The 56340-nt window shown below is 42.3% G+C and overlaps 2 protein-coding genes and 1 pseudogene across 2 annotated transcripts; 2 read left to right on the plus strand and 1 right to left on the minus strand.

The window, feature by feature from the left end:
* The first annotated feature begins 4496 nt into the window (after positions 1-4496).
* Positions 4497-27393, plus strand: LOC139462474 (mucin-22-like). The gene is made up of 14 exons (XM_071244227.1): positions 4497-4582; positions 5387-5486; positions 6830-6945; positions 9718-9796; positions 11047-11168; positions 17732-17804; positions 18036-18160; positions 20456-20528; positions 20757-20881; positions 21084-21156; positions 24165-24307; positions 25767-25839; positions 26291-26412; positions 26543-27393. Exons 1-14 carry the CDS (start codon positions 4546-4548, stop codon positions 26611-26613), a joined length of 1332 nt encoding a protein of 443 aa, XP_071100328.1. The 5' UTR covers positions 4497-4545; the 3' UTR covers positions 26614-27393.
* Positions 27394-30660: 3267 nt separating this feature from the next.
* Positions 30661-44199, minus strand: LOC139462476 (1-deoxyxylulose-5-phosphate synthase YajO-like). The gene is made up of 8 exons (XM_071244229.1): positions 44090-44199; positions 39090-39232; positions 38516-38657; positions 36726-36899; positions 34763-34860; positions 34048-34205; positions 32343-32482; positions 30661-31096 (listed from the first exon to the last, which is right to left on the minus strand). The coding sequence occupies exons 1-8, from the start codon at positions 44195-44197 to the stop codon at positions 30974-30976; spliced, it is 1086 nt and encodes a 361-aa protein (XP_071100330.1). The 5' UTR covers positions 44198-44199; the 3' UTR covers positions 30661-30973.
* On the plus strand, positions 40616-42207 carry LOC139462595 (uncharacterized; annotated as a pseudogene).
* Positions 44200-56340: the final 12141 nt, after the last annotated feature.

The raw sequence follows: 56340 nt of genomic DNA on the forward strand, positions 1-56340 counted from the left end.
TGGCGTTAAAACGGAACATCGATCCATCGATTATGAATGTAAACTTACTTGAAAAATGGGTTACATACCTCTCAAATGGTTCAAGTTTCCTTGATCAGTTCAAGTGTCGAAGCTTTTCGTTGAGAGAGAGCGCATTAATGTTATGGCACGGACCAAAGCTGGTACTGGCTCGCCATGTTTACATACACTTGGCTACGTCTGTACATGTAATTCGTGCTAAATTATTCGCAGCGCTGTCTTATGGTCGAACCATCACAGAGTATAACCTCTAGTACACGCACGCCCCTGGCGGATTAGTACAGCGGTACTCGCCATTGGGATACGATACTATGCAATCAACCAAACCACCGAGCCTGACCACTCAATCCATTTAGTCGCCTCTTAAGAGATTGCTGAAGGCCAATATTCTTCCTCAGAATACCCACCTGAAGATGGCCTTTTGTGAAATCAAGAGTTGTCTTTATATCTTTCCGTTGCCACTTCAATAATGCTCGACCGAATGACAAACAGTCAAAAACGGTTGTGTCGAACTTTTAAGTTCGACACATCAAAGCTTGGTCCTCCTTTATTCATCATGTTTCGGTTGTGTCGAGCTGCGGATAACTCGAAGTATTAACGTAGGTCCCTTCTACTTCGACACAAGGATGTTTGACTGCAATTTTGTTTGTTCGAATACGCCACCTTCTATACCACGCGGCATGATATGTGTGCAGCCTGCCATGATAAAGTTAACAGTACGAGACGACCGAGGCGAAGAAAGATTGGGACGTAATATCGATAATATTGATCTGTGATTATGTAATATGTGTAGAGCCAAATTGACTGAGAAAGGAAAAGTGTTGATCTCTTTCGGTTAGTGCTACGGTTAACAAGAGAAAGTCACACATCATTGACAATGATCATCGAATGTTTTCATGGAATGGATTCCTTTCATGTTTTCTTGTTCTGTCGTTACTAATGTTCTGTCCTTCAAGGCAAAACAGTTGCTGAAAACATGGTCGAGTTGGAGAGAGGGGTCAAGGTGTAGAAGGCTTGGTTGATTTGTGCGTTTGTTTGAATGCGCAGTGCTGAGACCATGGACACCCCAAGTGCCTGCGTGCGTGTGTGTGTGTGTGTGTGTGTGTGTGTGTGTGTGTGTGTGTGTGTGTGTTGTGTGTGTGTGTGTGTGTGTGTGTGTGTGTGTGTGTGTGTGTGTGTGTGTGTGTGTGTGTGTGTGTGCTGCTGTCTCTGCAACTGGTCTTTGCATTTGAGCGAATAATTTCACACACAATAACTACATATATATTGTGCACACACATAGACTACACTTAGAACTAGCCTGACTTCTCGTAATTAACGTGACATGATTTTGTGTTGGTGTACACGCTCATAATAAAGACGTCAGTCTGACTTCTTGTAATTAACGTGACATGATGTTGTGTTGTTGTAAACACTCATGATAAAGGGGCCGGTCTTACTTTTGCAATAATCAAAACATGATTTGAGGTATTCACTCACTACTTTTCCTACCTCGCATGTTGTTGACGCCGCACCCAGCAATAATTGCTGCTATATGACAACAGTCTGTAAATAATCATGTCAGGACCAGACAATCCATTGATTGATATCATGAGCATCAATATATGCAATTCATCTTCCCGAGGCAAGGGAGTTAACTGACTATAAAAGTCAACTGGACATGTATAATCTGTTTACTCCCTTGCTAGCCCCATAACACAAGCTCCTTCCCAGCACGTGACACCTTCGTTACACTCTTGGTAACATCGCTGCAACCAGTGTTGGCGCGGCCATTACAAGAATCTTGAAATTTGCCCTCTAACCCTAAATGTAGTAACGTCCATACTTTTGTTTATGTCTTTGGGAATGCCGTCATAGTTTATTTTGGATAGGTTTACGACTGAACATGTTTTCCAGGTGAATTTACTTTGTTGTTTGTATAATCAGATTGGTTCGAGATTGCGGACCATCGGAAAATCAACCAACTTCTCCCTTACATTCTTACTATATCAATTAAATGATAGTTTTAATGAAATAGAAATTCAGCTTGACAAACAAACAAAGTAATTTAGAAGGGTTAAGTGTTTTCGGCATCACGACAGTCGTCACGTGTGTGTAAACATAACGGTCAGTCGGTTGAGAATTCAACTCCAAGCATGGTTATGCTCATCTATCACTGTGGGGAGTTTTGACTGGTGGCAGCGATAGGGAGATCCGCGAACAGGTTATCGCTGTGAGGAGCTTGCCCCAATACATTGAAGACGACTCAGTATTTTATGTTATGTGTTTTAAAATATTTGCCCCCAAATTGTAACATTTTACTGGTATGACAAATATGATGACTTATTTTATATTGGTACCTCAATGCAGTGTTAAGAAGTTAGGTTCGAAACGTTAATATTGAAACACAAAGATGTTTATCATCTATTTGTTGACATGTGGATACAGTGGTTGAGGAATGTTCTAGGTGCTTTAGGTAAAATAACTATGCCCTCACAGTGGCTATGTCAACACTATAGGTTTCCCTCTCGATTCCCCACATGGGTACAATGTTTAAAGCTCATTACTGGTCGTGATATTGCTTGAATATTGCTAAAAGCGGCGTAAAACCATACTCACTCACTTATATCTAGACAAAGATGCAACAGGACTGTTACTAACGGACTTGATTTGACAAACGTGTGATATCCTGTAGTATATATATATTATGACATACAATATTGAAACGTCTTGTATCTTTTAATTTCATGATGAAATTTCGCGTCATTTTGAACTGTTCAGAAACTATTGTTCTATCCAGAAGTAAGTAATCATTAACTAGATTGTTTTATATATGGCACTTTAAGAAATAACACAATACTGTTACAAATATTCATCCTGGAGGTAAAAAGTCCCATGTACTGAGGGATTCAATGTAATGAAAATAAAAATGTAAACCTGTCTTGAAGGAAATTCCTGGCGAGTGACAGTTTCAGATCCTGAGATACTCTGTCAAACAGACCCTGAAACAAGTATATCCAATACAGCCCATGCATGTCTATAATGTTTGGCAAGTCTAGATTACTGCAGTATCAGGTAAGTCTCTGGGCTCCTTTTTATTACATTTTATAACTATATTTTGATAACTGTTTTTTCTGTAAAATATGATCATTTCATAGACAAGATGTTAGTCTAATCCTGAGACATCAAGATGAGGTTTGTTTGCTTTGTTTGTTTGTTTGTTGTTTAACGCCGCACTCAGCAATATTCCAGCTACATGGCGGCAGTCTGTAAATAATCGAGTCTGGACCAGACAATCCAGTGATTGACATCATGAGCATCGACCAACGCAATTGTGATCGATGACATGCGTCAACCAAGTCAGCGAGCCTGACCACCCGATCCCGTTAGTCACCTCTTACGACAAGCATAGTCGCCTTTTACGACAAGCATAGTTGCTGTAACTTCTGTAACAAGAAGTGCCGTTAAACATAAATCGCTAGTATATATTTGCAGTTAAATGCGTTCATACAAAACATAGCACCGCGACTCACGCCCTATCGTAATCCACCACACCTTTAGACGATATTTGGATGACCTCCCACCTCGAGGTAATAAGTTAATGTTGTTTTAAACCGTAGTCAGCAATTTGTAAGTCCTATTACAATGGCCTCACATTATTTGTGTCTGAGGGGCGGTCGGGTAGTCTAGTGGTGAAAGCGTCCGTTTGTCACACCCGGGTTCGATTCCCGACATGGGTACAATGTGTGAAGGCCATTTCTGGTGTTCCCCGCCATGATATTGCTGGAATTTACTCACTATTTGTGTCTAGAACAGAGAAAACAGCGGCTAGTCGCGGGAGCAACGATCCACTCACTCACTATGACAAAACAACATCGATATCAAACACTGTAGCTGGTTGCACACCCCGCGAAATAACATCGAAACAATGCTTCTGTTGATGAAAGATGCATCTTTAGGACTCACATATTTGTATATGGGATATAGGCAATCTGCATTTCGAGATTAAATGGCGATCATGCCGTAGCGTTTAACAAAACCTAGTTATTTTTAATAAAACAGATAAGTCCACGTGCGTCCATTTTTTCAAGATTTATTGTCAAGCATGTCATTTAACCAAGGATAAGTGAATCCTATAAAATCGATAGAATGTGAGGATGGAAAACGGGACTGAGTCATCGTTTCAAGCACATGTTTACACCCGTAACCTCCGCAACGATTGATAAAATATGGATATTGACAGGAAGAAGCTTGCATGCATGGTTGCAGGAATCAGACAAACGATTGATGAGATCACACGTCCCTGATTGTTATATCCTGATAGCTGTCAGGTGGGCTATTCGTCCCCAAACATTTAAATATATTCAACACAACATCCTTGTTTGAAATACTGTCCAATTACTGAGATGTATTGGCGTAAAGGTATAGAACCATGTGACACAATAGTGCAGTGTCATGGTAACAGGGGTTACTTATGGGAATGCGCGCTGTGACAAGTTGCAGTTCCTACCCAACATTCCACATCCGTGTTTTCCGTCTTAATCATCAATGATGTCGAGACAGGGCGTAGCTGCTCTCCTTCTGGGTGAGTTAAGTTGGAAGATAGTCATAGTATTGTTTATGCACGTGCCAGTGGGACATAACTCTCTCTTTCTATCTCTCTGTTAAGTATTATAAATGTCTCGTTTTAAACACAAGAATAATGTTATCGTCATATCTTTTACAGATTTCTTTTTAGTTTACTCCTGCTGAGAAAATCTCAAGGATTTTAATGAAATTTAAAAAAAAGATTATATTTAACAAATTCTTATTTCAGAATTTACATTTGCGTAAAAATAATACTGAGGGTTTTATATCAACCACCTTTGAACACTTGTTTCCATGGGGACATGATCAGTGTAGATGCCACAAGTACAGGGAATAACCTTCTACTTATCCATGACTATAGTGTTTTATTATTCGATATTATCGTGTTAACATTAACTTTTTTAGGAGTGCAGTAACGTTTTTTCCGTGGGTATTTGATGATATCGTCCGAGCGCGCGCGCACGCACGCACGCACGCACGCACGCACGCACGCATGTTTAATATCAGTTCTGAAGTAAGGTCATTATGAGACAGAACAGTGTTTTCATGACTCATCATTTGATTTGTATCTGAGAAGCATATTGAGATCCACCCATGTATATATATACAGATTATTTGGACCCGGCTGTCATACAAGGCGACTAAATTGGATCAGCTTGGTGACTATCGTAACCCGAGGCGGGGCGTTTCTCAAAATGTCAACCACAGCTATGTCTTGGCCGCAGTGATGCAGCCCGAATACTGCCGACTGTCACTAACATTCTTTTGTAATTTTATGTCACAGATTTCATTTTGTTTCCAGTTTTCTTTCCCGTCGCCTTGTCAAAGACTTGCACTGTCTGCAAGACAGAGTATGCCGGAAACAAGACTAATGCGGGTACCAACAACACTCAAAAATGCACGTGAGTGAATTTGTTTGCACAATAAGGGTGTATACCCCAAGGTAAGCAGAGCTTTAATTTGTCTTCTAGAATGTTGTTAAATGTTTGAAGGCGAGATTTATTTTACAACTTTACAACAGTTCCTGATGTCCCGGTTTTAATTCTTACATGTATCATTAACTGCTGCTCTGTGTCAAAAGTTCACAAGTGGAACAATTTAACCATCCTCTCTACTGTCAGCAACTTTTTGATGCTAATGAAAGACGAAACAATGAAAGTAAAGGATACCAAGGGGACGAATAGCTGGCTTAGAGTTAGATGTTAACATAAAAACTCGCTGGAGTTGATGAAGGAATAATGTTTAAGGTCTGCAAGATGCTTCATCGACAAAGGATTCCTACGTGCACAGATAAAAAGGCGCTATGATCACACCCGTGGGATTTCGGGTTGGAATATAGGTACTCAGCAAACTATGCATTGTCTGTGTGAAATGATATACATTATATACGTACCCGAGGAATACGAATTTTAATTAAATGAGACAAATTAGTATGAAACCGAACTGTGATGGATAACGTTAGAAGTAATTCAGGTCTGTAATAAACTTCACTTGACATTTTCCCATAGATTTGCTCTTGGTACAAAATTATAACTGATTAGAAAAGTTCAGCATGTTTTACATTACTTAAACACCTGTGAAGATGCGGGTTAGAAAAGGTCTTCAGCAGCCCATGCTTGTAAGAGGCGACTATGCTTGTCGTAAAAGGCGACTAACGGGATCGGGTGGTCAGGCTCGCTGACCTGGTTGATACATGTCATCGATCCCAATTGCGTTGATCGATGCTCATGATGTCAATCACTGGATTGTCTGGTCCAGACTCAATTATTTACAGACTGCCGTCATATAGCTGGAATATTGCTGAGTGCCGCGTAAAACAATAAACAAACAAACAAGCATTACTTTAACGCAATGATGTTGTGTTTCCTATGTAATATAATCCGGAAATATGAAAAATGTATGTCATCCAGCTGATGCAATCTAAGTAGTGCCGTAAGAGGCGACTATGCATGAGTCGGTTACTAGAAGTCAAGCCCGGTGACTTGGTTGATTTTTACACCCGGGTCAGAACTGGTCTTCAGCAACCTATGCGTGACGAAATCGGCGACTAACGGGTTCATGTAACCGTATACTAATTACGTGACCACATGCTCATGACTCCAGACGCCGTCATATAGCTAGGATATTGAGGAAAGCGGCGTTAAACAAACTAACAAACATGCATTTGAGCAGTCCAACGCGCATTCATTGAATTATTTGAACTTATATCTGGATAAAGGAGGAGTTGTTGTTTCTTCTGTTTTAGTGCCCTCACCACCTACCTGACTTGTCTCGAGACCTCTGCTAAAGATGAAGCTGAGTGTCCACTACCAAGTGCTGACGCAGGCGCCATCGAGACTGATTACACAGACGCCTCTTGCTGTAAGTTCCTAGACATGAATATATAAATGCATTTGAAAAATCTGGGTCTTTTAGCGGGAACAGTGATGTTGTGTCAATGGAAAACTACATTGTGGACTGTGGCTACGATAAAGACTATGTAAACAATACTGTTTCTTCTCAACTAACGAGATCGGCGGGTGAGTCAAGGTGTTAAAGCGAAATCTCGTCACGCCCGGGTTCGATTCACCGCATGTGATGCCCCTAATATGATGCTTCTGGAAGTGACGTAGAACCATACACCCTCACTCTTGTTAATTAAGCTTTAAGCTTTGGTGAATTAATAATTGTGTCATTTCTACGCTGTTTGTGTGCACTCAGCTATATGACGGCGGTCTGTAAATGATCGAGCCTGGACCAGACAATTCAGTGATTGACATCATGAGCATCGATTCGCGCCTACAATCAATCCCGATCTAATTGATCGCCTCTAACGCCAAGCATAGGTTGTTGGGGGCCAGTATTCCTAGCCGGAGTTCCCTCGTGTCAGGATGGTTGGGTAGTCTCGTTGTGTGGCTGTTTGTACTAGTCCGGCCTATTGCCGGTTTCATTGTGCTAGCTCACTGAGCTACCATGCCGCAGTTTAACGTGAATACCCCACTCAGACACAGTGTACTTACTCTGAACCGACTAGTCAATTGTACGTACCCCCTTGATGCCGAGCGTCAGCAACGGTAACAACAAGTGCTATCTTTTATCGCCTTATGGTATGGCGCGGCCGGGGCCCGAACGCCGACCTTCCGCTTTTCGGGAAGAAGCTCTTTCCACTATACCACGGAGGCGATTAGTGACGTCTAGAGTATATAGAGTAGGGAAACCGTAATTTGTTGACTTCGGCCTGTAATTTATCGACCCTGGTCCAGACAATCACGTCATTGATATTATGATCAACGTCCTACGCCATCGTTGAACGACGACCCACAATCGACCAAATCACCGGGCCGGGCCACCCGATTATATACATTCTCCTCTTACGACCAGCATAGGTTAATGGGGAACCATTCTAACCGACCGCCTCGTTGGCCTAGTGGTAGAGAGTCGCCCGGCGAGCGGAAGGTCCGGGGTTCGATCCCCGGCTGCTTCATACCAAAAGACGTTAAAAGGTGGTACTTGTATTTACCCTGCCTGGCGATAGGCATTAATGGGCTGAAACAAGGACTGGTCGACACGGAGGCAGTGCACTGTGTCACTTTAAACTGCAGCATGGTATAAAATCAGCATTAGTCCGGACTAGTACTAGTAAACGCACTCACAAGCCCGTATACTGAATTAGCAAGCACGAAGGTACCCTGTATCTAAGCGAAGCTCAATTGTTGTAACTCGATAACAAATTATTCCATCATAGACGCAAAATGTGCTTTGTTATTCAATGGCAAGACGACTGATCAATTCAACTTATTAGTAATGTATAATTATCACCGAATCCTACAATTAGGCTATTAGAATGGGATGCTGTGTTCACATTCGTAATATATAATCATTATCAGTTAACAACAGTTAAGTTTGTTGTAAAATGTTAAATCCGCAAAAACTAAATAGAAGTTATGGTGTGTGTTATGAAACATATTCTTTGCACACCCTAACGCTTGATGAGTGATGACGTATGGCAACAGTGACACAGGACAACAGTGGACAAGTGTCCAATATGAAGACATTACACTGAAAATGACAAAGTCAAGAACATGAGAACTCTGTAAGCCGAAGGATTTCATCAGAATAACTTTGGCTTGTCACGGCAAATAGTACTACAGGAGTGGGAGAAAATCCCACATCATTACGCTGCCACCGTTTTTGTTGGCTCTCCCATCAGTTCAGTACCGCATAAATCACTATAACACAACGCTGTACTAATACTGTAAATATGGATAAAAAAGTTCTTGTTACAAAACGGTTGTAACGTATCAATAAAAGACAAAATGTCATTATAAAAGAATATCTAAAGATCTTTTGTCATTTTATAAATAAGTAGGTGTATATTTTATAACAAAACTAACTTGGTCAAATAATGCACGTAAACAAATAGTAGGCATATTAAAATGTCTTAGAGTTTTTGACAATATTACAATGCTGTCGTTCAAATATTTGATGCAAAGTAAGCCCGATTATATTGTATGGATCAGATACGTGGGGCCTGAAACATTGATATATATATGCATGTAAATAGCTTTCGGTGTAAAATCTAGCACACAGCACTCAAGGCTGGCATGATGATTGTGGAAGGGTTCTCATGTACGAGGGGCGTTCAGTAAGTTTTGCAACTTCAATATAAGACCAAGTAACAGAATATCTTTTGCACTTGTATTTTTCAATATAATCTTCATTCACCTCAATACACTTATTCCAGTTGTCCTTCAGGCTTTTAATACCACTTTTATAGAAATCTGCAGATTGGCCCTCTAACCACGCCTCTGTGGCAGCCTTTATGTCCTCGCCATCCTGGAAACGTCTTCCACGTAGTGCAGATTTCATTTGCCAGAACAGGAAAAAGTCACTAGGGGCTAAGTCTGGGCTGTAGGGTGGGTGATTTAACTGTAAAAATCAGTTACAGTTACAGTTAACTGTAACTTTGCAGAATTGGATAGATCGCAACATCGTTAAAATATATATCGTATTTAAAACATCGAATACGGCGCGTAAGTATGGTTTATTTGCACTTTAGTCCTGTCTATCAATTTCAAAGGCAGAAACGAAATACAGCCTGGCGGATATAGGATTGAATATTTTGAAAAGGGAATTTACTTTATTCTGTTGCAGCGGATTCGTTCACTGAAACCTGTGTTTGTCAGAAGATCTTCTGGGGGACTGTCCAGGCAGATGAAACTGCTACCTGCACGTGAGTATGCCAAATACATGTATACCTTCAAGTCAAAGCATGGGGGCACTGGTGGCCCAGTCGTCTAAGGCGCCGCGATTCGCTGTGCAGAGTTGCGTCCCTTGGTAGACACGCCAGAAACCTATGATTGTGAGTTCGAATCCCGGTTCGCCCCGATTATGTTTCTAGGTTTGTCAGCACCATACCTGTGCTCGTGGGTTTCACCGAAGTGGTAAACGTCTGAGACCTGCATCACTTGGGGCTTTCCTCCCACATTAAGCTGGCACGCCGTGATATAACTGGAATAATGTTAAAAGCGGCGTTAAATCCAACTCACTCACTCACTCACTCACATCAAAGCATAACTAGTGAGCATAAGCGACCATAACACAACCTCTCTACGTCAACTTCATCCATTGTCACGTTTACTTTCTGATACATGCTTTAAAAAATATGTTTTAGCTCTTTCTTGAATATAAGCAACTGCATGGATGAATAGTGATTATTATTTAAGTCAAGGCGTTCTTGAATTGACGTGTGTAATACTTCATGGGTTTAGTCTTGTCGGATATACCTTTTGTTTTATTCATGGGCAGAATGAGTACTAGTATTTATCTCGACTAGTCTAAACTGTTTAATATTTTCCCCAAATTGGATCGAGGATTTAAAAAAGGAATTGTATATTCCGTGCCTGGAATCTTTCAGGCACGGAATGTACTAGTCCTTTTCGCGATCGAATTTTGCTGCATTTGCCTGCCATATGTGAACTGTGATATCATGAATAGCAACTTTGCACTCAGGATGATGAATTAATTTTTGGCACAGAGAAAATAGCTGATAAAATCACTGAATAGCTGAATGAATGTGCACAGTTACGCCCCTTAACCACCAGGAAGCGCTGGTTGTGGTACTTGATCTCTCAGCACAATATCCGTCTACGAACTTCGTCACTTTGAACTTTCCTCGTACATTACCCTGACACGTCGTGGTATTGTAACTGAAATGTTGTTCAAAGCGACGTTTAAATCCCAGCCTACTCACTTCTGAATTTCTTTGGGTTAACAGTATTTCAGTTATGTTAGAGCGTGCCAAATTTATGTTGGGGAAAAAAAGAGACGCAGGTCGTAGACGTTTGCTTCTTTAGTGCAATCCATCAACACCACCAACAGCGGATCCTGACACGGCTAAGGGACACCACTATGAACAACAAATGGTGTCTTTAGACCACTTAGACACCAGAACCCCCTACTGTACTTTACCCTTGTCCACAGGGAAGCCAGGAAGTACCTGACTTGTCTAAAGGGGAAGACTGATAAGGCTTGTGACGGCACTTCCACTGTTGCTACTCTGACTGCTGGTGTGGAGACAAGGATGAAGGCTCTCACTGGATGCAGTATGTACCCTTCATTGTATACTCCCCATGGATAGGAGAATCACATTTGAAAGCACATTGATGGATGGCCTATTATAATACATATGTAATAATTGATTTGGAAAGGATTTGGGGGTGTTTATGTCACTACCGCAAAGTCTACCGTCAGTGAGTGCCGAATATTCTTGACTGACTTTAAACCAGTCACTCTCAAATCACAAATCAAATCAGTTTTCCAGTTCAAATCTCATACATGCTGTCATCGCTTTACCACTCAACTGAAGGTGTTACCCCACTGATTTTGTTATTATAGTACCGACCTTAATCATATTTCATTACCACCTGATTGACGTGAACGATTGGTCGAAGGTCGTGTTTTGGAGCTTGTGCAGAGTGCCGCCCGTTAGCTGCCAGGCCCCGCTTTCCTGCATTCGAAATAATAATCACTATGTGAATGGGATAATGCATATGCGATGTATAAGCTAACACTCACACTGGAAACACAGAGCAAAGAAAGCCAACCTTTTCCTAATCGTGTTAATCTGTGGTGATGTTTACGATGATGTTTGGTGTAATCCTTTTTATATCTTGAGATGGTTGTAGAAAGTATATGTTAGAATCTACGAGGGGCGTTCAATAAGTTTTGCAACTCCAATATAAGACCAAGTAACAGAATATCTTTTGCACTTGTATTTTTCAATACAATCTTCATTCACCTCAATACACTTATTCCAGTTGTCCTTCAGGCTTTTAATACCACTTTTATAGAAATCTGCAGATTGGCCCTCTAACCACGCCTCTGTGGCAGCCTTTATGTCTTCGTCATCCTGGAAGCGTCTTCCACGTAGGACAGATTTCATTTGCCAGAACAGGAAAAAGTCACTAGGGGCTAAGTCTGGGCTGTAGGGTGGGTGATTTAACTGTTAGAATCCACATTCCCATATGGAAACTTCCTCGGAGGCGGAGAATTGGGGTGCTTTCATTGCATGGATTCCAATTTAGTTTCTGGGTCCCATTGGTGGATCCATGTTTCATCACCTGTCACTAGACGAGAAAGAAATCCGGCTTCATCAGCAGTATAGAGATCCAGGAGGTCTCGGCAACTTTCACTTCTCTGATGGCGATCTTGAGCTCTGAGGTTTCTTGGTACCCATCTAGCAGGTACTTTGGATATACCAAGATGCTCATGAATAATGGTTCCAACAGTTCCAACTGATATTTGGAATTTATACTGGTAGCATGTGGTAGGATGTGAGACACCATGTTGTAAGGTGTGTGAGGGGCCTGGTAACATGTGGTAGGATGTGAAACACCATATGATGTAAGGTGTGTGAGTGGCCTGGTAGCATGTGGTAGGAAGTGACACACCTTGTTGTAAGGTGTGTGAAGGACCCGGTAACATGTGGTAGGATGTGAAACACCATGTTGTAAGATGTGTGAAGGGCCTGGTAACATGTGGTAGGATGTGAAACACCATATGATGTAAGGTGTGTGAGTGGCCTGGTAGCATGTGGTAGGATGTGAGACACCATGTTGTAAGGTGTGTGAGGGGCCTGGTAACATGTGGTAGGATGTGAAACACCATATGATGTAAGGTGTGTGAGTGGCCTGGTAGCATGTGGTAGGAAGTGACACACCTTGTTGTAAGGTGTGTGAAGGGCCCGGTAACATGTGGTAGGATGTGAAACACCATATGATGTAAGGTGTGTGAGGGGCCTGGTAGCATGTGGTAGGATGTGACACATCATGTTGTATGGGGCCTGGAAGCATGTGGTAGGATGTGACACACCATGTTGTAAGCTGTGCAAAGGGCCTGGTAACATGTGGTAGGATGTGACACACCATGTTGTATGGGGCCTGGTAGGATGTGACACACCATGATGTATGGGGCCTGGTAGCATGTGGTAAGATGTGACACACCATATTGTAAGATGTGTGAAGGGCCTGGTAGCATAGGGTAAGATGTGACACACCATGCTTTAAGATGTGTGAAGGGCCTGGTAGCATGTGGTAGGATGTGACACACCATGTTGTAAGTAGTGTGAGGGGCCTGGTAGCATGTGGTAGGATGTGACACACCATGTAGTATCGGGCCTGTTAGCATGTGATAGGATGTGACACACCATGTTGTTAGTAGTGTGAAGGGCCTGGTAACATGTGGTAAGATGTGACACACCATGCTGTAAGGTGTGTGAAGGGCCTGGTAGCATGTGGTAGGATGTGACACACCATGTTGTAAGTAGTGTGAGGGGCCTGGTAGCATGTGGTAGGATGTGACACACCATGTAGTATCGGGCCTGTTAGCATGTGATAGGATGTGACACACCATGTTGTTAGTAGTGTGAAGGGCCTGGTAGCATGTGGTAAGATGTGACACACCATGCTGTAAGGTGTGTGAAGGGCCTGGTAGCATGTGGTAGGATGTGACACACCATGTTGTATGGGGCCTGGTAGCATGTGGTAGGATGTGACACACCATGTTGTAAGTAGTGTGAGGGGCCTGGTAGCATGTGGTAGGATGTGACACACCATATGTTGTAAGGTGTGTGAAGGGCCTGGAAGCATGTGGTAGGATGTGACACGCCATGTTGTAAGGTGTGTGAAGGGCCTGGTAGCATGTGGTAAGATGTGACACACCATGTTGTAAGTAGTGTGAAGGGCCTGGTAGCATGTGGTAAGATGTGACACACCATGTTGTTAGTAGTGTGAAGGGCCTGGTAGCATGTGGTAAGATGTGACACACCATGTTGTAAGGTGTGTGAAGGGCCTGGTAGCATGTGGTAGGATGTGACACACCATATGATGTAGGGTGTGTGAAGGGCCTGGTAGCATGTGGTAAGATGTGACACACCATGTTGTTAGTAGTGTGAAGGGCCTGGTAGCATGTGGTAAGATGTGACACACCATGTTGTAAGGTGTGTGAAGGGCCTGGTAACATGTGGTAGGATGTGACACACCATATGATGTAGGGTGTGTGAAGGGCCTGGTAGCATTTGGTAAGATGTGACACACCATGTTGTAAGGTGTGTGAAGGGCCTGGTAGCATGTGGTAGGATGTGACACACCATTTTGTAAGTAGTGTGAAGGGCCTGGTAGCATGTGGTAAGATGTGACACACCATGTTGTAAGATGTGTGAAGGGCCTGGTAGCATAGGGTAGGATGTGACACACCATGCTGTAAGAAGTGTGAAGGGCCTCGTAGCATGTGGTAGGATGTGACACACCATGTTGTAAGTAGTGTGAGGGGCCTCGTAGCATGTGGTAGGATGTGACACACCTTGTTGTATGGGGCCTGTTAGCATGTGGTAGGATGTGACACACCACGTTGTAAGTAGTGTGAAGGGCCTGGTAGCATGTGGTAGGATGTGACACACCATGTTGTAAGGTGTGTGAAGGGCCTGGTAGCATATGGTAGGATGTGACACACCATGTTGTAAGTAGTGTGAGGGGCCTGGAAGCATGTGGTAGGATGTGACACACCATGTAGTATCGGGCCTGTTAGCATGTGATAGGATGTGACACACCATGTTGTTAGTAGTGTGAAGGGCCTGGTAGCATGTGGTAAGATGTGACACACCATGCTGTAAGGTGTGTGAAGGGCCTGGTAGCATGTGGTAGGATGTGACACACCATGTTGTATGGGGCCTGGTAGCATGTGGTAGGATGTGACACACCATGTTGTAAGTAGTGTGAGGGGCCTGGTAGCATGTGGTAGGATGTGACACACCATGTAGTATCGGGCCTGTTAGCATGTGATAGGATGTGACACACCATGTTGTTAGTAGTGTGAAGGGCCTGGTAGCATGTGGTAAGATGTGACACACCATGCTGTAAGGTGTGTGAAGGGCCTGGTAGCATGTGGTAGGATGTGACACACCATGTTGTATGGGGCCTGGTAGCATGTGGTAGGATGTGACACACCATGTTGTAAGGTGTGTGAAGGGCCTGGTAGCATGTGGTAGGATGTGACACACCATATGTTGTAAGGTGTGTGAAGGGCCTGGAAGCATGTGGTAGGATGTGACACGCCATGTTGTAAGGTGTGTGAAGGGCCTGGTAGCATGTGGTAAGATGTGACACACCATGTTGTAAGTAGTGTGAAGGGCCTGGTAGCATGTGGTAAGATGTGACACACCATGTTGTTAGTAGTGTGAAGGGCCTGGTAGCATGTGGTAAGATGTGACACACCATGTTGTAAGGTGTGTGAAGGGCCTGGTAGCATGTGGTAGGATGTGACACACCATATGATGTAGGGTGTGTGAAGGGCCTGGTAGCATTTGGTAAGATGTGACACACCATGTTGTTAGTAGTGTGAAGGGCCTGGTAGCATGTGGTAAGATGTGACACACCATGGTGTAAGGTGTGTGAAGGGCCTGGTAGCATGTGGTAGGATGTGACACACCATATGATGTAGGGTGTGTGAAGGGCCTGGTAGCATGTGGTAAGATGTGACACACCATGTTGTAAGGTGTGTGAAGGGCCTGGTAGCATGTGGTAGGATGTGACACACCATGTTGTAAGTAGTGTGAAGGGCCTGGTAGCATGTGGTAAGATGTGACACACCATGTTGTAAGATGTGTGAAGGGCCTGGTAGCATAGGGTAGGATGTGACACACCATGCTGTAAGAAGTGTGAAGGGCCTCGTAGCATGTGGTAGGATGTGACACACCATGTTGTAAGTAGTGTGAGGGGCCTCGTAGCATGTGGTAGGATGTGACACACCTTGTTGTATGGGGCCTGTTAGCATGTGGTAGGATGTGACACACCACGTTGTAAGTAGTTTGAAGGGCCTGGTAGCATGTGGTAGGATGTGACACACCATGTTGTAAGGTGTGTGAAGGGCCTGGTAGCATATGGTAGGATGTGACACACCATATGATGTAAGAAGTGTGAGGGGCCTGGTAGCATGTGGTAAGATGTGACACACCATATGTTGTAAGGTGTGTGAAGGGCCTGGTAGCATGTGGTAGGATGTGACACACCATGTCGCATGGAGCCTTTGTAGCATGTGGTAGGATGTGACACACCATGTTGTAAGTAGTGTGAAGGGCCTCGTAGCATGTGGTAGCATGTGGTAAGATGTGACACACCATATGTTGTAAGGTGTGTGAAGGGCCTGGTAGCATGTGGTAGGATGTGACACACCATGTCGCATGGAGCCTTTGTAGCATGTGGTAGGATGTGACACACCATGTTGTAAGTAGTGTGAAGGGCCTCGTAGCATGTGGTAGCATGTGGTAAGATGTGACACACCATATGTTGTAAGGTGTGTGAAGGGCCTGGTATCATGTGGTAAGATGTGACACACCATGTCGCATGGAGCCTGGAAGCATGTGGTAAGATGTGACACACCATGTTGTAAGTAGTGTGAAGGGCCTGGTAGCATGTGGTAGGATGTGACACACCATGTTGTATGGGGCCTGGTAGCATGTGGTAGGATGTGACACACCTTGTTGTAAGTAGTGTGAAGGGCCTGGTAGCATGTGGTAGGATGTGACACACCATGTTGTAAGTAGTGTGAAGGGCCTGGTAGCATGTGGTAGGATGTGACACACCATATGATGTAAGGTGTGTGAAGGGCCTGGTAGCATGTGGTTGGATGTGACACACCATGTTGTATGGGGCCTGGTAGCATGTGGTAGGATGTGACACACCATGTTGTAAGTAGTGTGAAGGGCCTGGTAGCATGTGGTAGGATGTGACACACCATGTTGTAAATAGTGTGAAGGGCCTGGTAGCATGTGGTAAGATGTGACACACCATGTTGTATGGGGCCTGGAAGCATGTGGTAAGATGTGACACACCATGTTGTAAGTAGTGTGAAGGGCCTGGTAGCATGTGGTAAGATGTGACACACCATGTTGTATGGGGCCTGGTAGCATGTGGTAGGATGTGACACACCTTGTTGTAAGTAGTGTGAAGGGCCTGGTAGCATGTGGTAAGATGTGACACACCATGTTGTAAGTAGTGTGAAGGGCCTGGTAGCATGTGGTAGGATGTGACACACCATATGATGTAAGGTGTGTGAAGGGCCTGGTAGCATGTGGTTGGATGTGACACACCATGTTGTATGGGGCCTGGTAGCATGTGGTAGGATGTGACACACCATGTTGTAAGTAGTGTGAAGGGCCTGGTAGCATGTGGTAGGATGTGACACACCATGTTGTATGGGGCCTGATAGCATGTGGTAGGATGTGACACACCATGATGTATGGGGCCTGGTAGCATGTGGTAGGATGTGACACACCATGTTGTAAGATGTGTGAAGGGCCTGGTAGCATGTGGTAAGATGTGACACACCATGTTGTAAGGTGTGTGAAGGGCCTGATAGCATGTGGTAAGATGTGACACACCATGTTGTAATGTGAGTGAGGAGCCTGGGCCTGGTAGTGATTTGATCAAACTACCATTTGCTACAGCGTAGTTCATGCCTCCGTTGTTATGTTTTCGAACATGTCATTACCACAGTGCACAGGCCCGGCAATATATAGAGTTGTGTCCCCCAGCTGAAGCCGTGATTTAAATGAAATAATATAAAATAATTCCGCGTTAAACCTAACTCACTCACGCGTTGTATATTTCAGCTGTCAGTCCCGCCTGCCAGTGTCAGATTAACGCCATGAAGGCTGACATGTCAACAGACGCCAAGAAATGCACGTGTGTATAACTGAGTTAAAATGTGGTTCCAATCACATAACGATCACATCTGAAAATCTCTTTTTCAGTTCTAAAGGTTCACAGTCCCTTCTGTGATCACAGAAACACATGGAAACATAAAGATGACACATATATAAAAGCTTAATACATATGCGTCGCTATAGGGCTGAAATGTGACATTATTTTTTAAATCAATCACTAACATGTATGTATTTATTACATATTTGTCAGTGCCTACATAACCCAGTGTGCCTGCCTGTATGGGTTGAGTACCGGGGACACGTGTGACGCAGGGACAACTCTCGCCGCTCTGAAGACTGCCGCTGCAGCTTCTGTCACTGGTGCAACATCATGCAGTGAGTGTTGTTAAGCAAGTGAGCGTTCTAGCTTTACTATATATCTCTGATGTATATGTTCACTGACTGATTCAGTAATTACGTTGACAAATCACAGGATCTAACACGCCATGTTATAAGGTGAGTGATTGCCTGGTAGCATATGTCAGGATCTAACACGTCATTTTATAAGATGTGTGATTGCCTGGTAGCTTGTGTCAGGATCTAACACGCCATGCTGTAAGATGTGTGATTGCCAGGTAGCGTGTGTCAGGATCTAACACGTCATGTTGTAAGATGTGTGATGGCCTGGTAGCGTGTGTCAGGATCTAACATTTCATGCTGTAAGATGTGTGATGGCCTGGTAGCGTGTGTCAGGATCTAACATTTCATGCTGTAAGATGTGTGATGGCCTGGTAGCGTGTGTCAGGATCTAACACGTCATGTTGTAAGGTGTGTGATTGCCTGGTAGCGTGTGTCAGGATCTAACATTTCATGCTGTAAGATGTGTGATGGCCTGGTAGCGTGTGTCAGGATCTAACATTTCATGCTGTAAGATGTGTGATTGCCTGGTAGCGTGTGTCAGGATCTAACACGTCATGTTGTAAGGTGTGTGATGGCCTGGTAGCGTGTGTCAGGATCTAACATGTCATGTTGTAAGATGTATGATGGCCTGGTAGCGTGTGTCAAGATCTAACATTTCATGTTGTAAGGTGTGTGATTGCCTGGTAGCGTGTGTCAGGATCTAACATTTCATGCTGTAAGATGTGCGATTGCCTGGTAGCGTGTGTCAGGATCTAACATTTCATGCTGTAAGATGTGTGATGGCCTGGTAGCGTGTGTCAGGATCTAACATTTCATGCTGTAAGATGTGTGATTGCCTGGTAGCGTGTGTCAGGATCTAACACGTCATGTTGTAAGGTGTGTGATGGCCTGGTAGCGTGTGTCAGGATCTAACATTTCATGCTGTAAGATGTGTGATGGCCTGGTAGCGTGTGTCAGGATCTAACATTTCATGTTGTAAGGTGTGTGATGGCCTGGTAGCGTATTTTAGGATCTTACACGCCATGCTGTAAGATGTGTGATTGCCTGGTAGCGTGTGTCAGGATCTAACACGTCATGTTGTAAGATGTGTGATGGCCTGGTAGCGTGTGTCAGGATCTAACATTTCATGCTGTAAGATGTGTGATGGCCTGGTAGCGTGTGTCAGGATCTAACATTTCATGTTGTAAGGTGTGTGATTGCCTGGTAGCGTGTGTCAGGATCTAACATTTCATGCTGTAAGATGTGTGATGGCCTGGTAGCGTGTTTCAGGATCTAACACGTCATTTTATAAGATGTGTGATTGCCTGGTAGCATGTGTCAGGATCTAACATTTCATGTTGTAAGATGTGTGATGGCCTGGTAGCGTGTGTCAGGATCTAACATTTCATTTTGTAAGGTGTGTGATTGCCTGGTAGCGTGTGTCAGGATCTAACATTATTGTAAGGTGTGTGATGGCCTGGTAGCATGTGTCAGGATCTAACATGTCATGTTGTAAGATGTGTGATGGCCTGGTAGCATGTGTCAGGATCTAACACGTCATGTTGTAAGATGTGTGATTGCCTGGTAGCGTGTGTCAGGATCTAACATTTCATGCTGTAAGATGTGTGATGGCCTGGTAGCGTGTGTCAGGATCTAACATTTCATGCTGTAAGATGTGTGATGGCCTGGTAGCGTGTGTCAGGATCTAACATTTCATGTTGTAAGGTGTGTGATTGCCCGGTAGCGTGTGTCAGGATCTAACACGTCATGTTGTAAGGTGTGTGATGGCCTGGTAGCGTGTGTCAGGATCTTACATGTCATGTTGTAAGATGTATGATGGCCTGGTAGCGTGTGTCAGGATCTAACATGTCATGTTGTAAGGTGTGTGATTGCCTGGTAGCATGTGTCAGGATCTAACATGTCATGTTGTAAGATGTGTGATGGCCTGGTAGCGTGTGTCCCAATAATCTGCATTGGTAGGATTGTGATCGCGGTGATGATTCACTGTATTTGACCGAACCACCATGTGCTACAGTGTTTTTTATGTCTCTGTAGTTATGTTTCCGAACGTATCATCACCACAGTGGACAGGCGCGGCAATATATAGAGTTGTGTCCCCCAACTGTGTCAGGATCCGCTGGGAGATTTCTTTCCCGGATTATAATCCTCGGGTCCCTTAACAAACCCTCTTTAACCTGTAATCCCACCTTCGGCTTGAAGCCGTGATTTAAATGAAATAATATAAAATAATTCCGCGTTAAACCTAACTCACTCACGCGTTGTATATTTCAGCTGTCAGTCCCGCCTGCCAGTGTCAGATTAACGCCATGAAGGCTGACATGTCAACAGACGCCAAGAAATGCACGTGTGTATAATTGAGTTAAAATGTGGTTCCAATCACATCACAATCACATCTGAAAATCTCTTTTTCAGTTCCATAGGTTCACAGTCCCTTCTGTGATTGGCATCACGTGGAAACATAAAGATGACATATATAAAAGCTTAATACATATGCGTCGCTATAGGGCTGAAATGCGACGTTAATTTTTTATCTCCATCACTAGCATGTATGTATTTATTACATATTTGTCAGCGCCTACAAGACCCAGTATGCCTGCCTGTATGGGTTGAGTACCGGGGACACGTGTGATACAGGGACAACTCTCGCCGCTCTGAAGACTGCCGCTGCAGCTTCTGTCACTGGTGCAACATCATGCAGTGAGTGTTGTTGATGCAGGGGCGTTGTTAAGCAGCCTTCTAGCTTTTCTATATTACCTCTGATGCATATGTTCACTGACTGATTCAGTAAAATTACATTGACAAATCACATCAGCTTAAAGAAATCGTGACATTTGTTTACATAAAAAAGGTTAATTTACTTTTAAGAATAGTTATTGATTTAAGCATCTATTCTTTAAAGCGTTCGATGACACATGTGCATGTCAGAGAAGCTACGACGCGGCCGCCCAGGACAACGCTGCAGCACAATGCACGTATGTAATTACATGTATAATAACCATTACATCTCACCAGTCACAGAAGAAGTAGTGTGAAAATAGTTTGGTTATCATTGTAAATGCCTGTGCACTCAAAAACTACATCCATAAAAAATAGGTAGGGTGTGTGTGTGTGTGTGTGTGTGTGTGTGTGAACAGTTAAGAGGGAGGGAGTCTTTTCAAAAATACATCCGACTGAAAAACATGTAATGTACTGTGTAATATATACACTTGAAGACATGTCAAGCACCTTCTGCCATAAGATGTCACAATGTCAACTGAAATGACAATGATGATTATGACAAGTATGGTGTTTCATCGTTAGGATGGGACAGTTGGTATTTGCCAGTGACGTCAGAAATCGCCATGGCATATACGTGCAGCATTCCACTCATGCATTCTCAAAAGTAGGTATTTAAATCCGCTGTCTTGCAATGTTAGTCAATCCCTGTGTACAGGAATGCATCCTGCAGGGTGGTCCTTCAAAGCTGTCGCGTGTTAACTGGGCTATCATTACACAGTAGTCTGTTTGGTCTAACCAATGCTGTGATCAGATCGCTGTTCCTATCTCGTATAGCTTCACAAAGATGGCGACCACCATATATAGGCGACGACCTAGTCGATCAGATAACGAAAACATTCGCTATTTTATCCCACATGACACAAACATTTAGGCAATCGTTGGAGGTTTAAAAGATGAAAGATTTTCGTGTCAACAAAGGCAGCGGGTAAATCACTTTTATACGAAGGTGTACCAGTCGTGGATGTTGATTTTGTCAGAGTCGGTATATTTTGTGAAACGTTCTCTGATTGGACTATATATAATGGCGATAGTCCAATTATATTTAGCACAGGATGTGGGAAGGGTGTCTAGTGGACACTCTTGCCTCGGGAAGATACGATTAGTACGACGACAGCCATTTACAGTGAGCTGTCCTGACGCAACAATGGTTACCCAATCAACATCCGTCCAGCAGAACGCTCGAGAGCAACAGGAAACGCGTCATCAAAGTTTAACGCTCCCGACTGGCAGATCACCAGCAGAGTTCCGTTTGGTATGTTTTTTAGCGCGACGGAATCTGAGACCCTGGAGGAAAATCCAATAGTCGGACGAAAGCAGGTTCCCGACGCATGTCTGAGGGTTTGGAGGAGCATGATTGGTGCCTGTACACCCAGAAACATCTCCCTTATTGGTGAGGCTCGGTATTCATTTCCGGGTTGTACCTCACACGATTGCGAGCTGGTCACAATGTGGGGCAACGTCATAGATAATCAGTTCATGTTATCAGATGTCATGAAAACAGTTGCCACTCCCCATTTCGACAACCACCCACTCGCCACAGAACTCAGTTTGTGGATGATAAAGACCCCATCGTTCTGGGCAGTGACAGCTTTCCTCTAGAACAACGCTAAGACGACTTGGCCCTTAAAGTGTCAAGATCTGAATCCACTTGGGCACATTTGGGACATCCCTGGGCGTCGTTAGAGGCACTGGAGCCTCCTGTACAGAATCTGCGTGAATTGGAAGCAACTTTCTATCGGGAGTGGTTTCACTTCTCCTTTAGTAGATCCGACGTCAGACTGGAGGGGTGAGACGGAGGCCGTCATCCGGGCACTTGGACGGTTAACGTTGGACGACGGGCGTCATCTAGGGACTCAAAAGAGACATTTTTATCTTGAAATAGCAACCTGAATTCGTCTTTAATCCACATTTAAAGGGGGTATTGTTTTGTGGTGAAAACATTCCCCGGTAGCTGTGCTTCAGTATGTTGATTAAAATCTAACTTCAGGTGTGTTTTTTTATTGTCAGAGGGTTGTTCTTACAAGATCACATTCGTTTATCCTAGCTTATTTTGCCAGATTCTTTATTTCTCCATAGACCACCGACGGTGGTACAAGAGCATATATACAGTACACAAATAAATAGAATATGTACACCAAGAAGGTTGTGTGCGTTTAGATTAAGCATTCAAAGTGGTAAATACAAATAATATATATTTTGATAGACGTATAAGCTCGTTTAGTTAAGTTATTGAAAATAGGCTTTTTATTGAAAACACAATTCACCAACTTAAATATCTGCTAGGAATAGTGAAAGTCGATTGTTATCAAAAGCTTGACAAAGAAATATATAATGGAATTCATCAGCTATTGTGGGGGAGTTACAGAGTGAACATAGACGTTGTTCTCTGGTCAGTAATTTCATTCCAGCACTGTTTTCATTAGTAACTGTGGTGCTAAACATTTTTCCAGGGGTACAATTATCTGAGCCTTTATTAAGCCTTGGTGTATTATATACTATATATATATATATATATATATATATATATATAGGATAAAGCACGTTAGAGGGTATTTATCTGCGGGATAAGGGTGTTAGATATCATAACAACCAGAGGGAAATGGTTTTATCTAACTTATAAACCGAAAAAAGAAACTTAATACAACATATATCAACATTTATATGTTTTAAACACTTTCCATGAACCTTAGGAAACGGGCGTAAAATATCTGTTGCTGGCGTTCTGTACTTGAAAAAAACATATAATGAATCTTAAAAGCAATATGATTTATCAGGGTCTCTGTAGAATAGTGATACGCTCACTGGGTTACAGATATGAAGATTCCGTTTTCCATCCTCGAGAAAACATTTGTCATTGACTTTATATTTTATTACATTGTGTTCAAATGCAAAATAAATATTTGGGAAGAAACATTCATATGTTACAATGTAAACGGAGGATGTGTTAATAAAACCCCGGGGATATTACAACATATTACTAGCAACAATCCCCGAGATATTATATAAAATCCCGGGCATATTATAACAGCCCTGTTTATGAGATTTATTCATGGGGTTTGGGGTTAACAGTCACGGGATAAACCTCGCGCAGAATACAGAATATTAAAACGATAGTATTTCGTTTAGAGTGGCATGTATGAAGGTTCGCATGTATCGATGTATTGTACTATTGTACTTACATCTACGTATATGTTTTGTGTAGTGCCTACAAGGCCGAACTGAACTGTCTCGGGGCAGCAAAGACATCTACTGGCTGCGACGGATCAACTACTAAAAGCGCTATTGCCACTACAGCCGAGACTGAACGCGCCAAACTGACGACTGCCTCAGCCGCTACCTGTCCAGGTAAATCAGCTAACACACACAGACACAACGCCGAAAGTTAAGCGTCACTATTTCTATCCATTCGTGACCAATTGGTGTTATTCCGGCACTCGTGCTCCTCTCGTTGGCATTTTTTTGCGACTGGGCTCCGTCTAAGCGCTTACGGGCATAGCTAAAAGAATTATCAACTCGTGAGACTATTTCCAACCAGATTCACGTATATTTGCCCCATATATCATATATATTGCAGATGCTATTTCAAACACATGAGATTAAAGTTAATATACAGTATCATTGAACACATTTAACTGCATCTTGGGTATAGTTTTAGATACAAGACGTATGTAAAAGAAAGAAAGAATATTCCTGATGGATTGTTTGACAAAGTACTTGAAAACATACATGTAGTTTCAAGTGGTGTTTATTAGCACCAGGCCTTCACTGGTCTTTGGGATTTCCTTAAAGAGGGACTAGGCTCTTGATGATTTTTGCTCGCCTCCGTGGTCTAGAGGTAGAGCGTCCGCCCCGGTCACGTCATACCAGAAGACGTCAAAATATGGTAATTGTTGTTACCCTGCCTGGCGCTCGGCATTAGGGGGCTAAAACAAGGACGTTTCGGCTCGGAGTCAATATACGGTGTCTGAGTTGGGTATTCATGTTAAACTGTGGCATGGTATCTCAGTGGGCTAGCACTATAACATCGGCATCAGTCCAGACCAGTACAAGCACTCACACAATTGTGCATGCAATATAAGTGCAATAATCTTGAACGCGACGTTCACCTCACCTCGTTGATTCGTAGACGGAGCAAGCTTAATTCCCCTCACTTACAACCAGTTGTGTTTGTCTTCTTCCTAAGATCTCATCATGAATATCCTTTGGCAGTTGATGGCGACCCTACTTACACACAGACTGGCTCAGCATCTGACATCTCACTTTATACCTTGGCCAATAAATGTGCGCCAGACCGCGGAGTCTAGCCATCCTTGAGCCGACTCCCACATTCGTCCCCACTCGCCCCTTTCCGTAACCTGCAAGAAGACTCGTCACCCTATCGATGAATGTTTTTTGCGAAAATACGACAAACCAATCAGAATGCGCGTATGACTTCAAGTACTTCGGTCAAAGAATCCGTCAGGAATATATTTTTTATTTCACATGTCTTGCATCTAAAAGTTTACCCAAGGTACAGTAAAATGTGTTCATTTATACTGTATAATACCATAAGTACCGATGTGTATAAATAGCATCTGGAATATATATGACATGGGAAAAAAATATGCGAATCATTACCGACGAGTTGATAATTCTGTTAACTGGGCCCGTTTGTGCTTTGAAAACCAGGCGCTTTGCCCGTTTGAACCCAGTTGCATAAATGACCACGAGGACACGAGTCGCTATTCTGCTTGTCCCGGAATAACTGCTGACTCTCCGTGATAAAACTATGCACTTTCCACTTTCATGTGATTTTATATTTCAGCTCCGACCAGTACTTGCCAGTGCGAGATTACCACGGCCAAAGCAGACAACAGCGACAATACCAAATACTGCACGTAAGCCCGGCTTCATAACACCATAATCATGCAATTACCAGGTTTAATTTTTGAGCTACTTTAAACTTGCTTGAAGGATTAGGACTAAATGACCGTAATTTCCTGGGAGGTTCATTGAAGAACTGAAAACTGTTTTTATCCTTCTGATAACGGGTTTATAACTTAGAAAAAATGCTAGTGTGGACACTGTTGATTATTTGTCTGATTTTTACCATTTTGGTAACTTTTTTGCGGATCTGGTTTGGTATTTGGGGAGATGGGGACTGGGGGAGGTTGAGGTGGCTAAAATGACATCCAAGTTAACTAAATAATGACTTCTCTTCCCCAGTCAGGCTTTATCTAATGAGACAAACACTGGAAATTTTCAAAATAACCAGTTTATGAGCAAATCTTTATGTTGTGGTTCGGTGTCAATCCGTGAGGGATTACGAATGTCGTCTGCGTGTTACAGCGTCCTAAGGACCATGCAGACCTGCCTGTCCGCCATCACTAACACCACCGAGGCCGGATGCACCAGCACCACCCAGGCCACTCTGCTCACCAGCACAACGGCAATGTACAAGACAGAAAAATGTAAGTGTTCTCTTGGACCTTTATGTTATCACTGGAACATACTGGGACATGCTATGGTTTGCTTGCCATAACTATCTGCAACCGCAAAACACTTGATGATCTAAACAAAATATGGACATTCCATTTTCAGGTGCTGCAGACCACGTGACTTTTGTGATGACGTCACTGCTGGTCTCCCTGTTGGCCAGCGTGTTTCTGTAAAAGCCTCAACCAGTCGTGCATGACGTCGACAATTTCTCTTCAATTTCTAATTCTTCAGAATTCCTTAAAATGTCATAACAACGAGCATCTACCATATATCCATATCTCTAAGATACATAAAGATGAAATTTTCTAAGCTTTTTTAATCGCATGACAAATCGGGTTGACTCATGCAAACATTGTACACCTATTGATATTATTACATTACATTACATTACATGATGTGGCTGAAGCTTATGACGTGACCAGCGCTATGTAGCTTGTCACTGACCGCAGAAAACTGACCACATGAATAGAACCTAACGCACAAACGTTGTAAACTAATATTCCAAACTCCAATTCAAAGACAGATCGACTAATACTCAGTTAACATAAACTTTATTTAGATTCGTTTAATATCTCAATTGCTTACTGTATACCTCAATATAACAGCAAGACAATGAAACTAATGGAATATTGTTGTTGTTTCTTATTTCGTGCCTGTCTGTAAGGCCTTACACCTTTAGAACATGACATTCACAGCTATAATATACTAAAACACTAGAACATACTTACAATGATACAATTATCCTTCGGATTTCATTCAGTTTAATATTGCACATTATTTGACAAGAATTTCTGAGTTGTATGTTTGTCCTCAGTCAAGTGAGGACGTTGGGACGCCATCCCAGAGAACAAAATGGCTGCGATGCACGACGTTAATACCCGTCGTCGTTGCATATCAACGTTTTCTCAGCATTTAAAACTCGATGACATAGTGTTTTGGTATATCTATTAAACTGTCTTTCAACCCACGTGGTCCGTGCCCTGATGACGTGTTGAGTTACTGATTGTAAATGTCAGTTGTTCCACTGAAATAAACGGCACTGATCGCGAAAACATGTGTTTGTGTTTGTATTTATTGTTGTTTGTTTGTTTGTTGTTTAACGCCGCACTCAGCAATATTCCAGCTATATGACGGCGGTCTTAAAATAATCGAGTCTCGACTAGACAATCCAGTGATTGATATGAACATCGATCCACGCAAAACGGATCCGATGACATGCATCGACCAAGTCATCGAGCCTGATCACCCGATCCCGTCAGTCGCCTCTTACAAGCATGGGCTGCTGAAGACCTTTTCTAACACAGATCTTACAATGAGTAAAAATATAAAAACCAGGCTTTGACTGTTGTCAGCAGAACAATATTTATTGCGTAGTTGTATCTAGCCTCCACTCAGAAGTCGTAATTCAACATTAAGCTAACGTTTTTAGCTTCAACAAAATAAGTAAATGTCCTATCGTATCATTGGATTTTTTGGTTCATCACTTTCTTGACCGGTCTGTTTACAGGTCTCCGTCCCATGACACGCGGCGTCAGGTTACAAACAAACTGTTTTACGTACATTGTGTAGGACGGGGCATGCTTAACCTTTTCGCGAACACCTGGTGTCATCGCTGATTTTATGTGATATATTACGTATAATTTCCTCCGCTAATTTCGCTTTTATGCCCAATGGAATCTATTTCGGTGGAGATAATCGAGACTGGTTATTCTCTTCTTTGAGAGGCATCTAGAAGTTGAAGTACTTAGTAAGGATACGATATATGGATGAACAAGTTCTTTATAACAACAAGCGTACAGTCGACGAAGTCATCTATGTGCCTCGCCCATTTTAACACGTTATGGTCCCAAACCAGGTAACTGACCCAGCATTTCTCTTAGCCCATGTCAAAATAGCTGAAATGGAAATACTAAAATAAACATTTCTAAAACTCCTTAACATCAAATGGCACCAGTTCAGTATGTGTTCTATGTATAGACATGCAATGCAAGGAAATATTTAACAGTTTATTTGTTATACCTTTTGTTATCAAAAGGCACCAGTTCAATATGTGCCTGGTAGACATGAAAAGTTTTGTAAGAAAGTATTTAACAGTTTTTGAGTAACGCTCCGGAAACGAACACCACACTTATGGTCCAACTGGTTGCCATGGAAACGTAAAATTATTTTTTTTCTAAAATTCCCAAATAGCAAAAGGCACCTGTTCAATATGTGTCTGGTAATTAATCATAGTTTTGTTAGAAAGTATTGAATGGGTTTTGAGTTATGCTCCGGAAACGAACTCTACCCTATTAAACCTAAGTCCAACTTGTTGCCATGGAAACGTAAATAATAAAAGTTAATAAAATTCATAAATAGCAAAAGGCACCAGTTCAGTATGTGCCTGGTAGACATGCAAAGTTTTGTAAGAAAGTATTGAACATTTTTTTGAGTTACGCTCCGGATATAAACACCACCTTTATAGAACCAAAGTCCAACTGGTTGCCATGGAAACGTAAAAAAATAAAAAATTCTAAAATTCCTAACTAGCAAAAGGCACCAGTTCAGCTGGTAGACATGCAAAGATTCGTAGAGACATATTAAACGGTTTCTGGGTTATGCTCCGGAAACGATTTCGGGACGCACACACACACGGACGGAACCCATTTCTCTATACCCCCGCCAACTTCGTTGGGGCGGGGGATAATAAGGAGCGACGTTTCGGTGTAGGTTCTAAAACCGTTTTCAAGCTAATGATGTACAGAGTATGGTTGAAGTTCAACATCAAAAGACTCCAACCGTCAGTCAACTCATCACAAACTCCAATCAGTCTTAATCCTTTTGTTTATATTACTATCTTCACCTGTTAAGATGTTTACCTAAAATCACCCTTGTACATCACAGGCAACATTGCAACTACATCCAAATCTACCCTACTGTATAAACACTGCCTCATACCTGTTTATGTGCTTGTCAATCTCAGTACATCAATTGCTTGATAACGGTGTTGGAACCTACACCGAAACGTCGCTCCTAATTGTAATAAAGTTGGTTGGTTTGTTGTTTAACGCCGCACTCAGCAATATTCCAGCTATATGACGGCGGTCTGTAGACAATCGAGTCTGTACCAGACAACCCAATGATTAATATCATGAGCATCGATCCACGCAATTGGGATCGATGGCATGTATCAACCAAGTCAGCCAGCCTGACCACCCGATCCCGTTAGTCGCCTCTTACGATAAGGATAGTCGCCTTTTACAGCAACCATGTGTTGCTGTAGTCCACTATTGTAATAAAGAAGTTGTTCATCCACATATCTTATCCGTACTTGGTTATTCTCTGGTGTTGATGTTTTGTATTTTGACGTGTAGGATGTGGCGAGAATTGTTGACAACGTTTTGATCCATAATTGGTTTGAAGACATGTTAGCATGAACATGTACAGATAGTGTGAACTCATCTTGCTTCGAGGAGGAAACAAAAACTATGATATGGCACGTGTCCGAGCACGTGCAAAACGAGGCCAATCGAACTCACTTCTGATTGGTTTGATACCTCGTCGCGATAGAAAGTACAGTAGAACAGCTTAATTCAACAGCTCGTCGAGTTAGAACGTACACTTTGAACACTGTCATTTAGATGGGTCGTCGCATAAGGTGAGATTAAATGAGGTTTAAGGTCGCGTCCAAGATTAATGCACTTATATAGCGACGTGCATGCACGTGTGTGTGCCTGCTTGTACTAGTCTGGACAAACGATTTTATAGTGCTAGCCCACTGAGATACCATGCCGCAGTTTTACATGAATACCCCACTCAGACACAGTATACTGACTCCGAGCCGACCAGTCCTTGTTTCAGCCCCTTACTGTTGAGCGCCAGACAGGGTAACAACAAGTACCACCCCTTAACCTCTCTTGGTATGACTAGCCGGGGATCGAATACACCGACCTTCCGCTCTCCGGCCGGGGGCTCTACTACTAGATTTTAACTCACTCACTCTACCACCAGACCGCTGAGGCGGTCCGTCGCAATAAGGAAGCACCATAGAGAGGCGACTAGGCTTGTCGTAAGAGGCGACTAACGGAATCGGGTGGTCAGCCTCGGTGACTTGGTTGGTGCGTGTCCTCGTATCCTAATTGCCAGGATCGATGCTCATGTTGTCAATCACTGGACTGTCTTGTCCAGACTCGATAATTTACAGACCACCGTCATATAGCTGGAATATTGCTAAACAACGATCAAACAACAAGCACCATATAGCTAGCTAAGAGAGCTAGACTGTTGTTAAGAATGATAAGTTTAACAACAATAGATTTTGAGAATCAAATCTATTTAATCTGGTCACATTTACGTTTCTTCATCTTTAGTAAGCGATTCGCGTATTTAGTTCCCCGTATTTAGTATCTGAATTACTTCCTCAATTTATCAAGAGGAGCACGTTTAGTTCCCGTATCACATTGAGGGAAATTCATATTGTAGTTAATTGTTTATATTCCACTGCGTAACAATAACAGTATTATAGTATCGTCATGCATGGCGGTTTGTGTCAGGTCAGTTTATGTTGGACACCATGTATGATGACTGGAAGGGATTACTCCGGGTGTTGTTCTGTCGCCACACCATCTCATAGGGGTAAGGTATTGTGGGTTGAGACACTTTGTCCAGTCGTGCCATCTGAAATATGTGGGATCATTCATCACTGACTCATATGAGTTTCACTGGTAAATTATTACCATATGACGGCACTATAACTGCAGGTCTCAAACAAAGCTCATCATTTTCATAGTAAAGGGATCACTTGAATCAGTTCTTGTGAACCTTCTCGGCATGGTAACGTGACCATGCGACGGTTAAGTCCTGACTATCACCTACTCATCACAGGCTTAGGACAGGATCAAAACACTAGAAGCCCCTTGGTTGTCATCCATCTGTCACAGACTTATCTCCTCTGAGTGAGTGACAGGATGGGCGGAAAATAGGCTTCACACATTGTACACGTGGGGAATCGAACTCAGGGTTTCGGCGTGACGAGCCGACGCTTTAACACTAGATTACTCCACCGCCAGGGTCCATCTACTTACTACCCCCAGGTTGTCACAGACTCACCTCCTCTGAAGACAGGGTCCAGCCACCAGCAGCCACCAGGTTGCCACAGACTCACCTCCTCTGATGACAGGGTCCAGCCACCAGCAGCCCCCAGGTTGTCACAGACTCACCTCCTCTGAAGACAGGGTCCAGCCACTAGCTACCCCCAGGTTGTCACAGACTCACCTCCTCTGAAGACAGGGTCCATCCACCAGCAGTCCCCAGGTTATCACAGACTCACCTCCTCTGAAGACAGGATCCAGCCCCCAGGTTGCCACAGACTCACCACCTCTGAGGACAGAGTCCAACCACCAGCAGCCCCCAGGTTGTCACAGACTCACCTCCTCTGAAGACAGGGTCCAGCCACTAGCTACCCCTCAGGTTATCACAGACTCACCTCCTCTGAAGTCAGGGTCCAGCCACTAGCAGCCCCCAGGTTGCCACAGACTCACCTCCTCTGAAGACAGGATCCAGCCACCAGCAGCCCCCAGGTTGCCACAGACTCACCTCCTCTGAAGACAGGGTCCAGCCACCAGCAGCCCCCAGGTTGTCACAGACTCACCTCCTCTGAAGACAGGGTCCAGCCACTAGCTACCCCCAGATTATCACAGACTCACCTCCTCTGAAGACAGGGTCCAGCCACTAGCTACCCCCAGATTATCACAGACTCACCTCCTCTGAAGACGGTCCAGCCAGTAGCAGCCCCCAGGTTGTCACAGACTCACCTCCTCCGAAGACAGGGTCCAGCCACCAGCAGCCACCAGGTTGTCACAGACTCACCTCCTCCGAAGACAGGGTCCAGCCACCAGCAGCCACCAGGTTGTCACAGACTCACCTCTTCCGAAGTCAGGGTCCAGCCACTAGCAGCTCCCAGGTTGTCATCCAGTTGATTCAAAGTTGTGGCTCCGATGATGACTGATGGAACAACATCCTTCTGTAGCAGCCAGCGCAGTGACACCTGAGCCATGGACTTGTCTGAGGGAAAAGACAATATACTATGAAATATGAACTATGTTTACCAAGTCCTTATATGCTGTGCAAAACAATAGGGGGTATTGTGTTTTGAAGTGAAAGTACAGGGAAAAACATCAGTGTCTGGCAATGAAAGTGAATTATGAGGCAAGAACATTTCCGAAGAAATCAAGCTCCAAAACAACACTGTAACTGTCATGAATCACGTGCAAGGGATTGTATACCAGATTTACCATTGGCACTTAGAGACACGGTTGTGAGGACGACCCCTATTAGTTTCTTGGAACCAAACGCTCAAAGACACTGGAAGCAACAGCTGGATCATGCAGCGTTTGCAACGTGCTGAACGTTTACGTGCCATGGGCATGTTGCAGGTGGGCAAACGTCAGAATACTGTTCCCCAAACGCTCATCAGCAGATTGTTGGCCCGATACCAACAAACATATAACGTCGACGATCGATGCCGCTCTGGACGCCGTTCTGGGCGCCCAAGGGCAATATCTCAAGCCCAGGACAGATTAGTCCGAGCGATGACATTAAGAAATCGGTTGCAGACTGCCACTCAGATAAGGGACCTGTTGCAACAGGCATCTGGTGTAAGAGTAAACGCCCAGACGGTGCGATATCGTCTGCACAGATGGTATTTCGCGCACGGCGTCTACTTGTTATCCCACAACTTACTGCATGTCATTTGAATCAGTGACGTCAGTGGTGTAAGGGACATTGGGCTAATGTTTTCTGACGAATCAAGGTTCACTCTCGACTTTCATGACCGAAGGAATCGAGGTTGGAGACGTCCTAATGAGCGTTACATGGACGTTAACGTCGTAAGCATGATCGTTTTGGTGTAGGTCCATAATGGTATAATGATGACTGGGTGAACTGCGCTCCATATTGCCTGTGGCAGAGTCACGGGTCAATACTATCATTAACATCATTGCCCCACTTGTGGTGCCATTTGCACGTGTTCGGCAATGTTTCATCTTTCAAGATCATGCACTGCTCATCGTGCCAGGATTGTGACCCAGTTCCTCCAACGGCAAAACATCTATGTCATGCCATGGCCAACACTCAGTCCAGACCTTTGCCCCATTGAACACGTCTGGGGCGTCATTGGCAGACCTGAACATCAACGTCAAAATCCAGAAACCGCTCTAAATAAATTTGGTGTTGCTCTCATTGTTGACTCATCAGAGGTATGCCTGAAGGAATTCGTGCATTTCTGGCCAACATAGGTGGTTTCACCCGATACCCGCTGGGAAAAGCAAATTTCGAATTCGACCCCCAACTTCCATAATGATCTAGTGCGCCACCATTACACCAACCATTAGATCTGATCGCCTACTCCCCAGCAGATATGCTCATATCATTTCAATTTGCCAATACGATATAGATATTGAAGATATGTCTTGATGATTCCCACTATCCCCTACTTTATTTGCATAGTATGTCTTACTAGGATTATCTTGTGGCTATCAGTCATGCCTACAAACACTGCTAGGTACTATGGCTACTTTTCGTTTCTCGTCTATGATGTTCCCCACACCATGCATGGCCCTTGTCACTACCGTGTGTGTTTGCGATGTCCCGCACTGAATCTATGATGGCCCAGATCTGATCATTCTCTTGTAAAGAATTCCAGCTTCCGGGGTATTTTGTGCTCTTCCAGCCATGACGTCCGGTTGTCGGAGCAGCGTCACGTGTGTACTTCCCAGAAAGTAGACCTCTGTTCAAGAGAACGCCGAAATTTTAGTCTATCATAGTCATATAATCCAGTTGTGAGTGAGTGAGTGAGTTGGGTTTAACACCGCTTTTAACAGTATTCCAGTTATATCGCGGCGTGTCAGCTTATTGTGGGAAGAAAGCCCCAAGTGATGCAGGTCTCAGACGTTTACCACTTCGGTGAAACCCACGAGCTCGGGTATGGTGCTGACAAACCTAGAAATATAATTGGGGCGAACCGGGATTCGAAACAACAATCATAGGTTTCTGGCGTGCCCACGGGACGCAACTCTGCACGTCGAATCGCGGCGCCTTAGACGACTGGGCATACCGTGGCCCCCCCCCCAATCGTATTAAGTTTTCCCAAAGAAATAATGTTTAATACCTTTTTAGCAGTTGGAACCATAATGGTTTCTTTCATTTTCACATAGTTTACGAACAAGGCACCCGTAGCCACGTCCTACTCACGCGAGTGAGATTCAGGGCAGTGATTGTCTCCTTTTCATCCGTGGAGGAAGTAGGGCGTAAAAGTGTCTGCCTTAATAACATGGTCTCACTCACCCCTTCAGGGGGCCCCAGGGCAGCACCCCTAATCCTTCCATCTTGCACACTTGGAAAGGTTCGAACTCCGATTCCCGACACGCTAGATTGTACTGTTGCTGGAATATCAAGTGCCACATTGGTAAATACTCTAGTAAAAGGTTGGGGATTGATTTGCATTATTAACAATGACACATAAGCTCTCTTACCTTGCTTAAATGCAGTATTTGTGATCAGAATGTGCCATCTACAACGGGGCTGTTGGTGGTATGCTTCTAACCGGTAGACCTCAGCGAGAGGTAGCCTTATGTTCAATGTGTCTCAGTCTGTGATTTGCAGACTCAGGAATGTGTTTCTGCAGACACACACTCTGAATGATCGGGCCTCACAACACATTACAGGATATATTATTCAGAAACCAGGTTTCAAGAAACCCGCCCAAACAGCCAATCATATCGCTGTTCTTGCGCCAGGTCAACGAGCTCAATTTTCTGACCATCGAAATCGACTGCATGCTCGGCGGCAACGTGTTGTACCACTGTTCTCAAATAACGCCATAATAACATGGGGATTCGCCGATGGTCTCGCGTAATGTCAATCTCATTAAAATCAGATCTTAGTTCTCGCTGCCGCTAAACAAAGATCTGAGGACATCCCTTTACGAGTCACGTAAGACCGACCTTTCGCAAACTCTGACCGACCAATGGAATTACTGACGAGAAGTCGACATTAGCCAATCAGAAGGCAGCTTTCTCGTGCTTTACGGCACTAATTTCAAATTGGCGACTACGCTTCGAAACATATTTTGAGAAATTCTCGCTTAAAAATTGGAAACCTGAACAAAAGAACATTCTCAAATGGCTACTATATGTTCTAGATTGCATAGATTCAGTCGTTAAGCCCGTAACTATCGTTCGGAATACCCCGTTTTAAAGTTTTCGAGGCTGCATGATTAGAAATCACATTCCAACTGTCACTTTCATCATCTGGTAAGCGACGCTCTGATTGGTCGGATGGAAGGTCGTTCTGACGTGACCCCTAATGGGATGTCCTCAGATCTTTGTTTAGCATAGCGAGAACTAAGATCTGATTTTAATGAGATTGGCGTAATGTAAAGCCCCGTCGCGAGATGATCTTTACAATGCATGGTTCACGCGTGGCAGTTTCGAGTTTCGCGGGGTCCCAAGCCTCGGCGTTTTTTTTCAAAACACCCTAAACACCCTAAAACACCCACATGTATCATGACAAACAACATTATACATATGATTTTCTTAGCTTTTAAGGATAATACAAAAAGTTGAATGTATTTAATAGCTCATTTCGCTCCGGATTGTCATGTGTTGCCGTAGCCTTGGTTGACTCTTACACATCATCAAAGCATTCGATGCTGGTTCGATCCCGCTGGTGACCGTGCGCGAGAAGATCCAGGCTTGCCGTTAAAGGCGACTATGCTTGTCGTAAGAGGCGACTATAGTGATCAGGTGGTCAGGCTGGCTGACTTGGTTGATGCATGTCATCGTATCCCTGTTAGATTGATGTTCATAGTGTCAATCACTGGAGTGTCTGGTCCAGACTCGATTATTTACGGACCGCTGACATTTTGCTGGAATATTGCTGAGTGCGGCGTTAAACAACAAACAAACAAACAAAAAATCGTTACCGAAAAAATTGTAAATTATTCAATCTTGTACACTCGTGTCAAATACTGGACCATGTGGTCCAGACTGGATTATTTACAGGCCGCCGACATAAAGCTGGAATATTGCTGAGTGTGGCGTAAACAACAAACAAACAAAAAAGGTTTACCGAAAAAAATGTATTATTATTATTCGAAGAGCAAATCAAATGAAATGTTGATTTCAGATAATGAACAAATGACAACCAACTGTCGAATTCTAACACAATAGGAGTTTTAACATGTGGAATGAAGTCACAGATAAGAGGCTATATTATATTGTAAATAACTCCTGTTATAATGCCCTACCTGTAAGCTGATGAAGGGGTTTATGCCCAACTTGTCTGTGGTACATATTATCTTCTGCAGTTGCCAACCCACCACGTTACTAGCACCGGCGTAGTGCACCTTCCCACACCGAACTAGGTCATGGAACGTGCGGAGTGTTTCTTCAATAGGAGTTCCATTATCCCAATAATGCATCTGAAATAATCATATGTGGTATATTGAATAAATCTTTTCAAACCTGCTACTGTTACTCCACCCGTGAATATCCAGTTTAGAAATGATCTTCAGCAACACATGCTTGTCGTAACGAGACCGGTTGGTCGGGCTCGCTGACCCGGTTGATGCATGTCATTGTATCCGAAATGCGTGTATGGATGCTCATGATATCAAACACTGGATTATCTGGTCCAAATTCGATTATTTACAGACCGGCGTCACATGGCTGGAATATTGCTGTGTGCGGCGTTAAACAACAAACAAACAAACACTGTTGTACCATGCACACAATTACAGTTGACGCTCAAATAAAGTCAGACTCAATGAGAGAACCCCCCTCATCATGATCATAACACATCCTCACAAATTCAAATAATCGGTGAAAAATAATACTATGCATGAACAAATAATCAATGCAACGTGAACCATCCATGCACTGCAGTCCAAACATACCTGTTACAGAACCACGCACTGCAGTCACTATATACATGTACAGATCCACGCACTGCAGTCAATACCGACCTGCTACAGATCCACGCACTGCAGTCAATACCGACCTGCTACAGATCCACGCACTGCAGTCAATACATACCTGTTACAGATCCACGCACTGCAGTCAATGCATACCTGTACAGATCCACGCACTGCAGTCAATGCATACCTGTGCAGATCCACGCACTGCAGTCAATACCGACCTGCTACAGATCCACGCACTGCAGTCAATACATACCTGCTACAGATCCATGCACTGCAGTCAATACATACATGCTACAGATCCATGCACTACAGTCAATACATACCTGCTACAGATCCACACACTGCAGTCAATACCGACCTTCTACAGATCCACGCACTGAAGCCAGTACACACCTGGTACAGATCCACGGACTGCAGTCAATACCGACATGCTACAGATCCACGCACTAGTACTGTAGTCAATACCGACCTTCTACAGATCCACGGACTGCAGTCAATACTGTCCTGCTACAGATCCACGAACTGAACCCAGTACCCATCTACTACAGACCTGTGAGTGAGTGAGTGAGTGGGGTTTTACGCCGCTTTTAGCAATAATATTCCAGCAATATCACGGCGGGGGACACCAGAAATGGGCTTCACACATTGTACCCATGTCGGGAATCGAATCCGGGTCTTCGGCGTGACGAGCGAACGCTTTAACCACTAGGCTACCCGACCGCCACACTACAGACCTGTGAAGATCCAGGGTAGAATATGTCTTCAGCAACCCATGCTTGCCGTAAAAGGCGAGTGGGCGTGTCGTTAGAGGCGACTAACGGGATCGGGTGGTCAGGCTCGGTGACTTGGTTGATGCATGTTATCGTATCCCAATTGCGTGGATTGATGCTCATGTTATCAATCATTGGATTGTCTGGCTAAGACTCCATTATTTACAGACCGCAGCCATATAGCTGGAATATTTAACAACAAACAAACAAATAACAGATCCACGTACTGCAGTCAATACATACCTGCTAGAGCTCCATGCACTGCAGTCAATACCGACCTGCTACAGATCCATGCACTGTAGTTTATACCCACCTGTTTCAGATCCATGCACTGCAGTCAATACCCACCTGGTACAAATCCACATAGTCTGTCTGGAGTCTCGAGAGACTGTTCTGGATGTTCTGCACAATGTGGCGACGACTCAGACCAACCCCACTTGGCACGATTCCTCTAACCTTTGTTGCAATAACAACTTGGTCACGTGTTTGTCTGAAACAAGTGACAATTGTTATGTGTCATTGAAATGACATTATGTGTCATTGATCTGCGGAGCTCATGTCCCTTGCAGGCATTCCTATCTGTGCACGATACAACCGGTCAACGAAGGACCTGGACATTGAGGCATTCCTATCTGTGCACGATACAACCGGTCGGTGAAGGTCTTATACGTTGAGGCATTCTTATGGATGAATGATACAACCGGTTGACGGAGGTCCTGTACGTTGAGGTATTCCTATCTGTGCATTATACAAACGGTCGACGAAGGTCCCGTACGTTCAGGCATTTTTGTGGTCGCATATGATACCACAGCTGGGCTCAGTTTAACTGCAGTAAAAACTCACATACATTCACATACATAATCCTTTCCAGATTAGCTATTGACGGTGGTGATTGGTGTTATGGCATTTCATAATAACATACTTTGTTAACCAGGATCCAAGGTACTTCTCGGACAGTCCCTGTGAGTAGACGTCGGCAGTGTCGAAGAAGTTCCCTCCCCACTGGACGTAGCGGTCAAGCACCTGGTGGGAGTACTCCTCTGTGGCCTGACTGGGTCTGCTACCCTGAATGAGACCAATGAGAGAGAGAGAGAGAGAGAGAGAGAGAGAGAGAGAGAGAGAGAGAGAGAGAGAGAGAGAGAGATGACTATGTTTTTAGATTTTGAAATTGAAGGATTCGCTTCAAACAAACCCGAATTTTCAGTGCTTTCCCGCCACATAAACTTGAAAGGTCAGTATATTTCATCACTTATGTATTGCATCGGATTAGTGACTAAACAAGACTTGTTTCAAGTTGTTATATTTATGTTTCAACTGACTTTTGATATGTGCAATCTGCTGCTTTGTTTTCTGCCTGCATCCAAGATGGCGGACAAAGTATAATCGGGGTGTTTGTCTATTCTATATCGTTGTTTATTTCGTAATTAGCCAAAAACGCCCCTAGTTATAAAATATGCTGATTTCCCAATACTAATGTGAACATCTTTGATAATGTAATCTAAGAACAAATTACAAGTCTCTGAATATCGATGTTTATGCAACCAAACTCGGAACTTTCTCCGCACACACAATTAGGGCCTGCTGAAACTTTTATTCTGATAGATATCGTTTCCCAAACGAAGGAAAAGCAAACAAAATATATACTTATAAGCACGGATGACTTCTTTTTTTTGGTGTGAATTAGTTAAATAATGTCAGACCATCTTCTTTGTGGTCTCTGATAATGTGTAATTGATGCGAAAATGATAGCTATATATTAGCATATACAATGTATAAGGAAATCAACTATTATTTCCCACTCGAAAAATACATTTCATCCCAAATAATATTTTTTGTCATAAGGGAGGAAAAAATAATGATTAAGAGTATATATTCTTTTCAAGCCTATATTTTATCATCATAATTCCTATTGACCGCCTCCGTGGTCTAATGGATAGAGCGCCTGTTCGGAGAGCGGAAGGTCGGGGGTTCGGTCCCCGAGCGCCTCACACCTAGACGTTAAAAGATGCTACTTGTTTTTACCCTGCCTGGCATTCGGCAATAAGGGGCTAAAACAATGACTGATCGGTCCTATTGACCGCCTCCGTGGTCTAGTGGATAGAGCGCCTGTTCGGAGAGCGGAAGGTCGGGGGTTCGATCCCCGGGCGCCTCACACCTAGACGTTAAAAGATGCTACTTGTTTTTACCCTGCCTGGCATTCGGCATTAAGGGGATAAAACAAGGACTGGTCGGTTCGGGCTCCGTTTACTGTGTCTGAGTATGGTATTTATGTTAAACTGCGGCATATCTCAATGGGCTATCACTATAAAACCGGCACTAGTCCGGAACAGTACAAGCTGCCACACACACACGTGCATGCACGTCGCTATTTTAGTGCAATAATCTTGACCTTAACGTAAAAGTCCATTTCACCTCACCTCATAATTCTTATCAATTTTATATTTGTAGATGCCACGCCGGAAGAAAATGTCAGGAATTGGCCAGAAAAAGTACTACAAAAGAAAATCTACCAAGGTGACCACTTCTTCATCAGACAGAGACCACAGCTATTCTCGAGTGAAGCGACATAGATCAGATGATCAAGGAATTTTCGAAAGGTATGTCATGTTTAAGGCATATAACATACTATTTACAGAAATATACAATATCAAGTTGATTTTTTAAAATGAAAATCAGTGAATTCCCGACATTATTATTGCTAATTGATATATTTATTCTTTTGGTATGATGCGGAGGGGGAACTGATCTGCTCTCCAGGCACATGCTCTATGCACTAGACCTAGGAGGTGGTCTGATCATTATGCAAATATAAACACGTTTAATAACTCACTCTTGTGTAATAATTGTCATAATTTACATCAAATCTAAATAATGTGTAATAACTGTCATAATTTACATCAAATCTAATTAAATCTTATTAACTTCAAGTCCAATTTGAGTTGATTTTTTATTCAATATATCTTGTTGTTTGTTTGTTAATTTGTTGTTTAACGCCGACCACAATATTCTATCTATATGACGGCCTGTCTGTAAATAATCGAGTCTGGACCAGACAATCCAGTGATTGATATCATGAGCATCGATGCACGCAATTGGGATCGATGACATGCATCAACCAAGTTAGCGAGCCTGACCACCTTATCCCGTTAGTCGCATCATACAAGCATAGTCGCCTTTAACGGCAAGGATGGGTTGCTGAAGACCCAATATATCCTGTTTATTTTCTAGCTCCCAAGATGGGTTGAGTGCCAAATGGAGGGAAGCCTGGTGTGCCTTCTTCCTTGGAAATGGATCCGACACTGTCAACGACACTTTATTTGAAGAACCCGAAGAAGAGGTTGATTTAGACCACAGTTCTGCTCATGAGTTCTATGTCATTTTGCACAAAGTGTTCTGCTACGGATCACAAACTGACTTCGACATGTTCGTTGAGAGACTACGGAGGGAAAGAAGGTTTGTCTTATTTCGACATTTGAAGAATGACATCAAGAACCATTCCGAGGCGTTTTCCGACTTCCACATTGGAAAGATAACTGACAGTACCATCCAGCTGGTTCAACTTTATAATGGAGAGTCACCAACTGTCAATTTGAGTGTGAACATAACATCGCAATTAACCCCCTCTCTGGTTGTACACAGGATTATGATTGCCAGAGAACATGATATATGGACGGGTCTTCCCCAAATTGTGATGTCATTTGTGGACCTTTGGAAGGTCTTCGATCGACTCAGACTTTGGGACGTTTGTGTAGGAAACCACGAAGAAGAGTTCACAAGCCAATATTCGAAGTACCGATGTTCTGGCATATCACGAAGGCGGTTTCTGTGCAAAGCGCGGTGGTATTGAGTACCACTCTACCATTCGATCAACAAAGTGTTTCATGTTGACTATTAGAAAGAGGTGCAGCAGTTGCGATTTCAATCTCATTAAAATCAGATCTAAGTTCTCGCTGCCTCTAAACAAAGGTCTAAGGACATCCCATTACGGGTCACGTCAGAACGACCTTTCGCGAACTTTAACCCATCACGGAAACGACTAACAAGAAGTCAACATCAGCCAATTAGAAAGCAGCTTTCTCGAGCTTTACGGCACTCGTTTCAACCTGGCGACTTCCATTTCAGACTACGCTTAAAAGATATGTTGACACAGTTCTCGATTAAAATGTTGAAAACTGAACAAATGAATATTCGGGGATGTCTTTTATATGATTGCGATTGTATGGCAGTGCTTCCCACGTACTTTGCAACGCCTCTTCCGTTCAAATGTTTATCCCACGGAAGCGAGAGATAGACGATAATTTTGACGGAATCAGTCGTACGGACCATAACTGTCCTTCGGAATACCCCGTGTTTACGTTTTCGAGGCTGCATGATTAGAAAACACAGTCCGACTGTCACTTTCATGATCTGGTAAGCGACGCTTTGATTGGTCGGATGAAAGGTCGTTCTGACCAGCTGACGTGACCCGTAATGGGATGTCGCTATATAAGTGCAATAATCTTGGACGCAACGTTAAACCGGGCCATTTCACCTCACCTCACCTTTCATTATGAGAACTCGCTACCCAGGCTTTTCTGGGATCAGCAGTTGAAAAGTGTTAGTCTGACGGTTGGTTGGTTGCTTTACGCCGCTCTCAGCAATATTCCAGCTATATGACGGCGGTCTGTATATAATCGAGTCTGGACCAGACATTCCAATGACTGATATCATGAGCATCGAAGCACCCAATTGGGATCGATGAACACTAACGGGATCGGATGGTCAGACTCGCTGACTTGGTATCCCAATTGCATCGATGCTCAATCACTGGATTGCCTGGTCCATTTACAGACCGCCGTCATATGTCTGGAATATTGCTACATTAGTGCGGCATTAAACAACAACAACAACAAAAAATCCTAACGTGTGTACTTCTCTATACCTTCTATGGTTCACGATTGTTTTGGGGGTGTGTATATTATAATCGTGCATATCGTTACTCAGTGATATTGCGACGTACCCTATAAACATTAATATTTTAAATATAGTCGATTACTTAATTATTGTTAATTAATGTCTATTTTTACAACACACCGAGAAAGTCAAACAAATCTATCATCGTCAGTTAAGCCAGAGGTATATATAAAACCGACCCAGAACTACTGTCGATTACTCGAGAAATTGTTACCAGAGTCGATAATTCCATAGTAGATTCAGATGATACTTTCTTCTACGTATATTACATTATCATATACGTAGATGAAAGTATCTTCTTCCAAGATGCGAGTAGTATGATCTACATTTAGAATTTAAGAATGTGGCAGTAATACGTTTCCATACCTTGGCAACTGACATTAATTATTGTATTAAATGGCTTAATTCAATATGTGCCCAGCTGATTGTTGGTTATGTTCCTCCCGCATCACTTTGTTTTCAATAAAATTATAAAAATAAAGTCCTAGAAAAGTGTGCCCGAGAAACATTTACTGTTTTTGTTTGTCGGTCTGTTTATCGTTTAACGCCGCAGTCAGCAATCACCCGCTACATATGACGGTGCGACCTGGACCAGACAATCCAGCGATTGACATCTTGAGCATCGATCTACGCAACTGGATAGGTTGCACCAACCAACCAATTCAGCGAACCAGACCACCTGATCCCGTTAGTCGCCTCTTACAGTTACAAGCTTAATCGCCTCTTATGTTAATATTTTTTATGCCGCCCACAACACTTAACAAGAAAATCTAAAATGCAGCTCGTGAAATATGATTATACAAAGTAATAACTTATGTCAAACATTTTGATAATAAATGTATGTAAACATTAAACTGTTATTTACATTGAATATGTGTATCACACACACGCCATGACACCTCTGGTAATAAAATCCGCTCCGACCCTCATAAAAGAGGTTTTAGGCACATGTGTCGCTCCTTCACTCACCCCAGGATTCCCAAAGGTCCCCGTGCCGAGACACATGTTGGCCACCTTCAGCCCTGATCTCCCCAAGAAGTTGTGGGGAAGTTTGCACTCCTCGGGTACAGCTGCCATCTTTGTTGTTGGACGGGTGACTGCCAACCAACTCGGGTACTCGTAGGCTAAACTATTGTCAAAGGGAAGTAACTCTACGCTGCTTGGTATTCCTTCCTGAGAAAGTGTGTGTAAATAAAATTTACAATAAACAGCTAATGTCATGTTACCCCTTATACAATTACCGAATCCTATATTAATATACCTCTATAGCAATGTCACATCGATGTTCTGAATATTTCCTTATTGTATTGCCAAAATGCCAAAGATTGCAATAAACCACAAAGTACCTCCAAGCTCGTATTCGAGTACAGTATGCACAACGCACACCACAGTTCTACACCAAATGACACTTACTTGACTTTCTTTGAGGTCACATTCGAATTCAGTGTAACTGAAGATATGACCAATTTTTCAAAGAGCATATATTAAAAATCAGTTTTACACAGCAAAAAACCCAAATCCCATTGGTTTCAGGAACTTGGAAACCACAGGAAACCAAATAGAAAACTTGGTTTCCTGATGGTTTCTGTTTAGTTTACATGTTCTGTTACTTGGTTTCCTGATAGTTTCTGTTAGTTTACACTTTCTGTTTCTTGGTTTCCTGGTGGTTTCTGTTAGCTTACACTTTCTGTGTATTGGTTTCCTGGTGGTTTCTGTTAGCTTACACTTTCTGTGCATTGGTTTCCTGATGGTTTCTGTTTATCTTACACTTTCTGTTTCTTGGTTTCCTGGTGGTTTCTGTTAGCTTACACTTTCTGTGTATTGGTTTCCTGATGGTCCCGTTTATCTTACACTTACTGTGTATTGGTTTCCTGATGGTTTCTGTTTATCTTACACTTTCTGTGTATTGATTTCCTGATGGTTTCTGTTTGTTTACACTTTCTGCTTATCGGTTTCCTGACACCTACATATGTAAAGTTTCTTACTGGTTAAAGTCTACCGGTAGTTATGTTTGGTTTCCTGTTTGTATCCATACATCTAGTCCTCGTTCGACTATTTACAGACTGCTGTCGCATAGCTGGAATCCCTTGATATTGATAACATATATTGCACTATTACAACTAAGGTTATTTAGTTCATGTGAACAATGTATCTTGGATCAACCCATAATGTTACTGTGTACACCTAAACATCTAACATCAGCATCACTTCAGGTGTTCATCCCACATCAAGCTGACACTCCTTCGACATGACTCACATCTTGTTCAAAGTAGGTAAACAAAAACACTCACGAGTGTGAACATGGAAAATCGACTTTTAGTAATTTGTTAATATTTCATCACAACAGAGAAAAAGATGAGGGTTACACAACACTTTAATCTAATAAGTAAGCAAAGACAAGTTGCATGGTATTCAAACTAAAACATTTCAATAAAATATCTCTTTTTCTTGAATGCACTTTTCTGTTGACAACATACTAGGTAAGTGTTCATGCACTCTCTTCAATTTATGAAAAACAAGGGCAAAAGTGAGAGTGACTCACTAATACCCCTGACCTGCCTAGTGTGTCAGTAGTTTCAAATTAAATATCTAGGATAGGGTTAAGGTTTGAAAAATTAATTTAAAAAAATGGAAAATTAATAAAAAAAATAAATGTTCCTTTGACTGCACCCCTCCATATGACACAGATTATATGTATTGCGTTTGAGATGAATCCACTGAATAGTTCAAGAGAAATCGCGAGGACAATGTTTTCGGACGGATGGAACCTTGGTATAACAATATACCTTGGTATAAAAAACCTGTTATGAATTGTAATTCTCTTTCACCTAAAAATATGGAAAATACAAGAATTTCAGGAAAACAGGCAACCTGGAAAAGGAAGTCCATACAAATACAGCTCATTAAAGTGGGTGCAGCAAACGTATTCAACTTGTAATTGACAAAGCACACATTTTCAATATTTAAAAGACCAAGTCCCTCACTGCATGTACTGATGATTATGTAAATATATTTTCCCCTTCGCATGGACTATAGACTTCCTCCTGCCATTTGTGAGTGCCATTGATCCTCCATCCTGGTTTCATGAAGGAGAAAAGTTTAATCGGTTTAAATGTTTTCCAGCAGCCATATCCCTTCTATCTTCTGCAATTCTTTTCACCTGTACTGTGAAATACTTTGTTCTGAAGAGACTACATGAAACAGTCAGTGAGCCATACTTACCACAGACAATCTGTCTGTACATTTATGTACCACATTTACAATAGCTGAATGATTTAACTAACATAAACAAGCCCCAACTACTTCTACAGTACCCTTAACACTGATTCTTTCAAACATTAAACAGTGCAGTGAGGTAGCCTAGATGTTAAAGCGTTCACTCATCACATCGAAGAACAGGGTTTGATACCACACATGTGTACAATGTGTTAATTTCTGGTGTCCCTCTTCATGATATTGCTGGCATATTGTTAAAAGAGGTGTAAATCATACTTACTCACTCAAACATGAAACAAAATACACATACCATGTGCACTTTTTGTTCTTTGAGGTAAGGGGCGGTGGGGTAGTCTGGTGGTTAAAGTGTTCGCTCGTCATGCCGAAGGCCAAGATTTGATTCCCCACATGGGTACAATGTGTGAAGCCTATTTCTGGAGTTCCCTGACATGATATTACTTGAATATTGCTAAAAGCGACCATAAAACCATACTTTCTCACCCACCCACTTTGAGGTAACTTTTATTAATAAGTTATCTCTCTTGAAAGTGTAGGTAGGATACAAAACAGAGGCCTCAAACATCAAAGTAACTGTTTTGGTGGTCATGTTTTACATCAACATCAAGTTAGTCCCAATAATGACCTCTATTTTCCTAACACATTGAACCATTGAACAAGTTGAAAACACTTAGCAACTGATCCAAATCTAGACTGTTTCTAATAATTCTATAATCTCCAACTGCATAGAACCAACCTATACCCTCTGAAAACAAAAATAAAAATAATAAAACATTGTTTTTGACAAAAAAATATGGTTAGTTATGATATGTTTTAGAACTTCATAATTCTGCTATATATCATATTCAAACATTCGATTAGTAATGACCGTATTCGACATAATAAGCGCCCAGGGCGCTCTCAAACTAAGAAATAGGGGGCTCTTATTAGAATAAAAGATCGTAAATTTCGTGGTTTATGTTGACAGCATGAAATGATACAAAAGAAAAATCTGTGTGTATTATACACGGCAGATATAGTTTTCCACAATTTAATTGCCCATAATTAAGGGTGTATGTAACACATGAGTGCGATTTTACAACAATAAATAAGTCTTGTGTACACTGATCAATCGGAAGGAATTGGAATTGTTCACAAGTCAATATATTAGCAAATATCGCCATGGGCGTTTTTTAGAGCGGAGCGCTTATTACGTTGAATACAATAACCATTATTAACCTTGACATTTTATTATTTTGCCTTTTGACTAATGTCTAAGACATCTTAGACACTCGATAAAAATGTGTGGTAAGCAAGAGAAATCATTGTTCAGGCCTATTCATGCCAACTGTGGTCCCTTAGCATGTAAAAAGGCATGTTGACAGTCCATCATTGAACATGTTGAACTATATCCTGAATAATGTTCCAGCACTTATCGAGATAATTTATTGTTGATGATCAGGTTGTTCCAACCAACACGAGCAATGAATCATTCTAAGTTTAGGATTTAGTTAATGAGTGAGTGAGTGAGTTGGGTTTAACGCCGCTTTTAACAGTGTTCCAGCTATATCGCGGCGTGTCAGCTTAATGTGGGAGGAAAGCCCGAAGTGATGCAGGTCTCAGATGTTTACCACTTCAGTGAAACCAACAAGCACGGGTATGGTGCTGACAAACCTAGAATCATAATCGAGGTGAGCCGGGATTCGAACCCACAATCCTAGGTTTCTAGCGTGCCCAAGGGATGCAACTCTGCACAGCGAGTCGCGGCGCCTTAGACGACTGGGCCACCCGTGCCCCAAGAAACATTTAAAAAATATATGTTCTAAACATAACTGTTTTGGGTAAAGACTGATTTCTGCCTGGTAATGCTGGTCATTCTGATAAAGTAATTACTGAAGCATGTGGTTGAGAACCCAAATAAATAGTTCATATGAAATAAAAATGTTTTGCAAAAACTTAACAATCAACACTTGTATAATTATCATCTCTATCAAAATGACCAAGTCTTTGCAGTTTGAAGATTACTTTCAAATTTTGTGTTTTGAAAATAAGTATGCTAATATTGTTGCCACTGAAACAAGAACATTAATACACATAAACATATTCAATGTAATGCAGATTGAACAAGTACATGGTGCATGGTGTTGTTTCCTTAACATGTTAAACAGAAGTGTCAAGCTATAACACTATAAACATGTACAGCTGATTGCATGAATTAATAGAACCTGTTACCACAGTTAACATGGTCAGGGTGAGGGATTAATATGAGAGTTGTCTCCCCTTGAGGGTCACTCAATTGAAAGCAATGCTCACGATTACAGGATACAAAAGAGTGGCCTCTCATCAGTGCTGTTCCAAACTCATCTTTGTATAACTTAAAAATCAGGTATAAGGACATTAGATATGAATATCATATACCTACAGGTCCTGCAAGCCTGTGCTGTGTTTAGTTTATGTTGTACATGTAGCAATGAGTGTATATGGTTATAGGAAGTATTTGCAGAACTGAATAATTGTATTACCATGGTAAGAAGAACTGTTTAAAATTAAACCAGATGGCAAGTCATCACAAAACTATATAGTAGGGACTGTCCCCTCCCCTCCAAGAATCCCCTCCCCCACCCCCCCCCCCAAAAAAAACCCACAACAAAACAAAAACAAAACAAAAACACACACACCAAAAAATAAATAAACAAAATAAACCAAACATACCTGGTAACATTTATTCATGACTCCAACACCTCCCCACACACCCCCTACCCCTACCCTATAATAAATAACCAGTCCCTAAATAATGTTCAGATAGATACTTTTTTTATTATTTTAAAACTAGTACTGTCATATTTTCATGCCTTATATCATGTAAATGGTGTCTAGTATTGTCTTTTTTATTACCAGAATAGAACCTAGTATCTACCTGTGTCCAATGTATTTACTTTTATTAAAGAATGATAAGGTTACATTGTTATTTTACTTTCTCATGGAGAATTTGACTGTGTATTGCACTTATAAATATATTAGTATAATAAAATCTTGAACATGAGCAACAAGTGTTTGTACTTTTTTATAGTTGTTGAATAATTCAGTCTGGTGGCTAGAAACTACTGTCTAGAATTATTTGTGTTCATGACGCCCATGGGAAGTATTCCACAGTGAATTCCTTTACCATTATGACCGAGATCACTGTAAAAGAAATCATTACATCGGCGACTGGTCTAGAATATTGAACAAAATATTCACCTTATCATTTTGTGCATATACACACCAGAAGCTAAAAACGTTATCTTTAAACTTTGAAACTAGCTACAAGAGATGACGTGGGCTGAGGTTCCCCCTCTGTGACTGCAAAGTTTGAAGTCCTAAGATTACATTTTAAAATAAGAAGAATGCTTGAAAATAAAATCCCCAGCAAGATTAATATATTGAGTCTTCGAAAGGCATTTGAGAAGTGATACACATAAGGAAGAGAATTTATGGATGTTAACTTCTTTATTTTGAGGAACACAACGTTTTGGAGTAATGCTTACTCCTCCATCAGGTGAATGTATGCTAAGAGTCAGAGGGCATGTATATGTACATGTAAGAATAATAAAAGTAATAAGATAATATAATGGTCTTCAAATCTCTAGACAGCAGAACTGCTAAACTCATCAACACATTTGGTTTAAGCTGGATGTTACAAGAAGATGATACATGGATCATTAAGGAAAAAATAAAACTTTTTGAAGATATTTTGTTGCTAGAAGATAATGTGAGTGAGTGAGTTAGTTGGGTTTAACGCCGCTTTTAACAGTATTCCAGTCATATCGCGGCGTGTCAGCTTAATGTGGGAGGAAAGCCCGAAGTGATTCAGGTTTCAGACGTTTACCACTTCGGTGAAAACAACAAGCAAGGGTATGGTGCTGACAAACCTAGAAACATAATCGGGGCGAACCGGGATTCGAACCCACAATCATAGGTTTCTGGCGTGCCCAAGGGATGCAACTCAGCACAGCGAATCACGGCGCCTTAGACGACTGGTCCACCCGTCCCCCAGAAGATAATGTGATCTGGCAGGATGAATTATGGACACCAACAACCCCAATGACAATAAACTGAGACCATACAAACATTTTAAACTTGATCCTTCTACTTCCCCTTATTTAACCATCTACACCATACTGTTTTAGCTATCTCAACATGTGGAAGCCTGCTCCGAGCCATAGAAACAGGTCAAATTACCAAGCCACCAGTCCCTACAGAATAGACTATGATGCACTGTAACAATCATGGATCTACTGTCATCGAAGATGAAACACACTTCATTATACAGTGTGGATACTACTCAGATCTAAGACTTTACTTAGTTAACACTGCTGCTGATATCAATAATGCATGTGATTGTTCAAGTTTACCTACTTAACATAAACTTGTACCTTTAAACACTGATATTATACAGCCGCTTCTGTCAGCAACTCTCAGAGGAATGCTGGAAGGCAAACATTTTACTCGTAAAATATTTTACAGACGCTTCTTTTGCCAAAAAGCAGATATTTTAATACTAATGTTGTGACGTTGACACAACCAAAGACGTATATATAGATATTGTATACTTCTTTGACTCAACTCACTTTGTAATGAACATATTCGTTCAGTGTCCCATATGTCGCCTAGGCTGGCTACATGCGTGTTTCATTGTTTTTGCATGCTACTATATGTGAATACTTCATACTGTAGGCGCATACATGTGTGTGCTTAAAATATTGTTATATCACTACTTGTAACACCATCTCCATGTGCGTGACACTGTAATAAAGTATATCTCTCTCTCTTTTCTCGGTCTCTATTCACTATAAACAATACTTACCACTCGAACTTACCACTCGAACTCTGTACGAGACCCGTGAAGATTCCGGGGAAAGAATAGGTCTTCAGCAACCAATGCTTGCCGTAAAAGGTGACTATGCTTGTCGTAAAAGGCGACTAACGGGATCGGGTGGTCAGGGTCGCTGACTTGGTTGATGCATGTCATCGATCCCAATTGGGTGGATATTGGATGATATCAATCACTGGATTGTCTGGTCCAGACTCTATTATTTACAGACCGCCGTCATATAGCTGGAATATTGCAGAGTGCGGCGTTAAACAACAAACCAACCAACCAACCAACGAACTCTGTACGAAGTTTTGATGCAGCGATTCTTCTATCAAAGTTCTATCCTAGCACTGTTATGAGCTTGTAAAAATATTAAGCTCCATGCAGTGTTCTTTCGTCTGCCAACTGAACAAGCTCTGTTCCAACACTGTTGAGAGTTTGTAAATACGTCCGTGACAGACATCGTCTTTATTAATATTGACAGTATGTCAGTATGATTTGTTTGGCGTTTGCAATTTAGAAACGTGGTGTAGCCACTTACTGTTTATCTTTCGATCACATTCATTTGCTTGGTCTCTGTGTTGGTTTCTCCATATAGATCTGGTACATACGGTTTGTTTGTAGAAGGAAACTAACACACAAATACGTTTTAGTAATTTATAACAATATCACGAAAAATATAAAACACATATAGATCTATGCGAAGAAAGGGAGAACTATAAAATAAATCTTGAAATTATGTTGCACTTTTTTACCCTTTCCACAGTTTCACAAACCGAACTGAAACTCACCGGTCACTGTTAATCTGATGTATAAGCTTTGTGATTTCCATTGAGCTTCGGGTAGTGGATACCTACAGTGTTAGTTTGCGTGTATTAATTGATAATCAGTTGACAGTTTCCATGAGTAAACATGAATTGTTTGATAGGCATTACTTAGAAGTTGACGGACGACAAATTAGACACAAGTTATGGAAATACAAGTACTTTAATTACTATAAAGGCGAGGTTTCGGTATAGTTCCTTATACTGTTGTCAAACAGACCAAGGTACCCATAGATGACACTCTACAAATTCTCCGCCGTCGCCTCACTGAAACCCCTCTTGAAACCAGCCTATCCACAGAATGGGTCATCGCCCCCACCACCGCCTGCATCTCCTCCACCTATTTCACCTGGGGCGACGAGTACTACCAACAGATACCCGACCTACCCATGGGATCCCCACTCTCTCCTATCCTTACTGAAATCTACATGACCCACTTCGAACAGCAAGCCCTCACAACATCACCCATCCAATCAATTTGCTGGTACAGAAAAGTCGACGACAACTTTGCCATCCTAAAACAAGACCAAGACCCAACCCTTTTTCCAGTCCTGCTTGACAACGGTATAAGAATCTGTACTGAAACGTCGCCCTTACAGTAAATAAAGAAGTTGTTATCCATAAGTTGTGTCTTATTTGTAAGAGTAAGCGTATGTTATCCAGTTTCCCTTTTTTCGCGGAAACAAATCTTTTTAGCTGCGGTGGATTACCGGGTGGATGGATATGTTAGAAGTACTCAACAAGATCTTACAAAATATTATCCAATCATAGCTAGGTGGCATCTACCGTCTACCTCAGCGCCCACCACCCATAGCCTATCGTCCATCTTCAACCATAAACTGTCCACTATCAACTGTCAACTTCATTAGAGTGAGCTCTGTGCCATGACTAGTTCTGAGTTGGCCTAGTGCTACCCTGTTCAATCACGTGGTATATAATGCCAGCACCCGTCGACAAGAACCAATGTAACGGACGGGTTATGACGAGAACCCTTGTTTTTCTTCACATTTAAGTATCTATTTGAAAGTTATTGCTTCATATGAATAAGGCTCTTATTTTCAATGCTTGTTTTCTACTTCTACTAAATACACCACATTAAGCTAAATATGCCGAAAAGACAGAATTTGTGGTATACTGTACGTTAGCCTCCTCATGTTTTAACATGTCTTGAGCAAACCTTTGATCGTAGTTGACTTTCTCCAACACTGACGTTCTATGGGTCACTGTCAAGCAGACGTAAAACAAAATAAACTATGTACTTTATATAAAATAAATTAACAACTTATACCCAGTTGTTATAACATTTATCACAAAGTAGTCAATTTTAGTCACAATAACTTAGACATGGAAACAATATTAGTATTCCAATATTCAGACTGTTACTTAACAGCATTCTTTTATTCCAGACACAGCAATATTATATTTTTGAAAATGAACGAGCACAAGCCAACTACTTGATGTATATCATTGCAGCGATTGCTGTTCCTTTAGTTCTGAAATTCAACAAATGTACTGTTATGAATTCCATAGAAAAAAATGTTTTAATTCAATTAAGACTGTTGACAGATTATTAAGTATGATTTGTCTGTTTGTTTGTTTATTGTTCAACGCCGCGGTTTGCAGTATTCCAGCTTTATGAGGGCGGTCAGTAAATAATAGCGTGTGGACCAGACAATCTAGTGACTTACACCCTGAGCATCGATCTACGCAATTGGGATACAATGACACGCATCAACCAAGTCAGGACGCTTGACCACCCGATCCCGTTAGTCGCAAGCTCCAACGACAAGCATTGGGTGGCTTAAGACCAATTCTAACCTTGATCTTCACGGGTCGAAAATTGTATGAAAGTTATGCACTATGTAAAAGCAGGAAGCAGATTTCATAATTTGTCCATTATTCCAACTTAAACTCTTTGACGCATTATGTGTACCAACCTTACTATATGATTCAGAACTATATCTGGTTGTGAAAATACATCTATGACATAAAATGTCCGTACCTCATTTCAAAGAACAATTCTCAACCTTAAAAAAGTTGTCCCTTGTATTTTCTGTAAAGAGCTATAGATCGAAATATGTTTGTCAAACCGTGAATTAGACAAGTAATTAAAGTACTTACCGATAAGCCCTGCTGCAACGACCCTGTATCACCATTGGAACTGATATCTGAGCAGAGAAGCCTTGAACATGAAAACAGCGGACTTCGGAATCGTAAGCAGGACGGCTTATTGTAAAATTAAAGAACATATACACTCTTCCAAAAAAAAACACCCAAAAAACCGCACAGGTACGAGTAGTATGTAGTTCACTGAACCTGACTACACAAAAAGTCAGGTGTATAAATTGGATATATTTTATTGGAAAATGTTGGTGGCCTGATATTCGACAACCGGTGCGTCAAAACGCAGCCATTGTCGATTTGCAATGTCTTAAACGGCATTGATTTCACACTTGTTTAAAAATGTCATGGGGGAAAACAGTAAAGCAGGATGCACGCGTAAGTTATGGCATTCGTAACTCGTGGTAGTAGCTATAAAAAGGCAAGTATAAGCCAATAATTTGTCATTCAATTGTCAACATTTTTCAAGTTCGTAAATGCCGAGACTCAGCGCTGCCGATCGGAACACCGTCAAAGGACGTGTCCAAAGAGGGGAATCGCAGTCTTTCGTTGCCACAACGTCCACCACAGCACCATTTGCCGCCTTTGGGGCCGATACACACAGTTCAATTCTACTGCAGACCGTCCGGGAACCGGCCAACCAAGAGTTACCACCCCTGCACAGGATCGCTACATTCGACTAATCCACCTAAGTCATCGCAATGCCACAGCTACGGAGACTGTCAGGAACCATCTTCGCGAGGCTTGAATCCGACCCAGAAGACCAGTTATAGTCCCTGTTCTGCAACAGATCTATCGACAGCGACGCTTGCGTTGGTGCCATACCTTACAGCCTTGGAATTTGAGAAATTGGAGACGTGTTTGGTTTAGCGACGAATCACGATTTCTTCTTCACCGGCGAGATGGAAGACAACATGTTTATCGTCCGACATTGTGTACGTGAATTCGACAAATTCGGTGGCGGTAGTGTCATGGTGTGGGGGCCATATACTACAGCAAATCGCTACATGAATCAATTTCTTCAACCTCACCTTCTTCTTATCATTGACCGCTAGAGGGAGCTTTTTCAACAGGACAACGCTCCACTGCACACAGCTTGTGTCACGGTAGACTACCTTTATAATGCCAACATCAACGACTTGCCCTGGTCGTCGAGATCTCTAGATCTCAACCCAGTCGAACTTCTCTGGGATGAACTCGATCGACGTGTACGCCAACGTCAGAATACACCGCAAACACTCCCACAACTGGCCAATGCGTTTCAAGCAGAATGGCGCAGAATTCCGCAGGACAGAATTCGTACACTTATCAAGTCAGTGCCGAGGAGATGCAGAGCCGTGATCGCTGCCCGGGGCGGTCACACGAGATTCTGAGTTCAGTGCAACCTTGTGGCCTTATGTGACATGACAAAGAACAGTTTTCAATGCATTTTTACAACATGTGACTATCGAGCTCCAAAATTTCATATTTTGATCTATGATATTAAATTAAATATATCGACTTTATTAGGTACAATAAACTTACTTAAAATCTCCCTGTGCGTTTCTTTTTTTTTGAAAAGTGTAGTTACTATGTTTACTTTCTCCCCAAACTGTATAAATATTCATTAAGATTAAAGAAAACTTTAATATGTTCCAGCACTGAAGCGCCTGTAAAATATCGCAGACGCGGTTTACATCTTTGATTATTATAATTAGATGCAAATTCATTTGACGTTAAAATTCAACGATAAATACTTACTTTCAAATACAATGTACATGTTGCTAATTTTACCTGGGTCCATATTTAAGATATCAAACCGAGTCAGTTGTAAATCAGGTGAAGATCAGGGTTCTCGCATATTATTTCTAAGTCTATTACGGTTAACACTGTTGAAGTAATAGTAAAATCTCTAAACAACATGTGTTATGGTCGAGTCAATGTTGTTATCGCATATACATGCACGGACACGGCGATAGTGCTCATCAAAATCTCGTCGCAAAACTGGCGTCAGGATAATAATAAGGCTAACGATATTTTGATCAGAAAAAAACGAACCAGTCCCTTCATTTTGACCTTGACGACATAATACAGAAGAATGACCCTAGATCTACATATAAGAGGGCAGTCTCAGCCGGTGTAAAGCTGGGGATGGGAAAATAGATTTGGACCTCACGAGAAAAAAGTGCACGGTAGCAGTCTACACAGCTCACGCTCAATGAGATCAG

The sequence above is a fragment of the Haliotis cracherodii genome, unplaced genomic scaffold (genome assembly GCF_022045235.1).
Source record: "Haliotis cracherodii isolate W230 unplaced genomic scaffold, xgHalCrac1.p SCAF_15, whole genome shotgun sequence".
Lineage (NCBI taxonomy): Eukaryota > Metazoa > Mollusca > Gastropoda > Lepetellida > Haliotidae > Haliotis > Haliotis cracherodii.

What these genes read in the sequence shown, in the direction of transcription:
- LOC139462476 (XM_071244229.1), bottom strand. Translation starts at nt 44,197, where the DNA reads ATGGCAGCTGTACCCGAGGAGTGCAAACTTCCCCACAACTTCTTGGGG. An exon ending in CTTGGATCCTGGTTAACAAA is followed by an intron (nt 38,658 to 39,089) that starts GTATGTTATTAT and finishes CACTTGTTTCAG; the next exon opens with ACAAACACGTGACCAAGTTG. An exon ending in GGACATCGCAAACACACACG is followed by an intron (nt 32,483 to 34,047) that starts GTAGTGACAAGG and finishes CTTTTCCCTCAG; the next exon opens with ACAAGTCCATGGCTCAGGTG.
- LOC139462474 (XM_071244227.1), top strand. Translation starts at nt 4,546, where the DNA reads ATGATGTCGAGACAGGGCGTAGCTGCTCTCCTTCTGG. An exon ending in CGTAGCTGCTCTCCTTCTGG is followed by an intron (nt 4,583 to 5,386) that starts GTGAGTTAAGTT and finishes TTTTGTTTCCAG; the next exon opens with TTTTCTTTCCCGTCGCCTTG. An exon ending in ACAGACGCCAAGAAATGCAC is followed by an intron (nt 17,805 to 18,035) that starts GTGTGTATAACT and finishes CATATTTGTCAG; the next exon opens with TGCCTACATAACCCAGTGTG.